This window comes from Elgaria multicarinata, chromosome 1, assembly GCF_023053635.1.
Source record: "Elgaria multicarinata webbii isolate HBS135686 ecotype San Diego chromosome 1, rElgMul1.1.pri, whole genome shotgun sequence".
NCBI lineage: Eukaryota > Metazoa > Chordata > Lepidosauria > Squamata > Anguidae > Elgaria > Elgaria multicarinata.
Window position 1 is genome coordinate 214,276,773 of NC_086171.1, and position 71,571 is coordinate 214,348,343.

Genomic DNA, 71,571 nt, shown 5'->3' on the forward strand with positions numbered 1-71,571 from the left:
GATTATCTTGATTCACATCTAATATATTTGGTCTGCTTACTGTTCTCCGTTTTCTGCAGAGTTGAATAAAATGTGGCGAGTTCTGAACATGGACTAGCCACCTCATAGTGTTGATAGACCAGTGTGGTGTAGCGGTTAGGGTATTGGACTGGGTCTCAGGAGATTTGGGTTCCAGTCCTCACTCGGACAACGAAGCTCACTGGGTGACGTTGGACCAGTCCCTGACTCTCAGTCTGGCCTACCTCACAGGGTTGTTGTAAGGATAAAATGAGAGAGAGGAGGAGGATCACGTAAGCCACCTTGGGCTCCTTGGAGATCGAAATACAGAATATAAATGTAACAAAAAACAAGTACAAAAAATAAAGCCCGATTTTTTTGGTGTGTGTGTATGTGTGGGGTTGCACTCTTCAAATCCTTAAAAAGACATGTTTTTAAAAGTATTTGAAGAGTTTTTTTAATGGACCCCAGAACTGTTGTTTTAAATGGATGCTGCTGTTTTTATACCGTTGTTTTTATGTCTCCGATGGTTTTTAAATTTAGCATGTTTTTAATGTTTACTATTTTTAGCTTTTGTGAACCGCCCAGAGAGCTTTGGCTGTGGGGCGGTATTTATTTATTTAATTATTAAATAAATAAATAAATGATAGCACTCTTCAAATACTTAAAAGGTTGCCACACAGAGGAGGGCCAGGATCTCTTCTCGATCCTCCCAGAGTGCAGAACACGGAATAACAGGCTCAAGTTACAGGAAGCCAGATTCCGGCTGGACATCAGGAAAAACTTCCTGACTGCTAGAGCAGTACGACAACGGATCCAGTTCCCTAGGGAGGTGGTGGGCTCTCCCACACTAGAGGCCTTCAAGAGGCAGCTGGACAGCCACCTGTCAGGGATGCTTTAGGGGGGATTCCTGCATTGAGCAAGGGGTTGGACTCGATGGCCTTATGGGCCCCTTCCAACTCTGCTATTCTATGATTCTATGATCAGTGAGCCGTACCTGGATGGTGCGCATGAGACTCTCCACTTTGGCCTCCTCCAGGACCGGCGGGATGGGTCGGATGATGACCCGCATGGGCACGTCGTGAACCGCGTCGATGTTGTCCGAATGGATGCTCCGGCTGCCGTCGCCTTCCATAGTCCCGGGGATCGCGCCTCCGCCCCAGTGCCTCCCCGGATCGCCCCGCAGAACCCCGACCAGCCTCGCCAGCCCTCGGCAGCGCATCTCGCCGCCGCCGCGCGGCTGAAGCCGTCTGGCAGCGCTGGCACCGGATCGCACCATTGCTGGGATGGTGGACGGGGGGGGGGGGGAGAGAGAGAGAGAGCACAGCTGAGCCCTTCTGCGGCGCCCCCCCCCCCGCCCCCCTTCTCAGCCGCGGCTGCCCCCTTGTTGCTCGGTCTCCAGAACCAGGTGCCAGGATTTGGGGGGCAGGTAACGGGGAGAGGGTGTCCCCGCGGGATTGCGATCCTTTCCCTCCACCCCCCCCCCCGAATGGAAGAGGCCAGATCTGGGTGAATCAACACGCGCGCACGTGTGCACACGCCTTTCCTGGGCTGGGCTGGGCTGGTGGCCGGCCGGCTTCCTCCTTCTGCTGGCTTTTGCTGAGTCACGAGGAGACGGCAGAAAAGTTGGACGCTAAAGACACGGGGTGTTGATGAGCTGAGATCAGCCCCGGAACCTGTTTTCAGTCCTAAGGAAACTGGGTGGGAGATGAGAATTGAAAGGGGAAGGATCTATAATCCCCCCCTTTTTTTTGACCTTATAACTGCTATATAGTTGAAAACAGAGCCTGCAATCCTGTAAGTGGGAGTAGTTTCCAGAACTGCACTGTTGTTGAGAAACTTTTAATTAGGTTGGTTTTAAACTAGTGTTTTTTTTTAGGGACAGATTGGAGGGCAACTTGTGGCCTGCCAGATGTTTGGACTACAATCCCCATCAGCCCCAGGCAGCATAGCCCATGGTGAAGGAGCATGGGAGTTGTAGGCCAAAATACCAGGGTGGGGGAGAGGGAAGAAATTGCCCACCCCCATTTTAGGAGGATGGGATTTAGGGCAGTCTCCCCCCAATCACATGCCCTCCGGATGTATGAGTATGTTATTATCCTATAATAAAGCCCTAAACAAATTGAGGCCAGGATACTTAGCAGACCACCTTGCCTTATATATATGCAGATGTCATTAAAGATTTTCAGAGGAGGTCTTGGAACGGAATGTCGCCATGAAAAACCTCGACAGCAGGGCCTCCTCTGTAGCAGCACCCACAATCTGGGGGGCGGGGAGAACACCTCGTGCTATTTGGTAGGTGGAAAATGCAACATCCTTTAAATTAGGGCTGTGCTCCGCTTCGCTGCGTAGAAGCAATAGCGAGGCGGCCCGATTCACTTCCTACAAAGGCGGAGACGAAGCGGGTCGGGGGGGCTGCGGATCGAGATGAAGAGGATCGAGACCAAGTGGATCCTTCGCCTCGATCCGGAGCTCCGAAAGAAAGGTAAGTGGGGGCTTACCTGGCGCTGCCGCAGTCTGTGTGGTGACGGCGGCAGAGCCAGCTAAGGGGGCAGGTGAGAAGGGGCTTACCTGAGTCCGTCGCATTCCGGCAGCGGCTTCAACTGAGTCCGAGGACTCAAACCGGAAGACCAGGCCGCAACTGCGGCCTGCCCTTCCGCTTTGAGCCTCAGCCTCAAGTGAAGCTGCTGCCGGAACGTGACAGACACAGGTGAGGAGGGAGGGGGGCCTTACCTGCCGCCGCTGCCGCCGCAGTCCATCTGTCGACAGCAGCACAGCCAGATAAGGGGGCAGGGGGGGAAGGGTCTTACCTGAGTTTGTTGCGTTCCGGCAGCGGTTTCAACTGAGCCAGAGGACTCAAACCGGAAGACCAGGCTGCAGACCGCGACGGACGCAGGTAAGGGGGGAGGAGGGGGGGCCTTACCTGCTGCTGCCACCGCCGAGCTCTGATTCGGATCTGGAGCTCCGCAGTGGAGTGGACCATAGGCGGATTGACGTGGGGCGGAGCGGACCCGATCCGATCAGGAATTGGCGCAGCGGATCGGGGGTCCGTGCACAGCCCTACTTTAAATGCATCTTGAAAACACACCTTTTCACATAGGCTTTCCCTGGGTTGCAACTGCTGCTGGATTTATTTTTGTTTTTCATGGTATTTTTAAACTTTTAATGCTTTATATTATGTATTTTATGGTTTTAATTATGAACTTCAGCTCCCCATCAGCTCAGGTCTGCCTGGCCAATGGTCAGGAATGCTGGGAGTTGTAGTCCAAAACATCTGGGAAGGCTGATATGGGGTTTAGTAATATACAGTACCTGCTTTATTGGTAGCTGTCTGGTTACCTTTGCATACCCAGTGTCCTTTTTTTGTCCCTTAGATTAATTTTCTATTGTCTCTGTATTTACAGTTTATTTCACAGTCACTACAAGTATCTCATATTGTATTTTGCCGTTTATGTACTACTCCCTCGTCTCATGGATATACAGGCTCTTATTTCAGCCATTGCTGAGTTTGCAGGGTTTCATTATTTGTCATTAAGGCCACAATCCTACAAACATTTAGACAGACAAATGGGGCATGCTGGGAGTTGTAGTTCTTTCCCCCTTGTCTATACATGCATAGGATTACACCTTAGTATGAAGCATTTTCAGACCTGGTGGTGGTGGTGGTGGTGGGGAGAATCCCGTTTTCTTACCATTGCTTTGCTTCCTGCTTCTCTTGCTATTGCTTCCCTTCCCATTTCTTCACATGGGGAAGAAAAAGGAAGCAAGCAGCAACCACGTGGCCTGTTCAGTGGGCGTTTTTGTCGTGCAACCTCCCCTGCACATGGCAGGAAATAGCACCAACTATCATTACAGCGGAGAAGAATCGGATTTTCCGGGCCTTATTTTGAAGCGGGAAAAACGACAGAAGGCACAGGAGAAGCACAGGAGGATTACTGCGTCGTCAAAATGACCCACAAAGTTCCGTGAGTGGCCAGTCACGAGGGCACTATAAAACGCTCGTCTAAAGATGCTCTATATCTTTCAGTTCTGTTTTACCAATACGGTCTGACTTTCGTCTTTCCTGGTTACTCTCGCTAGTTTGTTGGAATAAGCTTAATAGAGATAAAATGGAAGGTTATTTTCTTATACTAAAAAAAGTCATATGTGAAGGAGCCCTGTGAGGATAGGCAGGAAGAAACGAGGTTGAAGTGGGGCATCAGAGGGTTAAACTTCCCAGTCGTGGCTCCTAGAAAATCTACTGGGTGCCTAGGTTTTACTCTCTCTCCTCCCCCACAAATGGCACCCTTTAAAATATGCATGCATTGTATTTCAGCGCCAAGTGAAGACCTTTTTATATCTCCAGTATTTTAGCATCATATATATATATATATATTTAGCTCTGCCTTTTTAAATCTCTGCATTGCTGCTAGGTTTCATTCTGCTTGTATTTTTATATTGTGGTTTTAAGCTTCCGTATTTTATATTTTATGCCGTACCTTGTGGTTTTAATTTTTGTGAGCCACTTCGGCTATTGGTCGGTATAGAAATGAAATGAAATCATTTCTCATCCCCCCTCATCTGTAGCACAGCTTTGTCCATTTCTTCCTAGTACTTCTGCATTTGGTTGCTCCCTTTCTTTAATTTTAAAAGCATTAGGTGGGCAAATGTCATGATTTAGCTTCCCGCCTTTGCAAAGAATAAGACTGAGGTTAAGTAAACAGGATTTACTTAAGATCTGCCGTCTTCCCCCTTTTTGTCCCAGAGAGCGAGCGAGCGTTATTGCTAAACAGAGGGCGATTGTTCGTCCCAGGCTTTTCGCTGTCAGTCAAGAGGTCAAGCTAAATATTACAAACACTTCAACCAGCTTCAAAATACCTTCCTGCTAACAGAATGCATGTTCTTGTAAAAGAACTCTACAACTTCGTCAGGTGGGCACAGATGTATCTATTGAGCATCCATATTGATTGGTCGATCAATAGCGAAAAGGAATATCATTGAATCATAGAATAGTAGAGTTGGAAGGGGCCTATAAGGCCATCGAGTCCAACCCCCTGCTCAATGCAGGAATCCACCTTAAAGCATCCCTGACAGATGGTTGTCCAGCTGCCTCTTGAAGGCCTCTACTGTGGGAGAGCCCACAACCTCCCTAGGTAACTGGTTCCTTTGTCGTACTGCCCTAACAGTCAGGATATTTTTCCTGATGTCCAGCCGGAATCTGGCTTCTTGTAACTTGAGCCCATCTTCAGTAGCAACTGAATGCAGTTTATGGGGCAGTCTTGGGGCATAATCTGGGGCTGGAAAGAGGGGTGAAATTAAAGGGCCAGAAATACGCCTGAGCGTATTTGGGTGGGAGAAGAGCGCTTGTCTCATTTCTGATCCGATCTGACCAACGTGAACCATGTGGAGCTCTCCCACTGCCGTTGCTGGTTTTTCAGTCTGATTTTAGTGTACATGAAGATTAAAACCTCTGGCTTTTATTTCAACTGTGGATCAAATAATAATTTGTGTGACAATTACATATGCCGCTTTGTCAATGAGCACGGTGCTTTGCCGTGTAAGCAAAATCATACGGGTCTCTGATTTAAATCAGGAGTGGGTAACACGGAACCAGTGGACAGCACATGGCCCTTCCCACCCACCCCACTGCGCCGTGGGGCAGCCCCCTTTTTTGTTGCTGCTGTTAAAACAGTTGGGAATTAGAACGGCAATCTCCTGCAAATTCCCCGAGTCCTATCAGTAGATCTCAATGTGTCTTCTGCCCACACCTGCGTGGGGTTTCCATTGTCCAAAAGAGGGGACAGCTCTGGTCTCCCTCATTTTGGTTTTTTAAATTTGGCCATCATGCCACTTCTCTTGAAGAACAGGTGGCCTTTTCAGCCAGGTACCGTAGGGCTCAGTCCTGGGCCCATTGCTCTTCAACATTTTTATTAATGATTTGGAGGAGGAGGTGCAGGGAACGCTTATCAAATTTGCAGATGACACAAAATTGGGTGGGGTAGCTAATACTCTGGAAGACAGAAACAAACTTCAAAGTGATCTTGATAGGCTGGAATGCTGCATAGGGATAAATGCCAAGTTCTACCTCTAGGAAATAGAACCAAATACACAGTTACAAGATGGGGGATACTTGGCTCAGCAATACTACAAACGAGAAGGATCTTGGAATTGTTGTAGATCACAAGCTGAATATGAGCCAACAGTGCGATATGGCTACAAGAAAGGTAAATGCTATTTTGGGCTGCATTAATAGAAGTTTAACTTCCAAATCACGTGAGGTACTGGTTCCTCTCTATTCGGCTCTGGTTAGGTCTCATCTAGAGTATTGCGTCCAGTTCTGGGCTCGACAATTCAAGAAGGACGTAGACAAGCTGGAGCGTGTTCAGAGGAGGGCAACCAGGATGATCAGGGGTCTGGAAACAAAGCCCTATGAAGAGAGTGAAAAAACTGGGCATGTTTAGCCTGGAGAAGAGAAGATGGAGGGGAGACATGATAGCACTCTTCAAAGACTTAAAAGGTTGTCACACAGAGGATGGCCAGGATCTCTTTTCGATCCTCCCAGAGTGCAGGACACGGAATAACGGGCTCAGGTTAAAGGAAGCCATATTCCAGCTGGACATCAGGAAAAACTTCCTGACTGTTAGAGCAGTATGACAATGGAATCAGTTACCTAGGGAGGTTGTGGGCTCTCCCACACTAGAGGCCTTCAAGAGGCAGCTGGACAAGCATCTGTCGGGGATGCTTTAGGGTGGATTCCTGCATTGAGCAGGGGGTTGGACTCGATGGCCTTGTAGGCCCCTTCCAACTCTGCGATTTTATGATTCTATGAGTCCTCAGGAAATTGCTCTGTTCCCCATAGATTGGGGTCAACTTCTCCTAAACTGGTTATCCGGAGATGTGGACTGAGGTGTCATCAATATGCGGATGATAACCAGCTCTACCTTTCCTTTTCATCAAACCCAGGTGAGTCAGTGGCTGTTCTGAACCAGTGCCTGGGCATGGTAATGGACTGGATGAGGGCTAATAAACTGAAACTCAATCCAGACAAGACGAAGGTACTGTTACCGGGTGGTTCATCTGTCCGGCGAGGTGATGTTTGCCCTGTCCTAGATGGGGTTGGACTCCCCCTAAAGGATCGGGTCCGTAGTTTGGGGGTGCTCTTGGATCCAGAACTGTCACTTGAGGCACAGGTGAACTCAGTGGCAAAGAGCACCTTTTATCAGCTTAGGCTGATATACCAACTACGCCCTCATCTGGACAGAGATAGCCTAGCTACAGTGATCCATGCTCTGATAACCTCTCGTTTGGATTACTGCAATGCGTTATACGTGGGGCTGCCTTTGAAAATGGTCCAGAAAATACAACTGGTATAAAACGGCAGCACGGTTACTAACAGGGACTGGCCGATGAGACCACATCATGCCAGTCCTTTTCCAGCTTCATTGGCTGCCAGTCCAGGTCCGGGCCCGATTCAAAGTGCTGGTATTAACATTTAAAGCCCTAAACGGCTTGGGGCCAGGCTATCTGAAGGAACGCCTCCTCCAGTATGTACCTGCCCGGACCCTAAGGTCATCCTCAGGGGTCCTTCTCCGCGAGCCCCTGCCAAAGGAAGTGAGGCAGGTGGCTACCAGGAGGAGGGCCTTCTCTGCTGTGGCACCCCGGCTGTGGAATGAGCTTCCTAAGGAGGTTCGCTTGGCACCTACGTTATATGCTTTTAGACACCAGGTGAAGACCTTTTTATTCTCCCAGCATTTTAACAGTCTATAAATAATTTTTAACTTGGTGTTTTAAATTTGTAATTTTGCACTGCTGCTGTTTTTATCTGGTTGAGCTTTTATATTGTATTTTATACTATGGTTTTCTACTGTTGTTTTATACTTTGAATGTTTTTAATTCTTGTGAACCGCCCAGAGAGCTCCGGCTATTGGGCGGTATAGAAATGTAATTAATAAATAAATTAATAAATAAACTGATCTCTTGGGCTGAACTGTGTGAGTCCCCTGGCTGTGGCATTCACAGTGTTGCGGGTTTTGGAGTGCCCCCATCCAAGCACAGATGACGCAACGCTGTAGCAGAAAAAAGGCCCTTTATTATCATCCCTGAATTGCGTTACAATACTGCAGGTAGTTTCATCTTGGGAAGGTTTGTGTCTCCCCGTCCAGTCCAAAATCTGGCAGGAAAGAAAAAAGCTCTAACATGCAGAGAAAATTATTGCTGTCGTATTTCTTATTTACAGTATAAACACGGAAGAGCCAAGTGGGTTTCCTTCACCATTCCCAGGACAAAGACAACAGGCCGGGAGCCCTCCTTCGGAGAAGCAGTCCTTCCTCGGCTGGTTGTCAGGGGGAGGTGAATTCTGTTTGTAACGAAATGATTGCAACAGTTAGATAACACTTGCGGTATCTATGCTGCTTTGAAAGTGTGTGCGTGTGTTCGAATGCGGTGGTGTCAAATCTTGTGTGAAATTCTGAAAGTGTAACCATGGCACTAAAGGGGGCATAGGAACACACTGGATTTAAGACTTAGAACGTAAACACGTTCAAATTGTACTATTTGTGTACCCTCGACAGGAGGAAAGTACAAATACACATTGTTTATGCCCCCTTTCCACTTTTTTTTGTGAGAACATCTAAGGAGCACCCAAGCCCTAACGCAGGTTCAGAGCCAAAGCTGCCCCTCTGGGGGTCCCCGAGAAATCCATGCCCCCTCCCCTGGTCCTAACCCCTTCCCTCTAACAGGATGGGGTGACAGAATGCCTGCTGCTAGCCAACCGTTTCGATTCCCTCTGTGAATTGCTGGGAGAATGAAAGCCTTGTGAATTGCTGGGAGAGTGAAAGCCTTGTGTGCTATTGCCATTGAATTCAGGGAGGGGGAATAGAGATAAAGGGCAGGAGGAAGGAAATTGCAAAAAAGTAAAGCAGCAAAAGAACAAAAGGGGGTCTGTGCCGAAGAGAGCTATGGTTAGGCAAAGAGAAAAAAGAGTGGCGTCAAAGATGGGGTGCAAAGAGAAGAAGTGAGCACTGTGGGGTGCAGAAGGTGGTGGAATAGGAATAGGAGGTGATAGGAGAGGGCTCAGAGAGGGTTGTGGTAGTGCAGAGCGAGAGCAAGGGGCTGCCTATACGATTTAAAAGCTGCGGAGTGGCGCTGCACCGGTTATATGACACAGCTGCCAATTCGCAGCCACAGTCGGGCTTTCCCTGTGAAGTTGCGTGTTTAAAAAGTCAGGGACTTTTTATGCTGGAGCAAGGTCGCCACGGCTCTTCTGCCATCTGACCTCGAGCTGGGGGCATTCCAGGGCGGAAGGCGACCTCTGATTGGTCACCGGAAGCCCGACAGAGGGCAGGGCTGACGGGCTGAATGGCCACTGGAAAAGCCGTGCTGCCTCCCGCTGTCAGGATCACCCACGGCCGCCCCGCAGCAGCGAAAGCGTGGCTCCCCCCCCGAAAGCGGTGTTAACGCAGCGCCATGAAGGCAGCCCCGGAGAATGCACTCTTGGCAGCAAAGATAGAAGGCGGGGATGGCAGAGTTTTTCACTTCAGAGAAACTTGTGGAGGTTCAGAGTGGGAAGAAAGAGAACGCTGCAGGCCATAGAGAGAGAAACAGGTGTCTGGAGAATGTTTCAAACAAACACACAAAGTTAAAATTGTAGCAAAACTGCATTTCTGCCATGAACGTCGTGACGCAGGCCTCTCTTAAGTAAATAAAAGCCGTCAGAGTGGCTTTCTGAGTGATCGGAGTCATGTGGGGAGAGACCGTGGCCCAAGCCCCACTGTCTCAGGTGAGGAAGGGTCCTTCGGAACCGTGGATGGCTGAGACACACTTTCCCCCTGAATTAAAACTGGAAGCACATGTCACTTTTGCAACCCCAAATGCTTTGCCTTTACTGAGAGAAACTCCCCCCACCCACCCCAGGGTCTCTGTATAAGTCACAGTTCTGTGTGTGACTCCTGACAGAGTTAGTTGTGCAGAATTAGAACCACCAGCCTCCTTTTGGGTTGGATTCTTCGGGCTCCAAGGAGCCTGTAATGAATTAACATCTTCTTGCTTTTATGGCATGTGAGGCCAATTTTTCTTTCGGAGTATTAGTGCACCCCGGCACACCACGTGGGAATTACTGCTCTGCAAAACCCCCAAAAGGAACTTGAAAAACCTGTCGCTTCTGCAAAAGGCGTTCATTCCTTTGTGGCCAGAAGTTGTGTAAAACCGTGAAGCTTTTTTGAATTACGGCGTTTGGTGAGACGTTAGACGGTGCCGTTTTCTTAGACAACCATGCGATGACTGTCATGTCCGTAATTGACTGGGTTCCTGTGAGAGTGGCCGTTGGGTCCGAGGTAGAAAATCAGAGGTGTCAAGGAGTTGATGTCTCCAGCACTGTCCCGCTGTATCTGAGGTCCCTGCTTTCCTAGAGGGCTGCGTGCATGCCTGGAAGACGTGGCGTCGTTCTCCTAAGGCCGCGCCATCACTGTCGTCAGCGGGGCCCACAAAACGGCACCGGCGGAGACAGGCGCTGCAACTTCATCAGCAGAATTGCATAGAAATGGCTGGTCAGCCCCATTGCCTGGCGTTGCAGGCTTGGGAAAAGCTGTGGAGGAAGTGACTTCTTCGCCACTGAGGAAGACGAGGTGGAACAAAACGTTTTTGATTGAACTGAGCATTCGGCACAGTCCCAAACAGTTCAGAAGGGCCCAGCAATGCAGAAAAGTTCTCTCCCCAAATGGCCCTTTTCCAACATGGCTTTTACTCATTCAACTTGAGCCCAGAGTTCCGTGGTCCCACCCCTCCCTGGCTACCCCTACATCGTATCAGCAAATGAATGAGAATCACACACCCACCCTCGATTCTAGACTCTTGATTTAGGCTGGAGACAGTGGTGCTGTTAGCTAACTGGAACTTCATGGGGTTACGGAGGCAGGAAGCATTTCAGATGGTCATGTGGATTTCTCCACTGACTTGAAAAAGTGGCAAGCCGCCCCTGTTCCATTTGGAAGGGCCCCCTGCTCATGCTGCTGACTGGTGGCCTGGACCTCTGCCCCAAAGTCCTACCCTGACGGCACCACTGGCTGGGGTAGCATAGTGACCAAGAGGCACAGCTAGCGATCAAGATGTTTCTGGTTTAAATATTGCCTTTGCCCTGAGCTCACTGGGTGGCATTAGGGCAGGCATGCTGTCTCGCCCCCACCCATCTGCAGAAGGGTGTGTGTGTGTGTGTGTGTGTGTGTGTGTTATGCTGCAGTGACAAAGGACATGTTTTGCATCTGACGTGTCCCAAGTTCAGTTCTCGCCATCCTCCGCTAAAGAAGGATTGGGAATACCATGGAGAATTCCAGGGTTAGCTGGACCAGTGGACTAAATACTCTAAGGCAGTTTCTTACATTCCGGCCAACAGTGGTGGAGGGATCATTTTGTGAAGTGCAGGCTCTCATCGTGACAGGCTTTGTAGCCACGCCACCAAGGAGCACCCAAAATTTCAGGCAGCTGTGTTGACCCATATCCACAAACTAGTTCTGGGAGCCGGTCTTCTGTAAAGCGAAGGACACGAAATCGCCCATTCAGCTTGGATCTACAGCTTGCGTCAAATCATTGCAATCCCATCACGGTAATGCTGTATCCCTCTTGCGTATTTACAGCTCGTGGGACACGCAGTGACATTTCTCTTGCAGTATTTTGGAGAATGTCGAATAACGAGCAGGAAATGGCACTACAGGAAAGGCGTATATGGAAGGCGCCCCAACAGTGTTCAGTGCACTTCAATACCGCTATAAAGCAGCGGTGGAGATCTAGCCTGCCAGCACAATTCTTTGCATTACAAGGAACAATAGATCATTGCTGGGGGGGAAAAAACACACATTCTGCCTCTCGCAAGCTACTGTGATGATTGCTGCTAAAATCAAAGGGATCAGAGACTGTTTTATTAGCATCCCTGCTAGTAACAAGAGTCTCAGCGCAATCTCCCTACGAGCCTTGGGTCCACTTCACTGCTGGCCAAATTTAGTTTTTTTGAAACAATACAAAAAAAACACCCCAGTTTGACCTAGGTGAAAGTAGATCAGTGACCCCTCTTTCAAATTGCTGCCAATTCTTAGAGAGAGAATAAAACAGCAGCCAACCCCCCTTCTCTCCTCACAGCTATAATCTACCTCTGGCCTCAGCCGTATTTATTTATCTGCAGCCTGTTTGCATCAGCAACCCACTCCTTACTAAAATGCATGCAAAGAAAATACAGTCTTTCACCCACCCGTTTCCCCCCACCCTTTATGAATTGGCAAACAATAAATAGCATAAATAGGATAAATTAGAATGCTTAAATAGATATTCCTACATTTATGGCAACAGTTGTCCTTGTTTATTCAGAGATTTTTGCTTTAAAAGAAATCTTTCATCAAAAGGAAATAGATGGACTATTTAAAAACACACACACACCCCTAGTTATTTCCCCTGTGGGAGTGGCCTGAATGCCGCCACTGAGTCCACACCTCTGATTGGCTGGCCATGGTGAGAGGGAGGGAAAAGAGAAGAGTCCAGATGTGCTGAAATGCCGGGGAAACAGGACCCCACATTTCACTTGTAATTCTCAAGGGAGAGGGAGAATATAGAATGCTGATTTGCCCCTGGAGCTGTGAGGCCTTTGAAGTCTTTTGGAAAAACCAGGTGGGGTGCAGAACAGGGGTGTTGAACCTCTTCTAGCCCGAGGGCCATGTTCCATTTCAAAGAAGCTCTCGGGGGGCCACATTTCAGTGGGTGGGGCAAAAAGGGCCAGGGCCAGAAACCCCAAACATACCAGCCTATTTTAGCCTAAAGCTCTTACTGCCAGTAACCAAGCCTTGGGAGAGGAAGTTCAACCTTTTAAAAATGGGAGGAAAACTACACAGAAACGGGAAATCACTGAACAATCAGTTTTTGGAGGAAAAGGGGTCAACGTCAGCCCCTGGGCCTTTGCCCTCTTGCTATAGGTCCACCCTTGCATCCACGGAACAGCTATGGAGTAAATCCATTTCTTCCTTGCCCTTTTCAGGCCTTCACCAAAAGATGCTTCTTCCACAATGCTGGAAGAAGTGTGAGGTTTATGGTGCAGTTTTTCAAGCTGTGTCCTTCTGGGGTTCCTTGGAAGCATCTCAGGAGGCTTCCACAATGGGATTGGCAATTGAAGACAAGCTTCTCTAAAGACTCTACCCAAAGACACCTGAAACGTACCTCTACTGATCCTCCCCAGAAATATGCTAGGACAAGGAAGCGCTGGGTGTGTTCTAGACCCTGGTCTAACCACCCTCCCACGTAGTCTGAAGATGAACCTGAGCTATGCCCCAGAACCCTCTGGTGTGTACAGGGGTTCCACAACATGTGTTCAGATGTGTCTGAGCAAAAAGGTTGATGTGGAAGGGGATCTCATAGAAAGCTTGAAAGCTACTAGTGTAATCGGAGGGGACGATGCTAACCTCTTGCTTTGGAGGAGCGCGTGCCACGGATCAGACACATTCTTTCAGTATTTCCCTAGAGTCCAAATCTGAAAGCCGATTCTCTGCCCAGTACTACTCTCTGTGCTTGTGTAATGTGACCAACGAGTTGCAGAATGATACAGCCCTGGTGCTGGAAGAAAAAAAAAGTCTTTTCTGGTCAGCTAAAGTTGCTGGTGGGAAATACCTGGATTTGTCTCCCAAGGTTTGCCAAGTCTGGTTAACATCAGACCTATTTCAAATGCCTGGGTGGACTTGCTGAGTGTCTGAAATGGGCCCAATATAAATCCTGGAAGGCCCTGGGCAAAGTTAGGTATCCATGGTGTGCCCAGGAATTTTGGGCGTCACAGGAAATGGGATTCTTATGATGCAGTGCTTCTCTGGGATCCACTGCAGCCACATGGGGCCGTTGAAGGCCTCAGTGAAGCCTTCAGACTGGAAATGGGTTCTTGTAGCCATCTCCACATTCAGGAAGGGAGGGCCAAATTCGTAGCAAAAATGTGAAATCGGGCTTAAGGTTCCAGGTATTGGTGTATAGAAATGATGGCATTTATTTTATTTTATTTTGAGCCAAGATCTCTGGGCTATTGTTGCCCGGCGTGGGGCTCGTCCTGATATAATTGGACCTCCGGGTTAAATTCTAAATGTCCCTCTGATATCTAGGATATTTATCTCTCTTTTTCTAAAGTAAGAGCTAGATGGAATGCTTCCTTTCAGCAAGGTTTAACCCCCAAATTAAGGGTGCAATCCAACCACAGTCAGCTATTTTTAAATCCCATTGGTCTTAATGGGAGAAATGGGAGCAATCCTTAGCTGGACCTGACAGTGCGATCCTGTACAAGTCTACGAAGAAGTAAATCCCGCAGAGTTCAGTGGGGCTTACTCCCAGGTAAGTGGGCATAGGATTGCACCATAAATGTCCTTTTGCAATAAGTGTGATTTAGGGTGCAGACCTATGGTAATGGCCATAAGCCTCTGTCCCCTTTGCACCTCGTTATTTCTGGTTGGATTATGGGGATTGCACCCAACACCTTTGGCAAACCCTTTCCATTAGGGCTGTGCACCCATCCCCGATCTGCCTTGGAGGCCGGCTCGGAGCCAAATGAAGCAGCCCCGTTTTGGCTCGGGGGTGCTTTGGGGGTTGCCCGACTTGCCTCGGCACCGAAGCCGAGGCGAGATTCGGGCCCTCCGAGACGACTCGGTCTTTTCTAGGTGCCGGCTCTGCAGCCGGCACCCAGAAAAGGCTCCCTTTCCCCACTTACACGCTGTGGCCATCTGCCATCCACCGTCGCCACCGTCCTTGCGTCTGGCCGCTGCCGCCAACACATATGACAGGAAGTAGGCTGCGTGCAGCTTTGGTCATATGGGTCGGCGGCAGCGGAAGCCGCCAGACGCAAGGACAGGGTTGGCGGAGGAGGCAGCAGGTAAGGGGCTGCTGAGGGCTGCTCTGAAGCGCTGAGGCGCCCTGAAGCTTCAGAGCCAATTGGCTTCGGCTTCGGGGCACCTCAGGGCGCCTCGGGCTTTGCCCGAACCACCTCAGCTCAGATTTGGGGCCTCGGCCCGAGGTGCTGCACAGCCCTACTTTCCATATACATTAGTCATGCAGCCCATTGTACCCCGGTTCTGACAATCATGTATATCTGTCCACCAGAGAAGGTGCTGGTTGTACCAAAACACCATCCTTGTTCTGCCTCACCAGGCTCTTCTTTCCCCAAAGTTCCCATTTCCTGTGCGAGACGGAACGTATTCATGTATCCTTCCTTTCGATCCTGATTTGTTTTAAGTAGCGCCTTCTCCCAACCACCCCATCCCCGGCTTTGCCAACTGCACGCCCCGCCCTCCCCACAACCCGCTTACCGGGTTTCACAGCTTATGCATTTGTTCTGTACCCAAAAAAGATTATCGCTTCCCAAAAGGACAACACTGAAAGTTTCGTTCCCCCCGAAAAAGGGGAGAAAGAGCAGCACTAAATAAATACTGTAATAAATTAGATAATAAATACCCCCGGAGTTCCCAAAGTTTTCTGAAAGAGAGGGAGGGAGAGAAAAAGATGGTGGCCATCTTTCTTCCTCTTCTCTTGGTAATCCTGAAAAAAGAAGAAGTCTTTATCTCACATGTGAAAATGAGCCAGGGGGGTATCTCAAAGACATCCCCCTTGCTATCAAGAATGGAGTTATTGCTTCAGTTGATGATTTGGAGAAGGAAAGGTGTGTGTGTGGGGGAAATAGGTAATTGGGCCTTGGGATCAACTGTTGACGTCTTTCCAAAGCACCTGTTGTGTTCCAAGATGGAAGCGATCCCACTGACACACTCCAAGCAACGAAATGGCTCGCGGTGTGTTGTGCAAGTCCCTTTAGCTTCTCAGAGCTTTTTTTCTTTTCTGTTTTTAACCCCAGTTCCCTGAAGGCGGTGGGAGTGCGTCTTCTTTGCTCGTGTTCCCCCCCCACACACACACAATGGGGGAACCGCCGCTCAGTTCTCCCTTTCGCAGGTGTGCTCGGGCCCCTTGAAGCAGGCCGACTCGTAGTGCTTGTTGAGGTACGACTTGAGGGCGAAGGTCTTCTCGCACTGCTTGCACTTGTAGTGCTTGAAGGCCGAGTGGGTCTGCATGTGGGCCCGCAGGTTGGAGCGGTCGGCGAAGGCCTTGCCGCAGTGGGAGCAGCCGAACGGCTTCTCGCCCGTGTGGGAGCGCATGTGTCCCTGCAAGAGCCACGGCCGGCTGAAGGCCTTACCGCACACGTCACACTTGTGTTTGAGGTTGTGCGTCAGGAGGTGCATGGCCAGGGCCGGCATGGAGACGTAGGCCTTGTTGCAGGTGGGGCACTTCCTCGCCATCTTGCTGTCCAGGCTGCGGTGCGTCTGCTTGTGCCGGCTGAGGTTGGAGGAGGTGGCGTAGGTCTTGCCACACTCGTTGCAGGAGTGGCGGTGGCTGCCCCGCCGCTGGCCCTCCCCCCGTCGCCGCGACCGGCCATCGGTGATGAAGAAGGCATCCATCGAGTAGCTCTCGGTGACGGCAGCTTCGCCGTTGAAGTAGTGGGAGGAGAGGCTGGATTGGGGGCTCTCCGGGTCGCTGTAGTCCTCATGGATGGGCGCATAAATTGGGTCTGAGGGTGGCAAGTGGAGCCCTGGTTTCTTCTTTTCATTCTTACAGCCGGATGATGCGAGGCAGGTCTGGAGGTAACCTATGGGGGGGACACACACGGGCACGTTACAAATGAAGGAACTTATGAATTTAGGGATATTTTCATAGAATCATAGAATAGCAGAGTTGGAAGGGGCCTACAAGGCCATCGAGTCCAACCCCCTGCTCAATGCAGGAATCCACCCCAAAGCATCGCCGACAGATGCTTGTCCAGCTGCCTCTTGAAGGCCTCTAGTGTGGGAGAGCCCACAACCTCCCTAGGTAACTGATTCCATTGTCGTACTGCTCTAACAGTCAGGAAGTTTTTCCTGATGTCCAGCCGGAATCTGGCTTCCTTTAACTTGAGCCCATTATTCCATGTCCTGCACTCTGGGAGGATCGAGAAGAGATCCTGGCCCTCCTCTGTGTGACAACCTTTCAAGTATTTGAAGAGTGCTCTCATGTCTCCCCTGAATCCTCTCTTCTCCAGGCTAAACATGCCCAATTCTTTCAGTCTCTCTTCATAGGGCTTTGTTTAATCTACCATTCTGGAGACACGGCTGATTTATTCATTCAGCTCTCTGGGTCGTTCACAGTTCAAACCATAAAACTCAGCATGCTAAAACATAATATAAAACTTCAAAAAAGTGTTAAAGTACAGTATAAAACCAAAGGGAAAACCAGCGGCAGTGGAAAGATTTATAAATACAGTAACAGATTGAAAAACAACAGAAACTGAAAGACTAAAATGCCTGGGAAAATAAGATCTTCACCTGGCACTGAAAAGAGCACAACGTAGGCAACCAGGCGGGTCTCTCTGGGGAGGTTATTCCACTACCGGGGGCCACAACCAAAAGGGCCCTCTCATAAGAACACAAGGAGAAGCCCTGCTGGATCAGACCAAGGGTCCATCTAGTCCAGCACTCTGTTCACACAGTGGCCAACCGGCTGTCAACCAGGGACCCACAAGCAGGACACAGTGTGCAACAGCACTCTCCCGTCCATGTTCTCCTCTGCCTTTGCTACCGGAGATGGCACACAACCATCAGGGCTAGTAGCCATTGATAGCCTTCTCTTCCAGGAATTTATCCAACCCTTTGTAAAGCCGTCCAAATCTATGGCCATCACTACATCTGGGGGTAGTGAGTTCCACAGTTTAACGGTGCGCTGTGTGAAGGAGTCCTACCTTTGATCTGTCCCGAATCTCCCACCAGTCAGCTTCATGGATCGACCCCTTTGGGTTCTAGTATTATGGGAGAGGGGGGGGGGAATTGCCTCCCAAACCACATTCTCCACACCTGGCCTAATTCTGTACCCCTCTTGGTCTTGCTCTACTCCACTGCAACCTGCTTCCTCACTTGCCTCTCGCTGTGGCTCAGATGACAGTCGTGATGATGAGGAAGAGGAGCGGGAGTTGCTGTTGTCCCCTTACTCGTTGGCTCTCTGCCTGTCAAGTGGTAGCAAAGATGAGGAGCAGCATGAAGAGAAAGAGCCACGAGCAACAATGGCAATGAGAAGGGGGGCTCACTGAGGGCGAAGGGCCCTTCAGAGGCCCCCTTCAGAAGACACCTTAAACCACGGCTTTAACCACGGTGGTTAAGCCAGAAAGCCTGGCTGTGTTCAGAAGACACCTTAAACCACGGCTTTAACCATGGTGGTTAAGCCGGAAAGCTGTGCTGTGCTCAGAAGACACCTTAAACTACGGCTTTAACCATGGTGGTTAAGCCAGAAAGCTGGGCTGTGTTCAGAAGACACCTTAAACCACGGCTTTAACCATGGTGGTTAAGCCGGAAAGCTGGGCTGTGTTCAGAAGACACCTTAAACCACGGCCTTAACCACGGTGGTTAAGCCAGAAAGCCAGGCTGTGTTCAGAAGACACCTTAAACCACGGCTTTAACCATGGTGGTTAAGCCGGAAAGCTGTGCTGTGCTCAGAAGACACCTTAAACCGCGGCTTTAACCAAGGTGGTTAAGCCAGAAAGCTGGGCTGTGTTCAGAAGACACCTTAAACTGCGGCTTTAACCAAGGTGGTTAAGCCAGAAAGCTGGGCTGTGTTCAGAAGACACCTTAAACCGCGGCTTTAACCAAGGTGGTTAAGCCAGAAAGTCGGGCTGTATTCAGAAGACACCTTAAAACGCGGCTTTAACCACGGTGGTTAAGGCAGAAAGCCAGGCTGTGTTCAGAAGACACCTTAAACGGCTTTAACCATGGTGGTTATGCCAGAAAGCCGGGCTGTGTTCAGAAGACACCTTAAACCAGGGCTTTAACCAAGGTGGTTAAGCCAGAAAGCCTGGCTGTGTTCAGAAGACACCTTAAACCAGGGCTTTAACCATGGTGGTTAAGCCAGAAAGCCAGGCCGTGTTCAGAAGACACCTTAAACCATGGCTTTAACCACGGTGGTTAAGCCAGAAAGCCAGGCCGTGTTCAGAAGACACCTTATACCATGGCTTTAACCATGGTGGTTAAGCCAGAAAGCCTGGCTGTGTTCAGAAGACACCTTAAACCACGGCTTTAACTGAGGTGGTTAAGCCAGAAAGCCAGGCTGTGTTCAGAAGACACCTTAAACTACAGCTTTAACCACGGTGGTTAAGCCAGAAAGCCGGGCTGTGTTCAGAAGACACCTTAAACCACGGCCTTAACCACGGTGAATAAGGCCTTTTGCTTTATTCATCATGGTTAAAGCCGTGGTTTAAGGTGTCTTCTGAACGGGGTCAGAGTGTCTTGTCCAAAACCTGGCGCCAGCGTTGCAACAGACCAGGGAGGGTGGGATTTCCATATCGGTGCTTGCAGAACGCAAACCTCATTTACTAGTATGTAAAGAGTGCTGCATGGGCCTTCTCGTTATGGATTGTCGGAGATAAAAATCCACATTGTTTGCAAGGCAACTCTGTTTTATTGAGCGTAATACGGCTGCATGGAGAAAGTCCTGGCAGTGTGAAAAGCAGGTATGTTCATACATCGTAGCATCTTAACCAATTAGCAGTTGGGCAAAATTCTAAAGCAAAAGCAAAGACGGATCAAAGAAAACTTCTTCCTTACACCTTATCAACAGATGGCCCATAACTCTTTTGGCAATGTCAGATTGACTTGGATGGTCAGTCCTCTTGATCGAGCTAGCTTATTTGTCTTCGATTATATTAAGTTGGCGGTTAGAAATTCTAATTAAGCATTTCCTTGCTAATAGAACAGTTTTAGCATTACAGCACATTCAGGCACGTACATTATTCCAGTCCCATCATGCAGTTCCCTTGCAAGAACCGAACTACATACAGAGGGCCAACATGCAGAGAAGGGCCAGATCTACACGTCGTAGCGAAGGCACTTCCGTGCACCTTTTTTAAAGACGTACCTAAAAGAAGCGCCTCTTTCTTTACTGTGTGTACTGTGAGCTAGGCAGCACCGCCTGCGGAAGAATCTCTACCCCATTCAAAGACGCTGCTCTGGCCACTTCCCCCCTGTGTGTTCTTCCATTCGAATAATCCCCCCTCCCACTCGGCGGCGGCGGCTCCTCCTGCAAAACACTTTTCTCCCTTGGTGTGTTTGTATTTGCGTTTGTGTGCGCGCGGCGGATGAGTTCAGCTCCTGCCTCTCGCTCTCCCCCGCGGTGTCATCTCCCCGGGACTCTCTTCGGTGTGTGCTCGCACACGCGCACGCAAATGCAAATACAAACACACCGAGGGAGAAAAGTGTTTTGCAGGAGGAGCCGCCGCTGCCGAGTGGGAGGGGGGATTATTCAAATGGAAGAACACGCAGGGGAGAAGTGGCCAGAGCAGCGTCTTTGAATGGGGTAGAGATTCTTCTGCAGGCGGCGCTGCCTAGCTCACAGTACACACAGTAAAGAAAGAGGCGCTTCTTTTAGGTACGTCTTTAAAAAAGGCGCCTTCGCAACGACGTGTGGATCTGGCCCAGGTGTATTGAGGCTTCTGGCCTTGTTTCCTCCGGATGAAAGGGAAATAATTCTCTCCCCTGCCCCCACTCCCATCACTCTCTTTTCTCGCCGCCTCTCCACTACTTTCTCCAGAAAGGGAGGATGTGGTCTGGGATGAGCTCTTCAGACAAAGGAGCAGCTACGGCTACGGCTCCGTTCCCTGCCCTCCCTTCTCTGGGGAAATCAGAGGAACTGAAGTGGAAAGGAGCTGACCTCTTTCTCGGGCCTTTCCCTCCGCCTTGTCCAATTTCCTTTTGACTGATGAAAGGAAAGGCAGTGGCAAGAAGTGCTGTCTCATGACACACGCATGCCCGCCTCTGCACAATTAAAAAAAAAGGGGGAATTAAATATCGCCAGTGGCCCAATAGCTTCATAAGAACATAAGGAGTGCCATGCTGGATCAGACCTAGGGTCCATCTAGCCCAGCACTCTGTTCATGCAGTGGCCAACCAGCCATCGGCCAGGGACCACCAAGCAGGACGTGGTGCAACAGCACCCTCCCACCCATGTTCCCCAGCAACGGGTGCACCCGGGCTTATTGCCTTGTATTCTGGTGGTAGCACATAGCCATCGATAGCCTTCGCTTCCAGGAATTTCTCCAAGCCCCTTTTAAAGCCATCCAAATCGGTGGCCGTCGCTACGTCTTGTGGTAGTGAGTTCCATAATTTAACTATTTGCTGTGTGAAGAAGTCCTTTGTTTGATCTGTCCAGAATCTCCCATCAATCAACTTCATGGGATGACCCCATTGGGTTCTAGTATTTTGAGAGAGGGAGAAAAATGTCTCCCTGTCCACATTCTCCACACCATGCATAATTTCCCACACCTCTATCATGTCTCCCCTTAGCCTCCTTTTTTTCCAAGCTAAACAATCCCAGCTGTTGTAACCTTCCCTTCATAGGGGAGATGCTCCAGCCTCTTAATCATTTCAGTTGCCCTTTTCTGCCCTTTCCCCAGCTCCATAATATCCTTTTTTTTAAGCTTTGAAGAGCCTTCCCCAACCTGGTGCACTTCAGATGTATTCAGCTGCCATTCTCCATCATCCCAGCCAGCAATGGTTCGCTGGGGATGGTGGGAGTTACAGTCCAACCAGTGGTATAGCGGGAAGTTTTGAAAAACAAGTCCCATAGCTTTGGCCCCACAGAGTGTCCAAAAGTGGAGTCAGCTCTGTTGATCCATGCCAACACGCCATTTCCACCAGGAGCAGATCTTTTAGAAAGCAAGTGGGGCTTAATTGCCCAGTCAAGACCAAGAAGACACCCTCAAGTTACTTCGCATAACAACAGGGAACAGTAGGGATTGTAGGTAAGCCCAGAGGGAATTCTGAGTGGGTCTGGGGGCAGCAAATGCTATCAGCACCCCATGAATAAAGAAGTTTGGTGCTGGACCTCTCCAAGTCCTGGTTCTGCTACACCTTTGCGTCCAACACATCTGGAGTGGTGCTGGATTGGGTGGCCTTCAGGAAGGTTAGCCATGTTTTGTAGGGTGTGTTCAGTCAGTGTCACCAACCCCTTCCCTTCACACGACCTATTTTCAAGTCTTTAAACCAGCCTCCCCCAGCCTGCTGCCCTGCCCCACATGTGTTGGACTGCAACTCCCATAATTCTCAGCCAGCCTGGAATTATGGGAGTCACAGTCCTACACATCTGGGGCAAGGCAGCAGGTTGGAGAAGGCTATTTTAAAAATTGAGTCTTTAAAAAGCCAACAACAACAACAAGGCACTCAATAATTAAATCGGACACATTTGCAAGTTGCGACTTTAAAATAAATTAAGAAGGCGAACCACCTTCCAGAAGTGTATGTAGCGGTGCAAAACTGATGACTCACGCAGCGTTCAATTCGTTGATAGGTACATCTGTAATTGAGAAGGCCGGGAGATCAATTGGGTTGGAAGGGACAACTGTGGACACATCGCAAAACGGTCAGTGATTGTTTCTTTCAACTCACTGCAGTCCCTCGCTGTCAAGGTTTTAAAACCACAGGTATATCGTAATTGGCATTCCCAAACGAATTAAAATATCCACTTGTCCTAAACTATGGAAAATAAAATTCCTGGATTTCCCCCCAAGGTTCTAAATGTTGCCTGCTGTAAAATCATGATACCCTTCACACATGGAGCATTAAAAATGGAACAATACAAGTGTTGCACCTCCTACGAAGGTGTTCAAACACCAAATAAAGTGAAAATGAATAATAAGAACATCAGAAGAACCCTGCTGGATCAGACCAAGGGTCCATCTAGTCCAGCACTCTGTTCACACAGTGGCCAAAGAGCCACCAGGGATGAACAAGCAGGACATGGTGCAACAGCACCCTCCCACCCATGTTCCCCAGCAACTGGTGCACATGGGCTGACTGCCTCGAATACTGGAGATAGCACACAACCATCAGGGCTAGTAGCCATTGATAGCCTTCTCTTCCAGGAATTGATCCAACCCCCTTTTAAAGCCATCCAGATTGGTGGCCATCACTACATCTTGTGGTAGTGAGTTCCATAATTTAACTATGCTTCGTGTGAAGAAGTCCTTCCTTTTATTTGTCCTGGATCTCTCACCGATCAGATTCATTGGGTTCTAGTATTTTGAGAGAGGGAGAAAAATGTCTCCCTGTCCACATTCTCCACACCGTGCATAACTTTGTACACCTCTATCAGGTCTCCCCTTAGCCTCCTTTTTCCAAGCTAAACAATCTCTGTGTGTGTTTAACTGAGTTAACTGAGATAGAACATAGATTGGAATCTGTTGGTAGATCCCTGGATGATTTGCAGTAGTTCTCCAAGGAGTTTTGACTCAAAATAGTATAACAATCGCAAGTCAGATTAAAAGATTTTAAAAAGTCTCTGCCATGGCTGGTCTTATGCTAATCACTTATCTCTTAGCCTTGGTGCTCCTCATCTGGTAAGGTAAACGTCAGAAGAAGTAATGAGAAAATACGGGAACAGATGGTAGAAGACGATGGTGTTCTGGGCCACCTCCACCCAGCAAAATTCGATGAACGAGGCAGGACAATTGCACAACCAAAGCCTGGTCTGGAATCCCCCTCTGAGTCCAAAAGAAACAGGGACAGTGGAAGAACCACTGTAGAATTTCTCACTTGTGTGAACAGAATTGTGCAATTTTAGATAAGCAACAGCAGCAGCAATTCTGCAGTAACAATGCTGGTCTGGTTAACAATGATTTGTGTTCACAACAAGCCTTGAGAAGAAGGCTATTCAAGAGAAGCCGTGGCAGAATTGTTAGAATCTATTCTTTATTGCACTTTTGGAAATCCACCAGTAAGTGGAGCCCTTATGCAAAGGAAGGCTGGTATAAGAAAGGCCAGCCTGGAGAAATAGTTTTCACGCACACACACACACTCCAGGAAATTTCCTATCAGCCCTTTTAAGGCAGATTTTTTTCTGGCACTCTTTCCATAAGCTCCAAGTTGTGATGGATACATCTTGTTTCTCATATGCACATACATACGAATGCGCATATACATGAACTATAAAGTAGGGGTGTGCACGAACCCCCCACTCCGCTTCACTTTCAGATCCACCTGCGGCCCAGACTTCCTGCTGGAACCACGGGCTCAATTGAAGACGCTGACGGACCGCGGACGGAGGCAGGTAAGGGAGAGGAGGGCGGGGGGACAGCGGCAGGGCACGGTAAACCCCACTTACCTTTCCGGCGGAGCTCCGGATCGAGGCGAAGGATCCGCCTTCCCCTCGATCCTCTTCGCCATGCTCCGCCGGCCCCCCAATCCTCTTCGCCTCCGCCTTAAGGGCAGGCGAAGCCCCCCGCTCCGCTCCTGCTTCTACGGTCCGATTAGAAGTGGAGCACATCCCTACTATAAAGTACCACGTAATGCCCTGCTTGAAATTTCACCTTCTGGTGAGACTTATTTTGAACCGTGGACAACAGATCATAGAACAGTTGTGTTGTTCAAACATAGACTTGGTCCAAAATAACAAAAACCTTCTTGGTTTTCCAAATGGAGCAGGAAAAACTACTGTGGGCTAAGTCTGGAGAAAAGAAGACTGAAGGGAGACGTATTAGCAGTGCTCAGGTACGCAAAAGGCTGCCCCAGGGAAGATGGTCAAGAATTATTTTCCATGGCCACAGAAATTAGGACCTGAAATAATGGGTATAAGTTACAGCCACCTAGATTTTGATTAAATATAAGGAAAAACTTTCTGACGGTAAGTCTGTACAAACAGGGGAACAGGCTACCAATGGAGGCTGTGGTTTCTCCATCTCTGGAGATTTTAAGAAGAGGCTGGACAGCCACCTCTCATGGATGGTTTAATTGGTTTTCCTGCACATTGCAGAGGGTTGGACTAGATTATCTTTGTGGTCCCTTCTTACTCCACAATTCTATGATTTTATGAATTTATGAAGTAAATACAGCAGTAATGGGGGTCGGGTGTGCGCGAACCACACGAGAACGGGGGCATTTTTAGCCTGTCTCTATTTTCATCTGTGAAATTTTAGAGGGGATGCTATTTTTATATGCTGAATTCAGCTGATGTTGGCTTTTCCTAGATGCATGTGCTGAATTAGCTTTGAGGTTGGAAATACTTGCCCCACAATGGCATCTAACTTCACTCTCAGCAAAATTGTAGAACAGACCCAAGCACCAAGATCACAGGTAGGGATGTCTGAGAAATACGCTTCAGTAAGTTTTTGACTGATCTCCTGGGCCAGAATGCAAGCTGCGATTGAAGCCTGCGATACGATTCACAGAACAAACAAACAAACCATTTGAAAAATGCATATAAAAATGTGTACATTTGGAAAGAAGGACACAAAAGTTCACGGGAAGAGGGAAAAAAATAAAGCTTCCAATCTGATAGGGACATGACTCAGAATGAGTTTCATGATGGAATTTGGAAAACGTCAATGAGTTTGAGTCTTGCAAAGCTGCTGACCCCCAACCACACTCCTAATCACACAGAGGCCAACCAACTGTCAATCAGGGACCAGCAAAGCAGGAAATGGTGCAACAGCACCCTCCCACTCATGTTCCCCAACAACTGGTGCACACAGGCTTACTGCCTCGGATACTGGAGGTTGCACATAGCCATGAGGTGCCGGACGACTGGAGGAGGGCTAACGTTGTCCCTATCTTCAAAAAGGGCAAAAAGGAGGAACCTGGGAACTACAGACCAGTCAGTCTGACATCCATCCCTGGGAAAATTCTGGAGCAGATTATAAAGAAGTCAATCTGTAAACACCTTGAAATCAATGCAGTGATTACTAGAAGCCAACATGGATTTGTCAGGAACAAATCCTGTCAGACTAATTTGATCTCATTTTTTGATCGGGTAACCTCCCTTGTGGACTGTGGGAATGCTGTGGACGTCATATATCTTGACTTCAGGAAAGCTTTTGACAAAGTGCCCCATGATATTCTGATTAACCAACTAGCTGAAAGTGGGCTAGATGGAACAACTATTAGGTGGATTCACAGTTGGCTACAGAATCGGACTCAAAGAGTACTTAACAATGGAACCTTCTCAAACTGGGGAGAGGCAACGAGTGGGGTACCGCAGGGCTCAGTCCTGGGCCCAGGGCTCTTCAACATTTTTATTAATGATTTGGACGAAGAGGTGCAGGGAATGCTGATCAATTTTGCAGATGACACAAAATTGGGTGGGATAGCTAATACCCTGGAACACAGAAACAAAGTGATCTTGATAGGCTGGAGTGCTGGGCTGAAAACAACAGAATGAAATTTCATAGGGATAAATGCCAAGTTCTACATCTTGGAAATAGAAACCAAATGTACAGTTACAAGATGGGGGATACTTGGCTCAGCAATACTACAAACAAGAATGATCTTGGAATTGTTGTAGATCACAAGCTGAATATGAGCCAACAGTGTGATATGGCTGCAAGAAAGGCAAATGCTATTTTGGGCTGCATTAATAGAAGTATAGCTTCCAAATCACGTGAAGTACTGGTTCCTCTCTATTCGGCCCTGGTTAGGCCTCATCTAGAGTATTGCGTCCAGTTCTGGGCTCCACAATTCAAGAAGGACGCAGACAAGCTGGAGCGTGTTCAGAGGAGGGCAACCAGGATGATCAGGGGTCTGGAAACAAAGCCCTATGAAGAGAGACTGAAAGAACTGGGTATGTTTAGCCTGGAGAAGAGAAGACTGAGGGGAGACATGATAGCACTCTTCAAATACTTGAAAGGTTGTCCCACAGAGGAGGGCCAGGATCTCTTCTCAATGCTCCCAGAGGGCAGAACACAGAATAACAGGCTCAAGTTAAAGGAAGCCAGATTCCAGCTGGACATCAGGAAAAACTTCCTGACTGTTAGAGCAGTGCGACAATGGAATCAGTTCCCTAGGGAGGTTGTGGGCTCTCCCACACTAGAGGCCTTCAAGAGGCAGCTGGACAACCATTTGTCAGGGATGTCAGGGATGTGTGACCACCTTTGAAGTATTTGAAGAGTGCTATCATGTCTCCCCTCAATCTTCTCTTCTCCAGGCTAAACCTGCCCAGTTCTTTCAGTCTCTCTTCATAGGGCTTTGTTTCCAGACCCCTGATCATCCTGGTTGCCCTCCTCTGAACACGCGTCCTTCTTGAATTGTGGAGCCCAGAACTGGACGCAATACTCAAGATGAGGCCTAACCAGGGCTGAATAGAGAGGAACCAGTACCTCACGTGATTTGGAAGCTATAGTTCTATTAATGCAGCCCAAAATAGCATTGGCCTTTCTTGCAGCCATATCGCACTGTTGGCTCATATTCAGCTTGCGATCTACAACAATTCCAAGATCCTTCTCGTTTGTAGTATTGCTGAGCCAAGTATCCCCCATCTTGTAACTGTGCCTTTGGTTTCTATTTCCTAATAGGTCACCAAGGCTGATTCAATTCCAAAACCATTCCTGAGAGCAGACTGGATGGGTCAAGAAAATCAATATCCTCCAAGCATGAATGCAATTGTCCTGCCACAACTCTCTTGGGAAGCTTCCCCCAAAGGAGTATCTGTGGCTGGACAGTAATTGTCAGCAGGGCCTTCTCTGCTGTGGCACCCCGGCTGTGGAATGAGCTCCCTAAGGAGGTTCGCTTGGCACCTACAGTATATGCCTTTAGACGCCAGGGAAAGACCTTTTTATTCTCTCAGCATTTTAACAGTCTATAAATAATTTTGAACTTGGTGTTTTAAATTTGTAATTTTGCATTGCTGCTGTTTTTACCTGGTTGAGCTTTTATATTGTATTTTATATTATGGTTTTCTACTGTTGTTTTATACTTTGAATGTTTTTAATTTTTGTGAACCGCCCAGAGAGCTCCGGCTATTGGGCGGTATAGAAATGTAATGAATAAATAATAAATAAATAAATATATAAATAAAGTACCACAGGGTGGGTTTCTGACGGAGCCGCCACCCCACCGCCTCTGTCAAGACAGCAGGAACTGTGTGCCCTTCTCACAAGGAAGAGTTTGCCATATCCAGGACCTACCCGGTCAAACGTCCTCGGATAGCTTTAATCAGCAAACAAAGGTGTGGATTGAGAGAGCTTGTAGTTTGGTGTGTAAGTGCAAAATCCTTGCCCAGCTCCTCAGGCTGCAAAAACTGAAACTGATCCCATAATATCTGGCTAGATGCAGCACTTGGAACTGCAGTAAAGGCACTGTCAAGGTTGCTGCAAAGACAAGCGGTTTTGTCCTCAAAGTGCCTAGCAAAGGAATCAGAGTGGGCCTCCAAAGGGGCTTGGTCTCCGTCAAGAGGCCCCAGACCACATTAAAAAGCTCCAATGGGTGGCTACTCAAGGATGAGAAGGACGCAGTGAAATAAGCCCTTTTTGCTGCCCTCACCACATAGGATCCTGTAATAGTAGAGTTGGAAGGGGCCTCTAAGGCCATCAAGTCCACCCCCCTGCTCAATGCAGGAATCCACCCTAAAGCATCCCTGACAGATGGTTGTCCAGCTGCCTCTTGAAGGCCTCTAGTGTGGGAGAGACCACAACCTCCCTAGGGAACTGATTCCATTGTCGTACTGCTCTAACAGTCAGGACGTTTTTCCTAATGTTGAGCCGGAATTTGGCTTCCTGTAACTTGAGCCCATGGTTCCGTGTCCTGCACCCTGGGATGATCGAGAAGAGATCCTGACCCTCCTCTGTGAGACAACCTTTCAAGTATTTGAAGAGTGCTCTCATGTCTCCCCTCAATCTTCTCTTCTCCAGGCTCAACATGCCCAGTTCTTTCAGTCTCTCCTCGTAGGGCTTTGTTTCCAGACCCCTGCTCTTCCTGGTTGCCCTCTTCTGAACACGCTCCAGCTTGTCTGCATCCTTCTTGAAGTGTGGTGCCCAGAAATGGACGCAGTTCAGATGAGGCCCAACCAGTGCCGAATAGAGGGGAACCAGGACCTCACATGATTTGGAAGCTATAGTCCTATTAATGCAGCCCAAAATAGTATTTGCTTTTTTTGCAGCCGCATCACACTGTTGGCTCATATTCAGCTTGTGATCTACATGTAAGGATGTCTGCAAAATCTGCAACGGATTCAAATGCGTTTGCATTTCTACGTAGATTCTGCAGCAGACTAGCCTTTTCCATGTCACGTGGACCCTGCGGACTTGTGGACCGGCTTTTCACTTGGGGGAGGGGATTTGCGCTAATTCACAGTTGTGCTGATTCGCTAATTTGCACTAACTGATGCACATTGGAGCGAGTGCATTAACGCTAGGGCAAACTTGTACTAAAGCCTCTAGAACGGCCTTCCTCAACCTGGGGCGCTCCAGATGTGTTGGACTACAACTCCCAGAATGCCCCAGCCAGCTGCTGGGGCATTCTGGGAGATGCAGTCCAACACATCTGGAGTGCCCCAGGTTGAGGAAGGCTGCTCTAGAATAATGAAATTCTGCTAAAAACAAAAATCCAATTCCATTAATGAGCGGACAACGGAACAAAAGGCCCCTGACAATCAGCGAAACACAGACGGGACAGATTTAATAATATCCCCACATCCCTACAGTCACACAGGAGGCCTGATGGTGTGTTCTTACTCGCCTTCCGTAGGCTTTGCAACCAGGCTGCTGCCACCTCCACTCCAGCTATTATTCAGCTAGAATAACAGAGATTTATTTATTTATTTATTTATTTATTTACATTTATATACCGCCCCACAGCCGAAGCTCTCTGGGCAGTTTACAACAATTAAAAATGGTAAACATTAAAAGTATACAAAATTTAAAATCCATCAAAAACATAAAAAACAGTATAAAAACAACAGTATCCATTTAAAAACAACAAATCTGGGGTCCATTAAAAACGAACTTAGCGTTGTTCAATGCTGTTAAAATGCCTGGGAGAAGAGAAAAGTCTTGACCTGGTGCTGAAAAGATAACAATGTTGGCGCCAGGCGAGCCTCATCGGGGAGATCATTCCACAGTCGGGGGGCCACCACCGAGAAGGCCCTCTCCCTTGTTGCCATCCTCCGAGCTTCCTTCGGAGTAGGCACTCGGAGGAGGACCTTAGATGTTGAGCGCAGTGTACGGGGAGGTTCATGTCGGGAGAGGCGTTCCATCAGGTATTGCAGTCCCAAGTCATGTAGGGCTTTATAGGTTAAAACTAGCACCTTGAATTGGGCTCGGAAACGTATAGGCAGCCAATACAAGCGGGCCAGAATCGGTGTTATCAAAACTCAAATCTCCCTGTTCCAGCTATCAATCTGTCCGCCGCATTTTGCACAAGCTGCAGCTTCCGGATACATACCAGGTTGGAACACCAGGAGCTGATCAGCTCCACATCCCGGGAGAGGAGCCACTCGTGAGTCACTGTATCCACGGCCCTTTTGGTCTCACCCTTCCAAAGCGAAACCACGGCCTCAGCAGGATTGACAACTCTGTCCACTGGAAAATCCCCCAGAGCATTCAGGAATCCATCAGATGCCATTAGTCTTTACGGGGGGGGGGGGGGGGGAAGGCATCCTAATTGGCCTTCCTCCCCTGCAGTGGGAAACTGGAGCTGTGAGTTCAAATTTCACTAGGAAGTGATCCAACCATGAGAACAGGGTTATATCACCACCACCACCACTTCCAGACCCCTTCCATCAGAGCAAAGACTAAATCAAGGGTATGTCCTGCTCCCTACATTAGGCTGATGAAGACTTGAGGCAATGGCCATGACATCTTGAGATGGACCCTGGTGGCAGCCTCCAAAGGAATGTTGATGTTCCCTCAGGACCATCGTCCTAAGGTTCTCCAACACCTTGTCTAGCACAGTCAGAGAAGCTGATGGGCAGCAGGGTAGCTGGTGCACCAGTAGCACCCCCAATATGACTTTATGACCCAACACCCAATGGAGGCACTCCAAGCCTGCCCCAACGTGGAGAGGTCTCCTGGTGAGGGAGATGGAAGTCCTGGGGGCCACAACCACACTGCGCCCTACCTCACAAACCTCTAGCCTGTGTTGGTTCTGAACCGAGTAACCAGGTGGATAGAGCTGGGTCAGATTCACCCAAAGGGGGCTGATGGTTCTGATGTCAGCAGGACGGTGAATCCACTCTGGGTTTCAGTCAGAAGCCATCAGAGCTTTGCATCTTGGATCGCTTCTTTAGAGTTCTGTCTGGTTCTAACTGGAAGACGGAGCAGATTCACCACCCCACTGACATCGGATCCACCAGCCTCCAGTGTATCCATCCTTCCCAATTTGCCCACCGCCAACTTGGTAACACATGCCAAGTTGGCTCTCACACCCATGATACATTGGCTTTAGCTAGACAGGGCGAAATCCCGGGGCGAACCCAGGGATCATCCCTGTGCGTCCACATGACGCACAGGGGATCCCGGGATCAGGGAGGGATTGCCCTGGGATCTCGCCCTACCCTTTGGGCCTGCTTTTTCCATGGTCTCAGACTGAGCATGTGTGCGGGTGTCACAGTTTGTCCCGGTTCTTCGCGAAGAGCTGGGACCTGCACACGGGATGCAGAGCTCCTCGGGAACACTGCGCCCATCAAGGGTGGGGTGGAGTGAGCGGGGAAAATATATATATATATATTTATATATATATATATATATATATATATATATATATATATATATATATATATATATTTAAAAAACCTTACCTTTTGCGCACGAGCGCTTGTGCGCATCTTCTCCTTTATGAAAAAAAATGGCGGGCGTGACGCCTCTCCCTCTGAGGTCGTCGCACGCCGTGTGTGAACAGAGCGGGAGATCTCGCGATAAAAACATCGCGAGATTTTCATCCCTCCGTCCCGCTAGACTGGTAGGTCTAGCTAAGGCCGTTGTTGTTTAAACCCAAACTATTGGAGGAACCTTAGGCAGACAACCTAGCCACAGTAGTGCATGCACTGGTAACTTCCCGATTAGACTACTGCAATGCACTCTATGTGGGGCTGCCCTTGAAGACGACGCGGAAGTTGCAGCTAGTGCAAAATGCAGCAGCTAGGCTTCTGGCGGGTACATCTTACGGAGCCCACATAACACCGGTTTTAAAGGAACTGCACTGGCTGCCTATACGTTTCCGGTCGGAATTCAAGGTGCTAGTAATGACGTTTAAAGCCCTAAATGGCTTGGGACTTGAGAGAGCGCCTCTCCTTATATATGCCTGCCCGAGACCTCAGATCTGTTGGAGGAGCCCTTCTCCGCATCCCACCAATGCAACATATACGTTATGATGGGACAAGGGAGAGGGCCTTCTCTGTTGTGGCACCCCGACTGTGGAATGCCCTCCCCTTGGAGGCCCGATTGGCGCCAACGTTGACTGCATTTCGTCGCCAAGTAAAAACACAGCTTTTAAACAAAGCCTTTGATGGTTAAACTCACTGGGCACATTGTTTTAACCGTTTTAACTGCATCGATTGTGAACCGCCCAGAGAGTTTCGGCTGTTGGGCGGTATAAAAATGTAATAAATAAATAAATAAATAAATAAATAAATTTAAATTATATATTGTTTTAACTTGGATCATGGTTTAATTTGTTTTTAACTGTGTATATTTATTGTTTTATACTGTATGTTTTTCTCTATACGTCGCTCTGAGATCTTAGTGATATAGGGTGGGATATAAATATTTTAAATCAATCAATCAATAAATAATTCGACCCTCAACAATTCCTTCCAACATCTCTTTAAAACAGGATAACTTAGTGAACGTATTGCAGTTGCAGGGGTGAAATTTGCACTGGGGGGGGGGCGGGGAGGTGACCCCGTTAACAACCCAACAACACGGATGCAGGGATGGGTGTGTATCGTTATGGGAGGCCCAGCAATCCTTCAAGGATTCTGCTGTCTCTCATTTCTTTGCCGGGAAAGGCCGACGTTGGAGACTCCAGATAGACGATGAGTTTGTTAAGGATCGAAAAGCACACGTCCCACTCACCGCCACATTTTGAACACTCAGCACCAGACATCACAAAAGGATGACAGTCAACTCCCAGCTGCCTCATCCCCCTCTGCCCGCTACTAGAATATTGATTTTTTTTTTAAGAGAGAAAGAGGTAGAGCTCTGAATAAGCAAAACTATATTTTTATTCTCTCCCTTTGTAGAATCATAGAATCATAGAACAGCAGAGTTGGAAGGGGCCTACAAGGCCATCGAGTCCAACCCCCTGCTCAATGCAGGAATCCACCCTAAAGCATCCCTGACAGGTGGTTGTCCAGCTGCCTCTTGAAGGCCTCTAGTGTGGGAGAGCCCACAACTTCCCTAGGTAACTGATTCCACCGTCGCACTGCTCTAACAGTAAGGAAGTTTTTCCTGATGTCCAGCCGGAATCTGGCTTCCTGTAACTTGAGCCCGTTATTCCGTGTCCCGCACTCTGGGAGGATCGAGAAGAGATCCTGACCCTCCTCTGGGTGACAACCTTTTAAGGATTTGAAGAGTGCTATCTTCTCTTCTCCAGGCTAAACATGCCCAGTTCTTTCAGTCTCTCTTCATAGGGCTTTGTTTCCAGACCCCTGATCATCCTGGTTGCCCTCCTCTGAACACGCTCCAGCTTGTCTGCGTCCTTCTTGAATTGTGGAGCCCAGAACTGGACACAATACTCTAGATGAGGCCTAACCTAGGGTGACCATATTTGGGAAACCAAAAAAGAGGACACCATGTGTGTGTGTGGGGAAGCAGCTTTCTGAGTCTTGCAGAAAGTACGTTATTCCCCCGCCACCTTAAAGAACCCGATTGGAGTTGAGGAGGGGAAAGGATTTCATTCTGTACCACCACCATCCACTCCAATTGGGGCCTTTTCTATAATGTCCACGAAAGACCCACTTTCCCCTTTAAGACCTCAATTGGAGCTCGGGGTGGGGGAATGACGTGCCTCAAGAAAGCATGTCATTCCCTCCTGCCATGCTAATGGCAGCCTTAAAGAGGAAGGTGTATCATTCCAGGACATTATTGAAAATTATTGAAAATCCCCCCTGACACCATGGAAAGAACAAAAACCAGGACAAATCCGGGGAAATCCTGACAGTTGGTCACCCTAGCCTGACCAGGGCCGAATAGAGAGGAACCAGTACCTCACGTGATTTGAAAGCTCTACTTCTATTAATGCAGCCCAAAATAGCATTGGCCTTTCTTGCAGCCATATCGCACTGTTGGCTCATATTCAGCTTGCGATCTACAACAATTCCAAGATCCTTCTCGTTTGTAGTATTGCTGAGTATTTCTGTTAAGATCACAGAGACATCCTGTCTCTGCTTGGGGTGATATTGGAAGCTGCCATTAACGTGGTGTTGGGGAACTACACACTTTCTGGAGGCCCCCCAGAAAGAACACTTTCCAATCGGAGCAGTGGGAGGGGGAGGAAATTGGAGGCGACCTTGGGAAATTAAGGTGGGCCTAGGCACACCCGGCACACCCCGTGCGCACTCCTATGCAGATATGGCCTCCCCACTAACTCACAGCCATCGTTCTTCTTCTGTCTCCCCCCCCCCCCTCTTCTTCCTTGTTTACCAAGTACAGTTGCACACACTTGGCGGAAAAATGCTGTCCTCAGCAATTTTTCACACTTTTCCTGGAACGCACAGCGAGGTTATTGCCAAGAGAACCACAGCAGCCGCCCAGCTTCTCTGTTAGTTTTCTTCAGCAGGCCCCTTCAAACAGAGGGCTTGCAAACTATTTCATGCAAAGCTGCCTCCCTCCCCAAGGAGGGCCAGGAGACAGCGTGAGTATTTGTGTGCGTGTGGAGGTAGCCTTTTAGGGTGTGTTTTGTGCCACACAATGCATTCCTCTTATCCGCTGCAGTGTGCAGAACAGCGGTGAATTTATAAAATGAAGTAGTCACTCAGGCACGACGGACACCAAGTGTGACAATGGGGGTGGCTATGTTGAAATGGTGCGTGAAACATACTCTGCCCATGCTCAGAGGTGCTTCATTTATTCATTCATTTAATCCATGTATAGATGGCTTGCTGGAGCTAAGATTACAGTATCTCTAAGCAGTTTACAAAATCAAAAAACGCCCAGAGAGCTTCGGCTATGGGGCGGTATATAAATGTAATAAATAAATAAATAAATAAATAAATAAAAGTTCAAATGCATCAGAATAAATACAAAAGCTGATCAGTTAAAATGTTTTAAATATTTCACTCCAAAGCTAAAAATCCACTACTTAAACAAATCAGCTGGGCAGCACAATCGTTCAGGAGAAGAGAAGATTGAGGGGAGACATGAGAGCACTCTTCAAATACTTAAAAGGTTGTCACACAGAGGAGGCCCAGGATCTCTTCTCGATCCTTCCAGAGTGCAAGACATGGAATAACGGGCTCAAGTTACAGGAAGCCAGATTCCGGCTGGACATCAGGAAAAACTTCCTGACTGTTAGAGTAGTACGACAATGGAATCAGTTACCTAGGGAGGCTGTGGGCTCTCCCACACTAGAGGCCTTCAAGAGGCAGCTGGACAACCACCTGTCAGGGATGCTTTAGGGTGGATTCCTGCATTGAGCAGGGGGTTGGACTCGATGGCCTTGTGGGCCCCTTCCAACTCTGCTATTCTATGATTCTATGGCCTTAGCTAGACCTAAGGTTTATCCCTGGCTTGTCCTGGGGTCAAACCTGTTCATCTAAGTGCCACACAGGGCATCCAGCGCTCAGGCAGGGACGAACCTGGGATGATCCTGGGATAAACCTTAGGTCTAGCTACGGCCTAAGATTCTAAGGCTTGGGTAAAGAGATATAGGTCCTGAACAGGTGCCTAAAACATGCTGCAGTTGGTGGTTTCTGAACACCAGGAGGAGGGCTTTCCGTAACATGGGTGCCACCATGGAGAAGGCCCATTTCTGGGTTCTGCCAGGTGTTAATATCCAGATTATGGTACAACCAGCAATCTCTCCTCCAATGATCTTAACAATTACACAGGTCTATATTGGAAATGATCTGCCAGGTAACCTGGTCCTAAGCTATTCTGGGCTTTAAGGAGCTGCCTTATAAGTAAAGCCATTTGAACTATCTAGCACAGTTTTCTCTACCCTGTTTTCCCAGGATCCCAGGTGACAGAATGAGTGATACCCTTCAGCGGTGACCCCTTTCTTGATTATTACTGTGCACGATCCTGGGCTGAGCGCTGCTGCCATTCAGAACAGATGCTGGGTTGAGCCCTGATGAGTTCAACACATTCATTTGCTGGATCAGACCAAAGGCTAGGGTGGCCCTATGGAAAGGAGGACAGGACTCCTGAATCTTTAACAATTGTATTGAAAGGGGGAATTTCAGCAGGTGTCCTTTGTATGCATGTAGCGCCTGGTGAAATCCCCTCTCCATCACCACAGTTAAAGCTGCAGGAGCCTTGCCTTCTTTTGCATCTGGTCACTCTAGTATAGCTCCTGCAGCTCTAACTTTCATGAAGTGCTGCATGCCTACGACACCTACTGAAATTCCCCTTTCAATACAACTGTTAAAGATACAGGAGCCCTGTCCTCCTTTCCATATGGTCACCCTACCAAAGGCCCAGCCTACATACTGACAGTGGACTCATTCCAAGGATCTCCAAGTGCGGATCTTTACAGATCCAAAATGACACCACCCACAGATAAGAGGGAGATTCCAGTATTCTTGTTGAAGATGTAACCTCCCCTCTCCCTCCCCCACACTCAGAAAGCCCAGTGAGTCAGTGGGTATACATAGGGTGACCATATGAAAAGGAGGACAGGGCTCCTGTATCTTTAACAGTTGTATTGAAAAGAAAATTTCAGCAGGTATATATGGGGAATCTGGGGAAATTTCCTCTTCATCACAGTAGTTAAAGCTGCAGGTGCCCTGCCCTCTTTTAAATCTGGTCACTCTAGTATAGCTCCTGCAGCTTTAAATGTTGTGATGAAAAGGAAATTTCACCAGGTGCTGCATGCTACCATATGTAAAAATGACACCTGCTGAAATTCCCTTTTCTATGCAACTGTTAAAGATACAGGAGCCCCGTCCTCCTTTTCATATGGTCATCCATCAATGCTGATGGACTGTTGTGGGTGGGGTGCAGTGTGGGGGAGGAAGTGGGGAACCGAAAGAAGGAGAACGTAATGGAATATCCCGGAAAAGGGAAAGGTGTGTGGCTGGCAGGGACACTTTCCACTGCAACATTTTATTGCAGAATGCAGATGCCTCTTAGCTACTCTGGCATTTCTCAAGTGTCCAACTCCACATGCAAGGCATAAAGATGACGGCCTTCCCTCACTGATTACCTGCAACATCCTAGTCCTCAGCAATGTACCCTTTCTGCAGGTGGAGGTGGCATTCATCCGTCACGGTGCTTAGGTATCAAGAAACCTGTCTTGAAATAGAGATGTATGGGGCTGCACATGTCTCTGAGTGCCTCTGATTGAATCCTGGAGCGGATTCACTGCCTCACTGACATTGGAGCCACCAGCCTTCACTGATTGCAAAGCAGCACAAAAATACCTGAGCATCAAACCGGTTGTTTCAACAACAAGGAGATAGAATCATAGAATAGCAGAGTTGGAAGGGGCCTACAAGGCCATCGAGTCCAACCCCCTGCTCAATGCAGGAATCCACCCTAAAGCATACCTGACAGGTGGTTGTCCAGCTGCCTCTTGAAGGCCTCTAGTGTGGGAGAGCCCACCACCTCCCTAGGTAACTGGTTCCATTGTCGTACTGCTCTAACAGTCAGGAAGTTTTTCCTGATGTCCAGCTGGAATCTGGCTTCCTGTAACTTGAGCCCGTTATTCCGTGTCCTGCACTCTGGGAGGATCGAGAACAGATCCTGGCCCTCCTCTGTGTGACAACCTTTTAAGTATTTGAAGAGTGCTATTATGTCTCCCCTCCATCTCCTCTTCTCCAGGATGAACCTGCCCAGTTCTTTCAGTCTCTCTTCATAGGGCGTTGTTTCCAGACCCCTGATCATCCTGGTTGCCCTCCTCTGAACACGCTCCAGCTTGTCTGCGTCCTTCTTGAATTGTGAAGCCCAGAACTGGACACAATACTCTAGATGAGGCCTAACCAGGGCCTCATCTAGGAGCGATGTTCCCTCCCAGACACCTGCACAAAGTGTGGACATTTTGCATTCTCTTGGAATATGCACCCCACCCCGACCCCAATGCTAGAAGGGCCGGCGTTTGGGGGATGCTGAAAGGTTTACAGAAACCAGTCGCCTGTTTTGGCCCTGCGCTCATCCCCCTCTGTGCCTCTGTTCAGGGTGTGCAGCATCTGCCTCCTCCCCTTGCTTCAAGGTAAAAACCCAGCTCTCGGCCTGGGTGATTCAAATCCATATTTATCTGTATCCTCGGAAGCTTTCGCTTCTCAAGGGCACCCCTGTTCCCTGCAACAAAGAACACGCCAAGCAACCTTTTTTTTTTTTAATGCTTCGCTCAGCTTTTCTAGCTGTGAAAAAAAAGGGCCTCAAAGCCCCAGGCAGGTATTTGTGAATTAGGGGGGAGGGGAAAGGGGGGAGGGAGGGGGAAGGGAGTTGGAAAGCAATGGCTCCTGCATTCGCTCTCATGCTGCCTCTCCCGCTATTCTCCCTCCACGCCACCCCCCCCCACCCCCGCGCAGCCCCTGGAGTCCCTACTCAAGCCCACTTGACACTGATTACTCCTTAATACACACTGAAAGCACCTTCTTTGGGATTCACAAAGCGCAAATTCCTCCCTCCTGCTCCGGTCTTTCAGTGCACACTCACGCTCGGTCGACAGCCTGCTGACATCCCCACACATTGTCTCAAAGAGCTGTCTAGGCCGGCATTCGGTTTGCCATGGTGGTGCTGGTGGGTGGGTGGCTTTAGGGAACCCTCCTCCCCTCAAACAGGGAGAGAAGGCAGCACTCCATCTTTCTGGACACTGCCAGCTCCAGGTTTTGGGGAGCTCCTGAACGAGGCGCCCTCAATGGGCCTTCCTCGTTCAATCCCCTTACTCCAGGGGTGTTGAACTGCAGGCCCATGTGCCCGCCTGGGGGCCTGATCCAGTCCCTGGGGATTCCCAGATGGGCTTGCCCAATACCTGCTTTGGGTGCAGAAGGTCTCTGGTTTGATGGACTAGTTGACCTCCAAGATCCCTCCTGGCTCTCAAATCCTTTGACTCTATGCAGGCTTACAAACAACGTATGTGGATGGAATGTGAGCCAAGGGGGCTTTTTTGTTAGCCATCATCAACGCGCTGCGTTATTACTAATGAAAACTGCAGGCTCCTGTTTGGCAGCCAGATTAAAGTCAGGATTGAAAAGGCAGGCAGGCCGGTACCTTCATAACTACTCAATAAAAGGGCCTGGTACCAGAGGAGGCTAGCAGCACAGATGTCAATGGAGCATCTTAAGAGTTCTGACTGAAACCCAGAGTGGATTTAATGCCCCACAGACATCAGAGCCATCAGCCTTCCCTGGCCAGTAAGAACATCAGAAGTGCCCTGATGCTGGATCAGACCAAGGGTCCATCTAGTCCAGCACTCTGTTCACACCGTGGCCAACCAGCCGTCGGCCAGGGATCAACAAAGCAGGACATGGTGCAACAGCACCCTCCCACCCATGTTCCCCAGCAACTGGGGCACCCAGGCTTACTGCCTCGAACAGCTGGCACAACTACACAGAGGATTAGATTACTGCAATGCGTTATACGTGGGGCTGCCTTTGAAAACGGTCCGGAAACTTCAACTGGTACAAAACAGGGCAGCATGGTTACTAACAGGGACTGGCCAATGAGACCACATCACGCCAGTCCTTTTCCAGCTTCATGGGCTGCCAGTTCATGTCCGGGCCCGATTCAAAGTGCTGGTATTAACATTTAAAGCCCTAAACGGCTTGGGGCCAGGCTATCTGAAGGAACGCCTCCTCCCGTATGTACCTGCCCGGACCCTAAGGTCATCCTCAGGGTCCTCCTCCACGAGCCCCTGCCGAAGGAAGTGAGGCAGGTGGCTACCAGGAGGAGGGCCTTCTCTGCTGTGGCACCCTGGCTGTGGAATGAGCTCCCTAAGGAGGTTCACTTGGCACCTACATTATATGCCTTTAGATGCCAGGTGAAGACCTTTTTATTCTCCCTTTTTATTTCCCAGTCTATAAATAAATTTTAACTTGGTGTTTGAAAGTTGTAATTTTGCATTTATTGTTGTTTTATACTTTGAATGTTTTTAATTTTTGTGAACCGCCCAGAGAGCTCCGGCTATTGGGCAGTATAGAAATGTAATAAATAAATAAATAAATAAATAAACAAACAATAGATTGGTACCCAGGATCCTCCAGCTACTGTCCGGGCAGAAGAGATGTCAAACACTTGTTCAAGGTCCTCAAGCAAAGCTTTACAGCCCGAAGTGAGGCCAGTCTGGATGCGGGAGCCCAGCTGTGCCATCCTGACCTCTTTAGTACATCCAAGATCTCCGGGGAGTTGGCAGAGGAGGGCAGCACACGCACGCAGTTCCAAGAGCCGCCGTTGCTCTGGCCTTCCTGTCCAGAACATGCTGGGCTAGAAACCAGCCAAGACCTTGAAGTTCAATGCTTCTGACAGATCGACCTCTCACTCAACCCGGGGCAGCTTAATCCAGCCCGCCTCAACCCGGTGCCCTCTAGTTGAGTTGGATCACAACTCCCATCATCCCCAACCAGTGGGCCTGGCTGGCTGGGGATGATGGGGTTTTGCAATCTAATGCCTTTGGAGGACATGAGGTTGGGAGAAAAATGGATTCATTCACCCTGCCCACCGCTGATCCTCCATTCCTTTCTGAGTTGTGTATTCCCCCCCCACCCTTGAATTAGGAAGGAGAAAAGATACAACCTCCTCCTTTGGTAAAATGAAATCGACTTTCAGATCATGATGCCTTAAGACAGGGAAGGGCAGAATTTCAGCAGGATTGGCCTGGCTTTTCACTAGAACCCTGTTATTATACACCTACCAATCTGGTGTTGGAGTTGGGGCATGCCATGCACTTGTACCACGATCCTATGAACACTTATTAGAAATCACATCCTCATAGGAAGCACATTCCAGGTCACAGCTGTGAATAATCCAAAGCAGACACAACGTTCACATGCAGTCACCCATCCCGCTGCAGACCGAAGCCTCAGCCTGCAGCGGGATCGGTGTTTGCATGTGGATGTTGTCTGCTACGGGTTATTCACACAGCCATGGAAATGAGGAATCGTAGAATCATAGAATCATAGAATAACAGAGTTGGAAGGGGCCTACAAGGCCATTGAGTCCAACCCCCTGCCCAATGCAGGAATCCCCCCTAAAGCATCCCTGACAGATGGTTGTCCAGCTGCCTCTTGAAGGCCTCTAGTGTGGGAGAGCCCACAACCTCACCAGGCAACTGATTCCATTGTCGTACTGCTCTAACAGTCAGGAAGTTTTTCCTGATGTCCTGCTCAAATCTGGCTTCCTTTAACTTGAGCCCGTTATTCCGTGTCCTGCACTCTGGGAGGATCGAGAAGAGATCCTTACTCAGGAACACACTGAGTCAATGTTCATTCAGGAATAATTTTTCAATACAAACAAAAACCCACTCCTGGTTCCTCCCTGGCCCTTTTTGTATTTCAGCAACCTACCCCCTCCTCCCATTTTTCTTTTTTTGTAGGGATGATTTTAAGGGGTGGTGATGGCCACCAATTTGGATGGCTTTAAAAGTTTTTTTTATTATCAATTCCTGGTGGAGAAAGCTATCAATGGCTACCAGCCCTGATGGTTGTGTGCTATCTCCAGTATCAAAGGCAGTCAGCCTATATGCACCAGTTGCTGGGGAACATGGGTGGGAGGGTGCTGTTGCACCAGGTCCTGCTTTCTTGGTCCCTGGTCGACAGCTGGTTGGCCACTGTGTGAACAGAGTGCTGGACTAGATGGACCCTGGGTCTGATCCATGGCATGATTCCATGGCATGGATCAGCCTGGCTCTTCTTATGTTCTTATGAAGTGCAAGGTAACTTTTGATTATGAACGAGCAAAGGCTGCCATTCATGCCTAAAAGAAAAGGCCCTCTTCAACATCTCTTCATCGTTCTCAGGGAAGGCAGAACAACATAACCAAAAATAGCCTTCAAAGAGGGCATACCTTTAACGTGCAGCTGTGCTGTTTAGAATTTGGCCCACCGATTAAAATAGAACCCCCCCATAAATTAATCAACTAAATCATTTGTTGATTAATCTCAAAGAGGCCCCACCCTTCTTTGCACAGGCAGACTTGCCTGCTCCTTGGAAGTGGATGGTGCAAGCATAGCTCTAACACAATGCAGCTGTATGCACGGAGGGCTATGGCTGATCACTTACTGGGCCAATGGCAAAATGCCCTGCTTTTTCTCTTTCCCTTTCCCTCCCAAGGGCTGATCATTTGTCCCCTTGAGACTCTCCCTTGGGGAAAGGAATACATATGGCCTTGCTACTTTCTTTAGCCATTGATCTGCCCCCCCGCCCCCCCCCGCCCCGCCTCAAGACAAGAGAAAACAGCTCCTGCCTGTCAATTTGTCATTGTTTTGCCTTGGTTCCACCAGGGGGAAAATCAACTCTCTACTTCCTTGAGATGGTTAACAACCCCCCTAGGACACTGTCCTGCACATTCCCCTTGGAAATGGGGAGGATATGACAGGCACGGAGGCCGGCCGGCGTCAGGAGTGTCCCAGCAGAATAAGCACAGTGACAAAGCTTGAGGACTCTTGCTATCAAAGCCGAGGAAACATTACACACGAGCACGCCATACAACACCACAATAAAATGTGAACAGCAAGGCCATAAGAAAACAACACTTCCGTCGCCCCTGCAAGGCTGGTGGCTCCTATTTCAGGAGGGCAGGAACTCTAAAGGAGCTGTCCAAAGTGCTGAGCCCTACCCCAAAATGGCTTCAGCACCTTGGACAGACCCTTAAGCGTTCCGACCGGTTCTGACAGAAACCCAGAGTGGATTCACTGCCCCACTGACATCAGAGGCAGCAGCCTCCACTGACACCTCAGGAATTCCGGAAAGGAAACTTGGTGTTCTGAAAAGGATGGTGGGACAGGCTCCTGAAGGTGGTAAGACAGGGCAGTTGCCAGGGGCCCAGGGCCAAGTGGGGGCCACTATGTGTACATTTGCAGCTACCTTATCCTGGCAGAGCATAGCTCCATCCAAACTGGCACTCTCTGCTCCAATTGGCAGGCAACTCTTTGTGACTTAGGCTGTCCTCCCCCCCACCTCACCTCAGCCCTGTGTTTTTAATTGGAGATACTGAGTCTTGAACTGGGACCTTTCTTGAGGCCTGTGCTCCACTTCTGAGCTCCAGCCTCCATCCCAGAGGAGGTTTTAGGAAGCTGTACAAATGGAGGCCCTCTGAGGTCTTTGCTTACCCCTTTGTTCTCCAACGGCATTTGCTCTTGGCTACCATGATGTGGCTGTAGTTGGGGTGTCCAACGGATAAATAAAAATTAGCCACCCTTTCAGGGGATAGCTTGGTTGTAGAGGGGTGTTTAGACTCTGCTAATGACCAATGAGCAGGAATTGAGGGTGTTGTTCTGGATTCATGCACACTAGAGGAGGTGCAAAGCTGGTGAATGGTGGATCTGTCCTTTAGTCATGACATGGACAGTTGGAAAGTGAGATTGATTGATTGATTGATTGATTGATTGCATTTCTATACTGCCCAATAGCCGGAGCTCTCTGGGCGGTTCACAAAAATTAAAACCATTCAAAGTATAAAACAACAGTATAAAACCATGATATAAAATACAATACAATATGGTTTTTATCTCAACCAGATAAAAAGAGCAGCAATGCAAAATTACAAATTTAAAACACCAAGTTAAAATTTATTTATAGACTGTTAAAATGCTGGGAGAATAAAACGGTCTTCACCTGGCGTCTAAAAGCATATAATATAGGTGCCAAGCTAACCTCCCTAGGGAGCTCATTCCACCATAGCCAGGGTGCCACAGCAGAGAAGGCCCTGCTCTTCCTGGTAGCCACCTGCCTCACTTCCTTTGGCAGGGGCTCAAGGAGAAGGACCCTGAGGATGACCTTAGGGTCCGGGCAGGTACATAAGGGAGAGGCATTCCTTCAGATAGCCTGGCCCCAAGCTGTTTAGGGCTTTAAATGTTAATACCAGCACTTTGAATGGGGCCCAGACCTGGACTGGCAGCCAATGAAGCTGGAAAAGGACTGGCGTGATGTGGTTTTGTCAGCCAGGCCTGTAAGTAACCATGCTGCCCTGTTTTGTACCAGTTGAAGTTTCCAGACCATTTTCAAAGGCAGCCCTATGTATAACGCATTGCAGTAATCCAAACGAGAGGTTATCAGAGCATGGATCACTATAGCTAGGCTATCTCTGTCCAGATAAGGGCACATTTATTGATTTAAGCTGCAGCACAAGTTGCTCTCAGGGTGTCTAACAACTTCAAAGTTTCTATGCCCAGACCTTTCTATCCTCAAAGCAGCTCTGTGAGGTTAGGTTAGGAACACACACACACACACACACACACACACACACACACACACACACACAAAAAAATTGACCCAAGGTCACCTAGGGCTTCATGGCTCCATGGGGATTTGAACCTAGGCCTTCCCAGTCCTATTCAACACTCTTACCACTGCACCATGCTGCCTTGCTTGTACAAGGTCTCATCTACACCAAGCAGGATATTCCATTATGAAAGCAGTATTTAAGAGGCAGGTGCCACACTACTGCTTTATAGCGGTATTGAAGTGCACTGCAGGATCTACACGACGGCTTTATAATGGTACTGAAGTGTACAGACAACTGGTGGGGCTCAGGACACATCTACTGTACACCAAGCAGGATATAGCACTATGAAAGTGGTCTGTGTCCATGGGCCCCAACAGTTGTCAGTGCACTTCAATACCACTATAAAGCTGTCGTGTGGCTCCTGCCTTTTATATACCACTTTCATAGTGGAATATCCTGCTTGGTGTAGAAGAGCCCCAAGACATCTGGGCAGAGGATTCTGGAGTGTTCACTGACACACCCCGCTCCATCCCTTACTACTTTAAGGAGATTTCCTGACAGTCTCTTGTCCCAAAATTGTATTTATTTATTTCATTTCATTTCTATACTGCTCAATAGCTAGAGCTTTCTGGGTGGTTCAAAACAATGAAATAATATATAAACATAATGGATAGAATTATCTGACTACTTACAAGGAAGCTCCTGATCCTCCCATTTGTATCTAAACCAACCTATCATTAAATAGAGTCCAGCTTCATTAGGGAGGGTTAACAGCTTAAAAATAAAATAAAAAATAAATTATACACTAATCAGTTTAAATCCACACGTCCACCTCTTATATACATGTGGAGTTTACATTTGACCCAGTCTCTTACCACAAAGTAATTCATCTGCTAGAGTTGCCACCATTCCCCCCCCCCCCCAGGCTACTAAGCTTTTAACAATTGAGTGCAGGCAGAATCCAACAGATGTAGTTTGGTCAGGCATGGAGTGGCAATGGTGAAGAATGCTTCAACTCTGTTGAATTCTTGCCTTTTATGAACCTGTGGCATGCACAGAAGCCCTTTCTGGTGTGATGGCATGGGAGGCTGCAACCTTGAGGAAGCTAACCCTGGTCAGTTTCTGGAAGGGTGACTACCTGGGAACCCCATGTACATTGATTCCTGCATTGAGCAGCGAGTTGGACTTGATGGCCTTGTAGGCCCCTTCCAACTCTATGATTCTACGCTCTCTTCCTTTTTGCACAGTAGAGCCTAACATTACTATCTCCCCAGGTTTATATCTTGTCCTATGGTTTATATCTTGTGCCCAAATCCTGATTTTTATTTTTATTTTTTTACCTTTGTAAACCACCCAGAGAGCTTCGGCTATGGGGCGGTATATAAAGGTAGTAAAATAAATAAATAAAACAAATCCTGAATGTAGGTTTCTATTTCTCTTCCTTTCTGCCCAGGCTGGAAAAGATGTGCTTGGAAATTTGCAGGCTGAAGCGAAATCTCAGATGTCAGATGGAGATAGAGCAGGATTTCCACAGTAATTGGGGGTGGGGGGTGGGGCTTGAAAAAGCCCCTAAGCAGCTGCCCTCTTTTCTCCCCCCCCCTTTCCTGGCTCCTGTCACTGTAGGATATTCCACAGCCTCAATCTCCACCAGCTCCTTCTATCTCTCTCTCTTTTTCTCTCTCTTTTCCATTGCCTGCCAAAAGGTTTGACATTTCTTCCAGACACTGTTCTCTTTGCACACATCCACCGTTTAAAAATAAGGTGAAAGAGGGGTGTTTGTTAATTTTTCATAGATGCGTCTGATCACAGGAGGTAGAGTTCTTTGGTACAGGATCTTTTTTAGAAGAACAGAACATATAGCCCAGTAAAACACACACACACACACACACACACACACACACTCTTGCCTAGAGCATAGCACAATACATGTACTCTGTACTCAGCACATGGTTTTGTTACTGCCTTGCATGTATGTGGATTTTATTTTGGATTGTAAAAGCACAATCCTGTGTATGTTTAGATAGGAAAAGATAGTCCTACAACTCTTCGCATTCTCCAGTTGTTCCCGCCTCTGTCTAAACATGCATAGGAGTGTGCCTTTAAGTCTCCTTGAAACCTCCATGGTGGAAAGGAGGAATGAATGAATGAATGAATGAATGAATGAATATCTGTGTTCATCAGACTTTTCTTTTTAAAGGACTGGCCAGTGGCAAGTCAAACTATCAACAGCTTTTAGCCAGGACAAAGGTTTTTCCACCCCTGCTTCAAGGCAGTACATTCGCTTCTGCAAGCAACCTTGGCAAACCCGGTGCAAAAAGCCACAAGTGAACTATTGACATCTTTCCTCACTCGATCAGAGATAACAAGGGGATTCCTTTCCCCCCAACATCTCATCAAGCCCCGCCCCCATAGCCTTCAGCCCAGTGGGTGGAGCTTGGGGAATGGGAGGAGCCTGTGGAGTGAGCCAAAGCTTCCAAGGACCAGATGGGGAACTTCCGTGTGCAGGAGATTCCCTACAACTGGCTTAGTATAGAGGCAGTGTACTTCTGAATACCAAACACTGGGGTGAGACAAGAGGGGAGGGAGGGAGGAGAAGGGAGGGAGTGGAGACAAGAGGGGAGGGAGCTTTCATGCCCCCACTGGCTGGCAGCTGTGAGAATCCTGGAGCCGATGACCTTTGGGTCTGATGGAGCAACACAATCCTGATATTCTTAGATCTACACAATACATATACAGCACAGCCGCATCAATGCGCCATGCTGGAAAACGTAAGCCCCATCCCTTTGAAGTTTATCACAGAATGCCTGTTGGGTGTGTGTGTGTGTCAATGGATTGGGGCCACACCACACACACACAGCAACAAGGCTTCTTGCTAAGCTACCACAACTGCACAGAAGGAATGAAATATACTACTGTGCAAGGAGACGCATGATTTTACTCTATTGGACAGTGTTCCCCAACCTAGTGTCATATATGTTGGACTATAAATCCCATCATGCCCAGCCAGCATGCTGGGTGGAGGTGATGGGAGTTGTAGTTATTCACATCCAGAGGGCGTTAGGTTCATCCTTGACACAACAGCGCAACGCTCAAAAGGACCATATTAGCAGATATATGTTCCTTCCTTTCATTCGGTTGTACGCGAGTGTGAGTCCCATTCATTTCAATGACTTTACGAACCTTGGCTTCGACCCGTAAACATTGGAGCAGTGCACATGGCAAGAGGAAGCACATGTGGCCCCTACAGAGACACGCACACACAGCAGAGGGAGAGGCTTGACTTTTCAAATGCAGGCATGACCTTCTTGCAAAGTGTGAACAAGAAGGGCTGCCCCATAAGACACCCCACCTAAATGAACATGGTGGATAGATGGGTACACATCTTGGTGGGGTGGGGGAGCACAGATCGAAGGCTATTGCTGCGGCCTTGATTCATAAACTTGGGGGGGGGGAGCAGGAGAGAAAAGCTGTCCCTGGCTGGCTGAGAAGCGCACAGAGGCGGGGGTGGGGCGGGGCGCCTCCTGTCCCTTTGTAGGGGGATGGATGAAAGGAAGCGCCTAAGACCCTTGAGTCTGGACTGTGGTCCATTCAATGGAGTAGAGCCGGAGGACTTTGCTTCTCCCACCTTGGCCAGGGTCTCCTCCGGTGACCTTGAACAACTTTCTCTTCTCTCCCTGCCTTCAAAAAGGTATTGATGAGCGCTCGTGATCCTTTCTCACCCAACAGAAACGGGACGAAGCTGAACTCGGAGACCCCGGTCCTTGAAGAATGGAAGCAGCCTCCGGATTACATGATCAGAGCCACTGACACCAGCTCCTTGCATGGACTGTTTGCATGGTCCCCCCCCCCCCCCCGCCTGCTTTGTACCATGGGGTTTCCCGGCTGAACCCTAACCGGATCTGGGGAGGTCACCAACTCCCCCAAGGCTGTCCTTTCCCATCACGCAGTCCTGTGCACCCGGGGATCACGCACACTTGTGCTAACATCCAGGACCACCCCTCAGACCACACTTTGAGGAGGGGGGAGCACAAGAGGAACCCACCCACCCTGCTCTGCACACAAGGATTCCGGTTGGCGTTTCTTTCCTTTTGGAAGGGACCATCCCTCCTTGGAAGGCCCACAGGCTGCGGTATGAGAAATCCTGCCCGCATCGGGTTCTGTGCCCTAGAGGTCTCTGTCACTGACGAAGAGCGAAGGGGGCAAGAAAGAGACTCACTGCCCCCCCCCCCAATTTAGGATAAGCAAGACACCAGCAGATGCCGGTTCCCCATTCCGGAGACGTGCCCCCTTGGCTCCCCTCCCTTCACATAGGCCCTGGGGGGCTCCCCATTCCACGACCCCCTTTTGTCCCCCCCCCACATACACACATCCCCATCTTCCCCGCCCCGCCCCCCATCCTTCTCGGGGCGCCTCCTGCCCTCCGCGGAACTTACCCTCTCCCACCCCGGGATCGCCGTCCCCCAGGGGTCCCGCCAGCTCATTGTACGAAGTTTCCAGTGGGTGGTAAGTGGGGGAGCCCGGGCCGGGCTGGAACGCATCCGCCTTGATCTTCTTGACCAGGAACGAGCGAGGCATGATGCGCAGCGGAGCCGAGACGCTGCCTGCCGCCTCCTGAGCCGCGTTCAGTACTTTGGACAGCTCCCGGGCGCGGGCGCTCCGATCGGGGGAAGAGGAGGAGGCGGGGAGGGGGAGGGGAGGAGCGGGGGAGAGAGGGGGAGGAGCTGCCGAGGAATAGCTGAGCTCAGCAGCGCACCCCTCCCGTCTTTCTATGGGACGCAGGCGGGCTGCGGCCGCGGGGGGGGGGGAGGGAGGCGGGCGGGGAGATCAGGTGGAGCGGGTCAGCCCTTTAATCCATCAACTCTCCCCCAGGACCATCAGCACGTGAGCCAGGCAAGGCGAAAGGATGGGGGCGCGTGGTGGTGGTGGTGGTGACGCTGGGGAAAGCTTGCGAGAGGCAGGGAGAGCTGAAAGGGGGGAGAAAGTGAGGGGGGGAGCAGACAAGGGCAACTGAGTTGGCGGAGGGGGGGTGGAGGAGAGAAGGAGGGGGGGCGACCTTCCCTCCTTGCCCATCTGGTTAGCACTGCAACACCCGCCGACGGCCCGAGTCCAAGGATTGAGCCTCGCCACACTTCCTGCACGCATATTCTCTCTCTCTCTCTCTCCGCCCCCCCCCCCCCCACCCGTCCACTATGCACACACGGTGCCGGCCCATTTCAGCGCGGGGAGAATTGGTTGGCGTAATAAAAGTGGATCGGGAGGAAAGAGGAGAAAGAGGGGGGGGGGGGAGAGAGAGACACCTGCGTGGTCGTCCGTTCCAAAACCATTAAAGGAGAAGGCTTAGGGGGGGGGGGGCTCTGAAAGTGAAATGGCATGAATTGGCGTGGAAGGAAGGGGAAGGAAGCCAAGCCAAGGGTCCATCTTCTCTCCATCCCTTCACCTCTTTCTCTCTCCCCCCCCACCCCCGCAAGCTCCCTCATAGGCCCGCGGGGAGTTCTACCCACTGGGGGAGCAACCGTCTCTACCCACTTCTCTTGCCATCATTTCCCCGAATGCAGCTACCCAAATTCCTAGCCACGCAGGGAATTCCTCTGCCCCCTCGGATCTCTCTCTCCGCCTCCCCCCAATAAAACTGCTCCTTCAACAGCCCTCTTTCACCACGCTGGGGGTTGATTAACTCTCCCCTCTCCTCCCCTGTGTCCAGCCAAAGGCAGAACAATAGGGACACGTGTCTGAGGAAGAGGAGGAGTGGAGAGAGAATGGGGAGGGGGGGAGATTCCCCCCCTCCACCGCCCGCCCCACCACCAGCGTCCTTGGTTTTCTTTGTCTTGATGCAAACCCAGGGTAGTTTAAGACCCAGCAAATTGTGGTGATCCTGGAGGCTGGATTGAGGGGCTGCGGGGAAGGGATCCCCTCTTCCTCGGAGTGATTTCCCAGTTCAGCAAAAGGTGGATGGAGTGCAATCGTTGACCTTTGTGAAGGCAAGAGGGAGAAAGGGAGCCCTGTGACGCCTTTCTCCGGGCTCAGCTAAAGTTATTTGGCTGCCTGATTGGGGGGGGGGGGACACCCAAAGGGCATTTTTCCCAACCCCCACCCAGCACATGCAGTGATGTGAACCACACGAACCACGGTTCAGTCACCCTCCACGAGCCCCAGTGGAGGCTGGTGGATCCGCTCCGGGTTTCAATCATGACCAGTCAGAACTCAAAAGGAGCTATCCAAGGTGCGAAGCGCGACACTTCGCTGAGCACCTTCGGAGTTCTGAACAGTTCGGACTCAAACCCAGAGCGGATTCATCGCCCCGCTGGCATCGGAGCCGCCATCCTCCACTGATGTGGCGCCCCCATTTCACAGAAGCCATTTCATTTCAGTGGGTTTTTGTGCAGAAGAACCTTCCGGTGGATTGTGGGCTGTGGATCTGACTGGGAGGTCCCTCCTCCATCGCCCTTCATGATCTCCATATTCAGCCACCTGGCCTTGCATTGGGGTAAGGCTGCTTGTGCCTTTATCACCCCAGAAAAGGGGTGGGGTGGGGTGGGGAGGATTTGAAGCACATCTAGGCAGGAGCCCTGCCCTCTTTTGCAGCTGGGATGCTTTAGGGTGGATTCCTGCATTGAACAGGGGGTTGGACTCAATGGCCTTGTAGGCCCCTTCCAACTCTGCTATTCTATGATTCTATGATTCTATGCAGCTTTAACTGTGGTGATGAAGAGGGAATTTCACCAGGTGCTGCAGGCGTACAAATGACACCTGCTGAAATTCCCTTTTCTTGTACAACTGTTAAAAATACTGGAGCCCGATCCTCCTTTCCATAGGGTCACCCTAGTTAAACAGGTTTCAAACAGCTCAATTTGGATCACAACCCTTCTGTCTCTCTCTCTCTGTGTGCATTCTCCTCCCACTGTTCCTGACTCTGACTATTTTCGGCTGGTCTGGGGGTAAATCGCTGCCCGTCTTTCCACCGTGTCATCAGACCACTAAGTGGCCAGTGCTCCCGAAGTTTGCATGACAGCCATTTCTGGCCCGCTGTCCATGCCCTGTCATTGCCCTGGGCCAAACTGCCTGTTGGAATTTATTTATTTATTTAAAATATTTATATCCCGCCCTATATCACTAAGCTCTCAGGGCGGCGTACAGATGAAAACATACAGTATAAAACAATAAATATACACAGTTAAAAACAAATTAAACCATAATCCAAGTTAAAACAATATATAATTTAGAAGCAATAGATGCAGTTAAAACAGTTAAAACAATGTGCCTAGTGAGTTTAACCATCAAAGGCTTGGTTAAAAAGCCGTGTTTTTACTTGGCGTCGAAATGCAATCAGTGTTGGTGCCAATCGGGCCTCCAAGGGGAGGGCATTCCTCCCTCTGAAATCCATGATATGTTGCCAGCCCCTGCGGTGAGATGAATTCTGTCCTACAGGTCACCCGAGGATTAATTTTATTACTCTTGGAGAAAAGTGAGTGCCAACTTCTTTCGCTTGTGGCTTTTTGCTCCGGGTTTGCCAAGGTTGCTTGCAGAAGCGAATGTACTTCCTTGAAGCAGGGGTGGAAAAACCTTTGTCCTGGCAGCCAAAACTAGCCCTCCTGGGTTCGGAATCTGCCCATCCGGGGTTCCTCACATCCTTTTCTCCTGGCTCTTTTCCCCCTGCAATCATTGGGTGCTTTCTAGGCTTTTGTACAACACCCCCCCCCCCAATATTCTAAAAGGTTAAATGGCTCTCCTAAGGCTTAGCTATTGATGGTAAGAGTTTTAAGCTACAATAATATACATATAATATTAGGGTGACCCTAAGGAAAGGAGGACAGAGCTCCTGTATCTTTAACAGTTGTATGGAAAAGAGAATTTCAGCAGGTGTCATTCGTATGGATGCGGCACCTGGTGAAATTCCCTCTTCATCACAACAGTTAAAGCTGCAGGAGCTATACTAGAGTGACCAGATATAAATGAGGGCAGGGCTCCTGCAGCTTTCACTGTTGTGATGAAGAGGGAATTTCACCAGGTGCTCCTTGCATACAAATGACACCTGCTGAAATTCCCTTTTCTAAACAACTGTTAAAGATACAGGAGCCGTTCTCTTGACCAGATACAAAAGAGGGCAGGGCTCCTGCAGCTTTCACTGTTGTGATGAAGAGGGAATTTCACCAGATGCTCCTTGCATACAAATGACACTTGTTGAAATTCCCTTTTCTAAACAACTGTTAAAGATACAGGAGCCCTGTCCTCTTTCCATAGGGTCAACCTATATAATATTAGCCCCACCCCTTTTGCCTTCAGCCCTGCCCACATCAGGAATTCCCCCCACCCCCGAGTGTCTCCAAAACTAATTTTGGCCCTCAGACTGAAAGAAGTTCTCCATCCCTGCTTAACCTACCAAGTCCCCTCCCCCAAATTCATCTAGGCTGCAATGGGACATCAGAGAGGCACTCCGACCCAGTTGTAGGAGGGGCTGTAACTGGAAGAGTCGAGAAAGCACATGGCTTGCTAGGAGAAGGCCTTGGTCCCAGTTCCTCCCTGGCATTTCCAGCTCAAAAGATCTCAAACAGACTGCTAGGGAAAAGCACCACTGTGTCCCTGAAGAGTTACTGCCAGTCATGTTAGCTTTGGGCTTGAAGGACAATAGTCTGATGTCTAGCCCAGGCTAAGCCAGCTTCCTAGGGCTGGCCCCATGCCTGTTCTTCTCCCAGATGTCAACACACTCTTTTTCAGAACTGGGAAGCATCTTCATTGGCTTGTAAGCCCGCATAGAATCATAGAATCATAGAATAGCAGAGTTGGAAGGGGCCTACAAGGCCATCGAGTCCAACCCCCTGCTCAATGCAGGAATCCACCCTAAAGCAAATCAAATGTCCACAAGTGGGGGAACTGTCCCCTTCAAGATAAACAATTCCCCCCCCCCCCGGCATCAAAAAATAAATAAATGAAGAGTTGGGCAACTGTATCATGCCTGACAAGATCCTGCCCAATGGATTGCTCTTGCTGGTCTGAGAGTAAATGGGATAGATCGGTCAGTGTGCAATTATCCTTCCGTATGGATCCTTTAAAGATGTGCCCAGTTTAGTGTGCTAAAGGAATCTTTTCAGCTGGCTGGATGACTTGGGGAAACACATAAGAACATAAAAAGAGTCGTGTTGCATCAGACCAAGGGTCCACTTAGTCCAACTGTCGACCTGGGACCCACAAACAGGACGTGTGGGTACAACAACACCCTCCCATCCATGTTCCACAGCAACTGGTGTATATAGGCTCATTGCCTCTGATACTGGAGGTAGCGCATAGCCATCCGTCCTTCAAACAGTGACCTGGCTGCAGCTCTGAACAGACAAAGCCCCCCCCCCAAAAGCTATCTGTACTGTGTCTCTGTCCAGTCTATGTTTTCATTCCGGCTCCCCACCTCCAAATTGTGCCCCCCCCTCCACAATGGCTCCCATTACAACACATGGCCTATGAGAACAATCGGAGCCCTTTATGACATCATAGCCCATCTGTCTCCCCAGCAAGGAGCTGTGACATCACACGCCTTGCAAGTTCAAGGTCACCGGTCCCACTGGGGCAAACAGAAGTGAGCCTGTTGCAGCTTCCCAAGAAGCATCTCTGATATAAATGTAACGGGTTAGAATCCGCTTTTTCTCCGGCGCCTGCCTTCCTGTTGTTGCTATCCTGCATACTTGGAAGATTCCTTTTTCCAAGGCCTGCTGCGGTGGGGTGGGGTGGGGTGGGGGGAGAGACCGTTTATTAAAATGGAAGTGTGTTCCCCGTTCCTTCCTTGCAGGCACACAGCAGCAGAATTGGTGATTACTCATGCCCTAGTTGTGCCAAGCTCACTTGCCCACTGTCCTGTGATATTTCTCTCTCCCGGCTGTGGTGTAATAAGTGAGGTAATTAAGTGTAAAAGACAAGGTGGGGATGGGGATTGAAGAGGGGGGGTGAGAGGGAGGACTGGGGGGGGAGAGAATAGGCCCTCCTCTCTTTTCAGAAGCAGGGGACTGAGATAATATATGCTAATAAGCAGCAATCAGAGCTCTGCCAAGTGGCGTTAATACTGCTGACTGCAATAAGCCCCTGAATGTAACCCCCTCCCAATACACACAAAGAGCCCCCCCTCTCCGTGCGCACGCATACACACACACACACACACACACACACACACACAAAGACAGAGGGGAGATACATGAAGGAGAATGCTGGAGCCCTTTCTTCTAGGTTGGGGTGGGGGAAGGCAGACCAAGCCCTGGTAATCTTTAAATTTGTGCCTTTCCAGACAGCTGTATGGAAATAATCTTCCTCAACTGAATCCGACAGCCCCCAGTGTGGTGTTTTGTAAAGGGGGGGGGGAGAGAGAGAGAGAAAGTGGGGATACTAAGGAATGGAATTGCATGCTGTAATCAGGAAGTAGAACTGATACGAAGACCAAACTATTTGGGTAAGGTTGAGCTGGGTTGATGAAGAGGGTGGGGTGGGGGAGATGCATGCCTTCTGGGATTGGGAGGACAAGATGGCTGGTTGGGTGTGAGCAGTGGTTGTGGTTGTGTGTGGTTCATGCGGTTCCCATCTTCCAGCAAGCCGTTTCAATGGTGCAACACGTATACCAAGATGAATAGAGTGTCGTCAACATACACAGAGTTCATGCAAGCAAAACCCCCAGGTCTCTTGTTGCCTGCTCCTAGCTGGGAAGACAGCAAGGAAGATGAAGGGAAGAGAAGCCGTAGGAGCAAGAGGAAGATGGGGAAAATGCATTCATTTGTGGGGAGGGTGTGTGTGTGTGCAGGGCTATGCAGACTTAGGCAGAAAAAAAGTCCTACAAATCATAGAAAAAAGTCCTACAAAAAAGCCCTACAGAAGTTGTAGGACTTTGATTCTATCTAAACATGCATTGGATTGAACCTTTAAGCACTTAGCACTTCCCAGCAAAACAACAGCAAAGCAGGGGGGTTGAATCCAGACTTAGCCATGTTTAGAGCAGACACATGGGGCCTGTCCAGAGACAACACGCTCAGCCATGGTTAGGCCGCTAACCCCTTTGCAGCAAATGGTTAGTGAGTGTGTTTAAACCATGGTTATGTCGCCACCATGGTTAGGAATGGTTCACACGACATGCTAAATCATGATTCACATGACATGCTAAGCCATGATAGCACTCTTCAAATACTTCAAAGGTTGTCACACACAGGAGGAGGGCCAGGATCTCTTCTTGATCCTCCCAGAGTGCAGGACACGGAATAACGGGCACAAGTTAAAGGAAGCCAGATTCCAGCTGGACATCAGAAAAAACTTCCTGACTGTTAGAGCAGTATGACAATGGAATCAGTTACCTAGGGAGGTTGTGGGCTCACCCATGCTAGAGGCCTTCAAGAGGCAGCTGGACAACCATCAGTCAGGGATGCTTTAGAGTAGATTCCTGCATTGAGCAGGGGGTTGGACTCGATGGCCTTGTAGGCCCCTTCCAACTCTGCTATTCTATGATTCTATGATAATGTTCTAGGGTGACCATACGGAAAGGAGGACAGGGCTCCTGCATATTTAACAGTTGTATAGAAAAGGGAATTTCAGCAGGTGTCATGCAGCACCTGGTGAAATTCCCTCTTCATCACAACACTTAAAGCTGCAGGAGCTATACTAGAGTGACCAGAGACAAAAGAGGGCAGGGCTCCTGCAGCTTTAACTGCTGTGATGAGTGTAACCCCCCTCCCAGTACGCACAAAGAGCCTCCCTCTCCATTCTATATAATTTTATATAGAAAATTATATATTTTCTATATAATTGTCAAAGCTACAGGACCCCTGTCCCCCCCTTTCAATAGGGTCACTCTAGCTCAAAATGCTTAACCACTATGGCTTAGTTTGTCATCTGAACAGCATTGGGACACAGACATCATGACTGACTTAAATCCCATTGATTTCAATGAGTCTGCTCTAAGTCAGACTGAGGCCACAGCCAGACCTAAGGTTTATCCTGGGATCATCCAGGGTTCGCCCCTGCCTGAGCACTGGATCCCCTGTGTGTCACCTAGATGAACAGGTTTGACCCCTGGATGATCCAGGGATAAACCTTCGGTCTAGCTATGGCCTAAGTCCAGAGAATCTGGAGAAGTCATGCATCACATAAACATGTTCAGGGGAGGACTTCCAAGCACAACGATTAACAAGAGAGGAGTACAGAATAATAGCCAGAAGGCAGAACATTGCGGCTGCTGCTGCTGATATATATATATATATATATATATATATATATATATATATATGTCCAAATACTTTGGAGAGTAACATAAGCAAGAAAAAGAAAAAAAGCAAGATTCCTGCTCTTAGGAGATCACAATCTCAATAGGGTGAGAAGAAAGAGAAAGACAGGAAAGGGAGGAATTTATAGATTATATGAAAAATGTCAGTGTCTCCTAGGAAATGCCACTCATCGATGTGCCAGGGTTGGGGACTTCTGGTTGGCTGGAACATCTCTGTTGCCTTTTTGAGTGACACCATAAGGAAAGGTTCCAATAGCTGGGATTGTTTAGCTTGGGTCAGATCTACACGTCGTTGCGAAGGCGCTTGCGTGCGTCTGGAGTGCACCCTGAAGCTCATTGAGACACACAGGCTTACTTTCAAAGCACATTTTCCCGGCTTTTGGGCGCTGTTATTTAGGCCATAGCTAGACCTAAGGTTTATCCCTGGATCATCCAGGGGTCAAACCTGTTCATCTAGGTGACACACAGGGGATCCAGTGCTCAGGCAGGGGCGAACCCTGGATGATCTCAGGATAAACCTTAGGTCTAACTATGGCCTTAGTCCGTCTTAAGTGAATTTAAGGCGTCCCTTCTTCCAACGTGTGTAACAATTATTCGCTCTTTCCTCCCCGCCCCGCTCCACCCAGACTTATTTTGTTGCCTTTCGACTTCCGATACCATTTCCGGTGCGAACAGCAGCATCCATCTTTAATCATCACCTTTCCCGCGTGCGAGGACAGGTGAGGTCGGTTGCATTTTCCTCATTGCTTTCCTCTGTTGCCTTTCCCATTTTAAATTTTTTTTTACTAGTTACTAGGGATGCGCATATGTGCTTGTTCGGTTAGGGTTAATCTTCTTTTTACAGAGCGGCGGCTATTCCGCTTTAAAGTCTATAGCCAACTCACGAATCCGGCACGAAAAGCATCCATCTTTACTCGTCACCTTTCCCGCGAGCGAGGAGAGGGGAGGTGGGTGGGTTCCATTTTCCTCAGTCCTTTCCCCTTTTGCCGTTCCCATTTGTACCATATTTTTTTTTACTAGTTAATAGGGATACGCATATGTGCATGTTCGGTTCATCTGCTCTTTACAGAGTGGCAGCTATTGTGCTTTAAAGTCTCCCCTCCACCCACCCACCCACCCCACCCCTCCTTAGATTACCCTTTAATTTTGATGTTTTTATGTCTGCTGATGAATGCATGTTCTCTTTTTAATGAAGTGCTATTTTTTTATTTATGTACATTATTAATTTAAATAAAGTTATTTTTTAAACAAAACTTCATTTTTTGGAGACTACTGGTTGAAAAGGGAAGTACAGATGCCAATACAAAAGGTTTTTGTTCAATATGTAACAACATAACACAAAACATAAAGTCGCGAAGAGAGTGAAGGAATATACAGCAACAACATTGCAATTATGCGTTCCATCTGTGGCTCCGCAGGATCCCCGAAATCCCAAAGCTACAAAGCCGTCCATCACCTGTATTAAAAATTGAAAGACAATGTTTAAACCAACAGGAATGTTTAAATTGAAACACATAGCAGTTTGTCACATGCACACGTGTACCGGCAACTTGGGGCCAAAGGGAGACACATAATTCCTATACGTAGCACTAGTTCGTTCATCACACATGCGCATGTGCGCATCCAACTACAGGCCAAACTTATATTCATAACAGGCGTTCGATTGTCTCACATGCGCATGTATACAGGCAACTTGGGGCCAAAGGGAGAAAAACCTTGCTGTACAAAACCCCCGTTCGTTCGTCTCACATGCGCACATGGACAGGGAACTTCGGGACAAAGGGAGAAAAAAACTTCATATACAAAACCCGTTCGTTCATCTCACATGCGCATGTGGACAGGGAACTTCGGGACAAAGGGAGAAAAAACCTTCATATACAAAAAACCCCGTTCGTTCGTCTCACATGCGCACGTGGACAGGGAACTTCGGGACAAAGGGAGAAAAAACTTCATATACAAAACCCGTTCGTTCGTCTCACATGCGCACGTGGACAGGGAACTTCGGGACAAAGGGAGAAAAAACTTCATATACAAAACCCGTTCGTTCGTCTCACATGTGCACGTGGACAGGGAACTTCGGGACAAAGGGAGAAAAAACCGTCCATAACCTACCACTATCCATGGACTCCATCTTCCCCACAACGAGCACAACGACCCAAACAGGGAATTCTGGGATTTGAGGAATTTTTTTAAAAAAGGGGGGGAGCAAGGGAGAACGTCACAAGCATCCCCCAAAGCCAGCCTCTAAGAAACGCCCACTTGGGACGGAAGGGACGGAAGGGACAGAAGTGTGAACCGCTCCGACGAAACAAGAAAGAGGCGCCTTATTTAGGTACGTACTTAAAAAAGGCGCACTGAAGCGCCTTCACAACGATGTGTAGATCTGGCCTTGGTAAAAAGGAAGCCAAAAGGGAGACCTGATAGTGGTGCACAAAATGATGCGTGGTCTGGAGATTGTGGAGGGGAAGATATTTTTCTCCCCCTTTCATAATGCTAGAACCCAGTGGGGTCCTCCAGCAATCAGGCAGTAAGCCTACGTGCAGCACTTGCTGGGGAACATGGGCAGGAGGGTGCTGTTGCCCTCATATCCTGCTGGTGAGTTTTCTGTGGGCCGCTTTGTAAACAGAATGCTGGACTAGACGGGTCCTTGGTCTAATCTAGCATGATTCTTCTTATATCCTTATTGTTCAGACTGTGCATGATACTAAATGTGCATCAACCATCACCAACAAAAATGGGAGCTGCGCATCTTAATTCCCCCTCTGTAATGTCTAGGAGTTCTTCTCCCTCTTGTGAGCGCATGATGCTTTCCGTGCAGTTCCCCCATCCCATCTCACATGAGTGGCAATGTCCGGAAGGGATGGGGAGACACCCGGGGCCATGACGGGGCGGGGAGTGTGTGTGTGTGTGAGCTAGACCAGTGGTTGCCATTTTCAGCAGCAGGCATGCACTTTAGGGAGAGACCCTAGTTCAGAGGTAGAGCAGATGCATTGCATGCAAAAGGTGCCACGTTCAATCTCCAAATAAGGGTCGGAATGGCCCCAGCCTGAAGCCCTGAACAGGTGCTGCCAGATAGAGTAGACAATATTGAGCTAGCTGGACCAATGGTCTAGCTCTATAGCTAGCTTTCTATGTTCCCACTTGGCATCAGATCCAATTTGGGATTGATCTATAATAATAACCTGGCTTGGGGCCAGGCTATCTGAAGGAACGCCTCCTCCCATATGCACCTGCCCGAACCCTAAGGTCATCCTCAGGGGTCCTTCTCCGCGAGCCCCTGCCAAAGGAACTGAGGCAGGTGGCTACCAGGAGCAGGGCCTTCTCTGCTGTGGCACCCCGGCTGTGGAATGAGCTCCCTAAGGAGGTTTGCTTGGCACCTACATTATATGCTTTTAGACGCCAGGTGAAGACCCTTTTATTCTCCCAGTATTTTAACTGTCTATAAATAAATTTTAACTTGGTGTTTTAAATTTGTAATTTTGCATTGCTGCTGTTTTGATCTGGTTGAGCTTTTATATTGTATTTTATATGATGGTTTTATACTGTTGTTTTATACTTTGAATGTTTTTAATTTTTGTGAACCGCCCAGAGAGCTCCGGCTATTGGGCGGTATAGAAATGTAATAAATAAATAAATAAATAAATAGAGGGTGTATGTGTGTGTTCCTGTCTGTCAGGACCATAGCTCCAAGTCCGTGAAACATAGACACTTGAAACTCAGCATGTATACGAAGAAGGGCCTAGGGGTGTGCACCTCAGTGTTTTTTAAAAACAAAACAAAAACAAAACATTTATTAATTTTAATTAACTTAAATGTGTCAATGTGTTTGAAGCCTGCAGTGCCATCTTCAGTCATGAGGTGGCAGACTCCCCTAACCAGCACATAGCTTTGCAGTTGATATAGTCTGAAGCCAGGGAGAAGTCCAAGGGTCAGTTATATGGCTGAAACCTTGGCCCTGATGTGAGGCACCCCTGTAGGGGAACAGAATGGACAGACCCCTCCTTCAGAGGTGGACACGTCTCCAGCTGTGACACCTGCATAGCTTTGCACGAAGGCCTTGCCGTGACGAACAAAGGGATTTTCCAACCAGTGCAAAACCAGGTCTGTTCGCTAGATATTATTATTTATATAGTACCACCTGTGTGCATGGTGGTTTGCTGAGTTTACAGAGGCCTGCTCCCTGCCCCAAGGGGTTTACAATCTAAACTTAGACACAGAGGAACGAAGGAGGAAAGAAAAGGAAGTGGAATCAAGGGTAACCAGGACAGCAATATGGAGTCGTTGCAGCTGGTCATGCTTAGATAGAGTTACAGTGTTGCAGCCTTAAAAATGTGTACCAATTTATTTATTTATTTATTTATCTAAAACCTTTATATCCCGCCCTATATCAATAAGATCTCAGGGCGGCATACAGATAAAAGCATACAGCATAAAACAGTAAATATACACAGCTAAAAACAAAGTAAACCATAAACCAAGTTAAAACGATATATAATTTTAAAGCAGTAAAACTATTAAAACAGTTAAAACAATGTGCCAACGTAGTGAATTCGACCATTAAAAGCTTTGTTAAAAAGCCATGTTTTCACTTGGCACTGGAATAAAATAAGCGTTGGCGCCAGTCAGGCCTCCAAGGGGAGGGCGTTCCACAGTCGGGGTGCCACCACAGAGAAGGCCCTCTCCCTTGTCCCAACATAGCGAATGTGTTGCGCTGGTGGGATGCGGAGAAGGGCTCCTCCAACAGATCTCAAGTCTCGGGCAGGCATCTATAAGGAGAGGCGCTCCCTCAAGTATCGAGGTCCCAAGCCGTTTAGGGCGGTGGTTCCCAAAGGGGGTGGTACTGCCCCCTTGGGGGCAGTGGGATTACATAGGGGGCATTAAGAGGCAAGGGGGCAGCAGGGGGGCGCTCGAGATGGTCTTTTCCATACCAGGAGTTTGGGTTACCGAAGGAAATTTCTGATCGCTATCCTGCACTAGGGAGAGTGGTTCAGAAGCCCCTGGTTGCATTTCCAACATCATATATGGTGGAATGTGGTTTTAGTGTGGTCTGCCTACCTCTCTCCAAGCAAAGAAATGCACTCCAGATTACTTAACGTGGTGATTTAAGACTCCTGTGAAGTGACTTTAAACCAGACATTGGGAAACTGGTATCACTTCATCAGGCCCATCCATCCCATTAAGAATTTACAGACTAGTGAGGTAGGGTGACCTTATGAAAAGGAGGACAGGGCTCTTGTATCTTTAACTGTAATGTAGAAAAGGGAATTTCAGCAGGTGTCAATTGAAGAGGGTTGAATTCCCTCTTCATCAACACAGTTAAAGCTGCAGGAGCCCTGCCCTCTTTTGTATCTGGCTACTCTACTATAGCTAGTGTAGCTTTAACTGTTGTGATGAAGAGGGAAGTTCACCCACTTCAATGGACACCTGCTGCAATTCCCTTTTCTACATTACTGTTAAAGATACAGGAGCCCTGTCCTCCTTTTCATATGGTCACCCTAAGTGAGGTACTCTACCCAAGTTACTAAGTGTGATATCTGATATTCTTGCTAAATGACTATCAGACTTTGAAAAGATGATATCACTGGATCAAGTTCATCAATTATGTTTAATTGAATAAACTTAAAAAAAAAGTGTAATTGGATTTTGAATAAATATTCAATTAATTGCTACTGTTTTGAATTTTATTGTTATTATCTTCCTTAGTGGGTCGTTGAACACCGCTATTCTGAATAATGATTTTTATAGGGGGGCACTGGGCATGAGTTTGTGGAACCAAGGGGGCGGTGACCCGAAACCAGTTTGGGAACCACTGGTTTAGGGCATTGTAGGATTAAGTCAGGGGAGGCTGGTGGCTCTGTTGTCAGTGGGGCGGTGAATCCACTCCAGGTGTCGGTCTAAAGGGGCATCCACGGTGCTGCACTTGGAGAGCTCCTTTAGAGTTCTGACTGAAACCCGGAGCAGATTCGCCGTGCCACTGACATTGGAGCCACCAGCCTCCACTGGATTAAGTGGAGATTAATCCACTGGACAAGCATCTGTCGGGGATGCTTTAGGGTGGATTCCTGCATTGAGCAGGGGGTTGGACTCGATGGCCTTGTAGGCCCCTTCCAACTCTGCTATTCTATGATGCTATGATAAGTGTCGCTTTAGCAAAGAGCTCTCTGAACTGATCCAAAGCGTTGAGCCCATGGGGGCGGGGCGGCCTTTGTGCAGGCATTTCCCTGGCACCTGCTTGGCTCGGTCAGGCTCCCCACCTCTCTTGCGAGTCATGAATCACTTCGGAAGAGGTTTTGAGCCTCTCCTTGGGGGTCTGGTAGGCTGGTGGTGTGTGTGGGTGTAGCACATACAGGTGGCACATTCACAGGCATCACCGCCTCTCCACGCTCTCAGGCACACCTGGCTCCTGATGCCCTCTTTCACAGTGCCAGCCCGGCTGCCTTGATTTAAGACAGGTCGGGACTGAAGAGGCAGAGGCGGCGGCAACGGGGTGGGTGGGTGGGTGGGTGCACTGTTATTGCTTTCCCATAAAACCTCCAGCTGGAGCGGCATTGAGGAATATCCCAAAGAAAAGAACAGAAAAGGAATTGGACTCTGCGTCAGAAGGGAGCCAGAGAGGGGCTCTCCCTTCTTTGCCGGCGTAGAGGGGGCAGCTGAAGACGGTGGCATGGGAACTGTGCCCCCCATTTCAGAGTGAAATTGTTCAGCCACCTTGCTCTGCGTTCTGCAGCTACCAGGAGCAGGCCGACACCAGCTGCCCAAATGGAAGGCAGAGAAACGCTTGCAGCAGGCCCATTGTATTCTCCAAGGGCCAAATTAGGTGTGACGCTGGGGATTTGTGTAATCAGAAATCCTTTTTGCTCTGCTTTTATTCAGTGCTGAGCCTTTATCTCCGCCCGCCCCCCCTCTTTCCTGCCTCTAACACAGGTTTTTGGGGAAAGGGTGATATAGTTGGGGAAAGTGACATGGGGAAAACAGCTACCTCTGGATACTTTGGGGCAGAGCAGCTGAGTGACGGTAAAAATGCCACCACCTGAATGGCTATATGAGCCCTGATTGAACGTGCTGTTGATAGCTGTGAGACTGATATTTGCTCACCACCAGAAGGCACATTCTGAAGGCTGAAAGAGTGAACAGAACAGAAAGCACTCTCTCTCTCTCTCTCTCTCTCTCTCTCTAAGACACACACACAAACACACTCACACCAGCGTGGGCTGCTTGTGTGCCTTAAAACAGCACCTGGATTTGCAGATATCAGCAGATGAATCTTTTCACAGCATGGCGATAAATGTTACCACCTGCTCGTGGGTTTGAAAAACACACAGAGAAGATCAAGCTGCTCTTAAAGGCATAATGTCAGGGTCTGTCTTAAAAAGCCACCCACCTTAGGAATGAATAAAATGGGCCAGTTCATACGAACATCAGAAGAGCTGTGGTGGATCAGACCAAGGGTCCATCTAGTCTAGCATTCTGTTCACACGGGGGTAGGGTGACCATATTTTGGAAACCAAAAAGGAGGACAACATGGTCGCCCCCAAGGGGGCGTGTCCAGTACCAAGGGGGCGTGCCCACCCGAACATAGCCTTGGTCACATGTCTGATTTTATAGCACACATTTAAGACAAATCTGTTCTACATAACATCTTAATGTTAAAATCACTGAAATAAAGAACAAGTGAGAGATTCAATGTATCTGAAATTAACTTCACTCACTCCTACTTTCGGAGGTTTCACTGTACTTTGAAGCTTTTGCTATACTCTGTGTGTTATATTCTCCCCTTCCCTCAAATATCTTTTCTGACTGTATCTTCACTCATTGCAAGCTGCTGTTGTTGTTAACAGGGTTTGCTACTGGCCCCAGATCTGTTTCAAATTTGGTATGGCTAAAGCTCTACCTAAAAGCTATCATGGTGCCAACTTTCAGCTCTTTATCTTTAAAAATGTCCGTTTAAAAAATAATAATTTTAAAACCTCATTTTTAAAAAACTTCCTAAAAAATCAATGGATGAACGGAACTGTTTCAAATTTGGTGTGGCTAAAGCTCTACCTAAATCCTTTCATGGTGCAAAGTTTCATCTCTTTATCTTTAAAAATGACGATTTAAAAAATAATAATTTTAAAACCTCAATTTTTAAAAAAATTCCTAAAAAATCAATGGATGAATGGATCTGTTTCAAATTTGGTATGACTAAAGCCCTTTTTAAGAGCTACCATTGTGCCAAGTTTCATGTCTTTATCTTAAAAAACACATTTGGTTGTTGCATCAAAGATGATGCAGCAAGCCATCGTCATGGCTTCAGTGTTCAAAAGCTACCCGGCACGCCTCACAATGGTGATCGTGTGAACCAGGTCTTAAAGAAAGTGCAAGAAGTCTGTAACCTTGTACTCCTTTCAGCGCCTCCTGGAAACATCTTTTTTCCAAGAAGCCTTTCTCTAACATGCAGCCTTGGATTACTGTTATTGCTTCTTTTAAATTTTGTTTTAACTGTTTTTATTCTGTTTTTATTTTCATTTTGCATTGTACACCGCTCCGAAATTTTTCAATGGGGAGTGGTATATAAATATTCTAAATAAATAAATAAATAAATAACAGTAAAGTGTGATAAGATGGGCGAAATACTGAAACCAGCTAACGGTACATGACTTGTCGATAGAACTTTCAATTCCAGAGAGTAAAAGTGGGATTATCTAAATCAGTTGTGATCTATACTTGAAATATTAAATATTTGGGTATTTGTGTTTGTGTATATAAGTGTATGCTAGGGGTGTATGAGGATTTTATTTCATTTCGTAAAACATCTGAACTTGCACTATTCACAGATCCAAGTGCGCACAATAGTGAATTTTTTTTTTGGGGGGGGGAATGTTTGCACGTTCCCAAACTTGCAACTGTGTTTGAAAATCCATGAGGTGGGGTTTTATATATATATAAAATGTGCACTTTGAAATGCACAGTTTTTCGGAAAGTATGCATTTTCATGCTTTAGTTAATGGGGGAAAGCGCACACTTTTGAAAAATGCACACAGAAATGGCGCACCGCCCGCCCCCCCGGCTGTGGAACAATCTCCCTGGCGAGACTCGCCTGACGCCAACAGTGGCCTCATCTACACCAAGCAGGATATAGCAGTATGAAAGCGGTATATGGTCTGTGTCAATGGGCTCCAATAGTTGTCAGTGCACTTCAATACCGCTATTAAGCAGTCGTGTGGCTCCTGCCTTTTATATACTGCTTTCATCCCACTTTCACAGTGGAATATCCTCCTTGGTGTAGATCATAGAATCATAGAATCATAGAACAGCAGAGTTGGAAGGGGCCTACAAGGCCATCGAGTCCAACCCCCTGCTCAATGAGATGAGGCCATTGTCATCTTTTCTTTGCCGGGTCAAGACTTTTCTTTTCTCCCAGGCATTTAGCAATATGAAATGAGCCCAGGTCTGCGTTTTGGCTCTTAAAGTGGTTTTAAATGTATGTGCATTTTGCATGTTTTTGTGGTTTTTTAAAATTTTGTATATTGTTTTTAAGTGTTTTTATCTTATGTGAACCGCCCAGAGAGCTTCGGCTATGGGGTGGTATAAAATAAAATAAAATAAAATAAAATAAAATAAATAAAATAAAGAGCTACAGTGATCCATGCTCTGATAACCTCTCGTTTGGATTACTGCAATGCGTTATACGTGGGGCTGCCTTTGAAAACGGTCCGGAAGCTTCAGCTGGTGCAAAATAGGGCAGCATGGTTACTAACAGGGACTGGGCGATGAGACCACGTCACGCCAGTCCTTTTCCAGCTTCATGGGCTGCCAGTCCAGGTCCAGGCCCGATTCAAAGTGCTGGTATTGACATTTAAAGCCCTAAACGGTTTGGGGCCAGGTTATGTGAAGGAACGCCTCCTCCCGTATGTACCTGCCTGGACCTTAAGATCATCTACAGGGACCCTTCTCCGTGAGCCCCTGCCAAAGGAAGTGAGGCAGGTGGCTACTAGGAGGAGGGCTTTCTCCGCTGTGGCACCCCGGTTGTGGAATGAGCTCCCCAGAGAGGTCCGCCTGGCGCCTACACTGTACTCCTTTCATCACCAGCTGAAGACCTTTTTATTCTTTCAGTATTTTAACACTTAATTTTAACTTAAATTTAAATTTTACTGTTTTAACTCTGTATTTTAATTTTATATCAATTTTGCTGCGTGGTTTTTATTCTGGTTGTGCTTTTGATACTGTATTTTGTATTTGTACTTTTAACCTGTTGATTGTTTTACTATGATTTTAATTTTTGTGAGAGAGAGCTTCGGCTATTGGGCGGTATAGAAATGTAATAAATAAAATAAATAAATAAAATAATAGTTTTCCCACTAGAAGTGTGCATTTTCCCCATTCCAACAAACTGAGAAACACTTTGCAAACAAACATGGGAATGAGCTGAGCCAAGCCTTGAAGTTCAGAGAATTTGGCTCAGCTTGAAAACCTCTGGTTTCCCCATCTCTTGTGTATGTGCATTACCCAGCAGGGTCCGAAAGACCCGTTAATCCACCCGATAGCTTTTCAGGAACATGGCGAGATTACTTACACGTCTGCCAACCACGCGGAGGATGTTTCTGGTCTCTTTCTCTAATAAGGCTTTAATCCTCTTGCTGCCCGCTGCTTGGGGAAAGAGCCCTGCAGCTTTTCCCTTCCGTATCTCAGCACTCAAGCCTTCTCGACTACATATCAATTAGACCGACCACTGTTTGGTGATCTCTCTTCTTCGCCACGGGGGTGGAAAAACCGAGCCCACCCAGCTTGACCCGCCACGATCAAAGGTCACTGGGGAAGGCCCCTGGCAGCGGCCAATCAAACAGATCGATCCGCGTATCAATTAAGCAGCTGGAGCACTTGAAGCCTGGGCCGATTTAGCGCCAAACGTGATACAATTCTCCAAACAGAAAGCACCTGCTGTAGGAAACTGCATGCATCCGGGATGTCGAATAGGAATGGGGAATGCATTGTCCTCCAGGTGCTGTTGGACTTCAACCCCATCATCCGTGACCATTGTCCATGGCTGCTGGGGCTGCTGGGTGTTGGAGTCCACCCCTGACGTAGAGAAACTGTCAGGTGACATTTGCACAGATATGTGTTTTGCTGGGTGTACATGGCACGCTGTGAAACCACGGCCAGGCGTACAGTCAACTCCGAAACAGTAGGTATTCCCTCCTTGCCATATCCAAATTTTTAACATGACTGAAGAAGCAGCCCTCCTGGCACACGCTTCTATCCAAACTTATGCATCTTTCTTTCTTTCTTTCTTTCTTTGCCATTTTTTTCAGATTACATCTCCCAAAGTCCCATGGACTTCGGTCATGGTTACTACCAGATAACCACCCTTGGGAATGAAAAGGCCCCTTAAATCCAATTTCAATCAACAGGCTTGGGGCAGTGTTTCACCATCCTTGGTAGCTGGGGTACCAAATTCCCCTCTCCCCTCCCATCCTAGATGATTGTTGGAGGGGCTGTTCAATCACATACTCAAAAAGGGATAGATTTCTATTAGGGCTGTGCACCAGCCCCCCAAACCGCTTTGTGGCCTGATCTGGAACTATTAGGGTTGTGCACCAGCCCCCCGATCTGACCCTCCCCCGACCCACTCCGGACTGCGGTGGCGGCAGCGGAGCCAGGTAAGCTCCCCTCCCTCCCCACTTACCTGCCTCCATCTCGGTCCGGTGGCAGCTTCAACTTAGGCCTGGGCCTCAGTTGAAGCCACCGGCGGACTGCGACGGAAGCAAGTAAGCCCCCCTCCTCCCTGCCCCTTACCTGGCTCTGCCACCGTCGCCGCACAGACTGCGCCACCGCTGCCAGGTAAGCTCCCCTCCCCCCCACTTACCTGTGTTCGGAGCTCCAGATCAAGGCGAAGCGATCCACTTTGTCTTGATCCGCAGCTCCCCAAACCTGATTCGGCTCCGAATCTACGACCCGAAACGGAGCAGAGCACAGCCCTAATTTCTATTGTCCTGATCTGCTCCCAGAACGATGATCAGATATTCCCCTTGCAATTGCAGAAGAGCTCCAATTTTATCGTGTTTTCGTCCTGCCTTGCTTACCTTTTTGCCCTGGAACCCTCACAGGACATCGGCCCTGTCCTGAAGTCATCTCGCCTCTTCCCTCACACATTTTCTGTGTTTTTCTGGGGCAGGGAAAGCGCAGTATTTTTTCTCCATGCGGGATAGAAGCGCCCTTCAGTCCCTGTGTATTGCCATTCTCATGCTTGTCACAGAACATCACTTCTTGGGGGCGTGTGCCTTTAATGGCGGTCTTGCTGACAAAAGAGGAGGGCGGGGAATGGAGCATCCTCTCAACTCTAAAGGCAGAAATGGCACCCAGCCAATGAAACGCTAAATCGCTAAAACGCTAGGCAACAAACCAGATTGGGGAAGGAAGACGCCCACGCCCAACACAATGTCCATCAACCACAAGAACCAATGAACTGGGGGGGGGGGGAAGGTGGGGCGGCTTCAATAGTGGACGAGCAACAAGTGAAAAGAGATTTCACCAATACAATGGCGATACCAGGAAAAGCGCCCAGTGCTTGACACGCTAATGAAATGGAGGTGGGAACCGCGGATCGTTCCTGGGGAAGAAAAGTAGATGTGGTGAAGCTCCGGTCAATGTTTTTGCCTCAGCCCCACATGCTGGGCAGGCTTTATTTTTCAAGAGATAAACGGCAGCCCCTCTGGAAATCCCTGGACAATAGGGTCCGCCTTGTCGACCTTTTCATCATTCCATCCCTGGGGAGAACTGGGAAAGATTCCTAGGAAAAGGAGACAGATGACGGAGGCTGTTGGAACACATCACACGAGAAGCCAAATGAAGGGACCAGAATGCTCAGCTGTGACTATTCCAACAAGGAATTGGCTATTTCCTTTTCTGGAGTGCTGACAAAACTGACTTTTGCCAATTTTAGAACTCCCACTTCTGCTTCAGCTGTGGGGGATCTCTGGATCATGGGCCTAATTCAGTCCACAAGACTTTAGTCTGGTCCACGAAGAGCTTCCAGCTAGGGAATGCCTCCTTCCTGTGACCCCCATCCCTTATCCTTCATCGTGGAATTCTGGGGGATGAAGCTCTGGACATCTCAGCAACTGAGATATTCATCCTCTCCACAATGCCACGGTTTAAACCTCCAGGCCAAGCGCACCCCACTGGGGACCTCTCTGCATCCCAGCTGAGCTGTGCAGAGGTCCCAACCTTCATCCGCTGAGCACCATGCTAAGAATAATGACCAGGACTTCTCCACAGCTCAGCAGTGGGGAGATCTTTTATGCCCATCATGTGGGACTGGCGGGGAGGTTTAAGATACCCCCAGCCCTGCTTTCCTGGTTGCAAAAAAATGGTCTGAAATGAACCAGGGTGCAAAGAACTTAGGCCTTATTGGCTAGTGGCTCCCAGAAGAATAATGACTTTGCCCCCCACCCACCCCATAGCCTCCAAGGGAGAGTCAGATGTGTGCGCGTGTGTGGGACAAGGAAGGCCAATCTGGCACTGCCAGTGAGAGCAGTCCAGGGCTGAGCTGATAGCAGGATGTATCAACGTACAAAAGGTTTTCCGAGGGCCTTTGTCTCCTTGCCGGATTCCCATCTTAATTAACTGGATTATTATTGTGATCAATCAAGTTCTTGGCCTCGGGTTCCCCCTGCTCAGGTCTGTGCTCCCTAAGAGGGCTTTTCATGCAAACAGACATTGCAAAAAGGAGGATTGACGAGGGTTGGGGGGAGAGTTGAAAAGCGTCCTGGCTGCCTCTGACAACGGTTTGGGTTGTCTTGCTTGGCTGTTTTCAGATGCAAGTTTAGCTGGAAAGACCCAGCAACAAAGAGACCAGGGAGAGAGAGAGAGAGAGAGAGAGAGAGAGAGAGAGAGAGAGAGAAAACCCCGTGCTAAAGTCAAATGAAATTAAAAGTATGCACGTGGGCAACCCGAATTCCATGCTAAGAAAAGTGGAATTGTGTTCCTTGCATAAACTATACAAATTGAATAGATTTGGATCAGCGGAAGCTGGTATCACCTTGGATGGCTCCCTTTAGAGATCTAACTGGTTTTTGACGGAAACCCGGAACCGATTCACTGCCCCCGCTGACATCACAGCCATCAGCCTCCACGGATTTGCGTTATTTATGCTGACTGAGGATGATGTGTGTTGGAGTCCAGTTGGTGTGTCTCCGTAACTGAACCTGCGTCTTCTCAGGGCTGGGCTTCGTTTGATTGGCGTTCATCCAGACTGTTCCTGATTCTGGACACTGGTTCAGTTCTGGGGCAACCGGACTTTGGCCTGACACAATGAGGCGAATTCTTATCCCCGCAGAAGGTTTCGCCTGTCTGCCTCCTCCATCGCACAGCTCCCACTGTTTTCAGTGGGGCCGGTGCACGAGAGCTCTCGGGTGAACACGGCCTTTACCTAGAAACGAGCAGGAGCGTGCCACCAAATCCCTCCCTGAATCGCACGGCTCCCTGCGACTTTAGGCTCTGGATGTCAAGTTCAGCTACGGAGCAGTTATTTTTTGCGACCGCCCCCACCTCCTTCCCCCAAATAATTATACTTCCATGCTGCAACAACAACATACAAAAGCCATAGATCAATTCTCTCTTCCCCCTTCCTGCTCTCTCTCCACCCCGCCCCCGCCCCCCATCCTGGGGGAATAGTCCTCTGCAAACAGATGGAGGGAAGGCAAAGGGGGGGGGAGGGAGAGGGAGACGGCCAAAGGAGAGTGTGCGGTGGGGGAGAGCATGCATTTCTCCCCCCCACGCCCCTCATAAAGTGGGGGGAGGCGATCTGCCTTCCAGTCTTGGCAGTTCGTCGCCTTCCTTATCGCTGTGAACAGGCCCTGAGCCCGTGGCTGCCTGCCCCCCACCGTCCCACCCCATTCATGGCTGCACAATAGCCGGTTGGCTGGTTGAGGTGCGAAGATTAATTGCCCAAAGAACTGGAGGGTGAGATCAGACTGCCATGTGTGTTCCGGGGTGGGGTGGGGGTGGGGGGGGAGGGAGGGAGGGAGGGAGGCATAATGAAGTGTGCAAAAGTTAATTTGATCTTCGA

General features: G+C 48.6%; 2 protein-coding genes across 2 annotated transcripts in view; both read right to left on the bottom strand.

Annotated features, from left to right (window-relative positions):
• Positions 1–1,319, bottom strand: part of SRXN1 (sulfiredoxin 1) — a 4,670-nt gene extending 3,351 nt beyond the window's left edge. The window contains exon 1 of the mRNA XM_063121151.1: positions 995–1,319. Coding sequence (XP_062977221.1) covers positions 995–1,276 — 282 coding nt within the window. The 5' untranslated portion in view covers positions 1,277–1,319. The remainder of the gene's footprint in view (positions 1–994) is intronic.
• A 14,580-nt stretch (positions 1,320–15,899) lies between these two features.
• SCRT2 (scratch family transcriptional repressor 2) lies at positions 15,900–48,856 on the bottom strand. The gene is made up of 2 exons (XM_063143477.1): positions 48,715–48,856; positions 15,900–16,609 (listed from the first exon to the last, which is right to left on the bottom strand). The coding sequence occupies exons 1-2, from the start codon at positions 48,854–48,856 to the stop codon at positions 15,900–15,902; spliced, it is 852 nt and encodes a 283-aa protein (XP_062999547.1).
• Positions 48,857–71,571: the final 22,715 nt, after the last annotated feature.

Excerpts from the sequence above, each read along its gene's own strand:
- SCRT2 (XM_063143477.1), bottom strand. The coding sequence starts at position 48,856 with ATGCCTCGCTCGTTCCTGGTCAAGAAGATCAAGGCGGATGCGTTCCAG. Across the intron at positions 16,610-48,714 it reads CGATCCCGGGGTGGGAGAGG|GTTACCTCCAGACCTGCCTC; the intron begins GTAAGTTCCGCG and ends TCCCCCCCATAG.